We start from the raw sequence: 72,089 nt of genomic DNA on the forward strand, positions 1-72,089 counted from the left end.
GCTACAGTGAGCGCTGTGAATTGTGTAAAACTGTTGAATCACAGATCTGTACTTCTGAAACAAATAACGCAACATATTTTAAGAAAAAAGAAAAAGAAGAAGATAGCAGGAGAGGAAGAATGAAGGGGAGCAAGTCAGAGGGGGAGACGAACCAGGAGAGATGATGGACTCTGAAAAACAAACTGAGGTTTCTAGAGGGGAGGAGGGTAGGGGGATGGGTTAGCCTGGTGATGGGTATTAAAGAGGGCACATTCTGCATGGAGCACTGGGTGTTATAAACAAACAATGAATCATGGAACATTACACCAAAACAAATGATGTAATATATGGTGATTAACATAACAATAAAAAATTTAAAAAAAGATAAAAAGCTTTTGCACAGCAAAAGAAACAGTCCACAAAACCAAAAGACAACTGATAGAATGGGAGAAGATATTTGCAAATGACATATCAGGTAAAGGGCTAGTATCCAAAATCTATAAAGAACATATTAAACTCAACACCCAAAGAACAAATGATCCAATCAAGAAATGGGCAGAAGACATGAACAGACATTTCTGCAAAGAAGACATCCAAATGGCCAACAGACACAGGAAAAAGTGTTCAACATCACTCGGCATCAGGGAAATCCAAATCAAAACCTCAATGAGATACCACCTCACACCCGTCAGAATGGCTAGAATTAACAAGTCAGGAAACGACAGATGTTGGCAGGCATGCGGAGAAAGGGGAATCCTCCTATATTGTTGGTGGGAATGCAAGCTGGTGCAGCCACTCTGGAAAACAGTATGGAGAGGTTCCTCAAAAAGTTGAAAATAGAGCTATCTAAGACCCAGCAATTGCATTACTGGGTATTTACCCCAAAGATACAAATGTAGGAATCCGAAGGGGTACGTGCACCCCGATGTTTATAGCAGCAGTATCCACAATAGCCAAACTGTAGAAAGAGCCAAGATGTCCATCGACAGATGAATGGATAAAGAAGATGTGGTATATATATATACAATAGAATATTATGCAGCCATCAAAAGGAATGAGATCTTGCCATTTGCAACGACGTGGATGGAACTGGAGGGTATTATGCTGAGCGAAATAAGTCAATCAGAGAAAGACATGTATCATATGACCTCACTGATATGAGGAATTCTTAATCTCAGGAAACAAACTGAGCGTTGTTAGAGTGGTGGGGGGTGGGAGGGATGGGGTGGCTGGGTGATAGACATTGGGGAGGTTATGTGCCATGGTGAATGCTGTGAATTGTGTAAGACTGATGAATCACAGACCTGTACCTCTGAAACAAATAATACATTATACATTTAAAAAAAAAAAGAAGATAGCAGGAAGGGAAAAATGAAGGAGGGGAAATCGGAGAGGGAGATGAACCATGAGAGACTATGGACTCTGAGAAACAAACTGAAGGTTCTAGAGGGGAGAGGGGTGGGGGAATGGGTTAGCCTGGTGATGGGTATCAAAGAGGGCATGTACTGAATGGAGCACTGGGTGTTATACACAAACAATGAATCATGGAACACTACATCAAAAACTAATGATGTAATGTATGGTGATTAACATAACATAATAAAAAAATAAAGCTACTAAAAAAGAAATACATGATATGAAAAATAAAAATGAAAACGTATTTTCTCACGGACCTTTGCTTTTTGAATATTTTTTTCAACATTTTATGCAATCTGCTGGCTTTATATAAATTTCACACTAGGGAGGTGTAGGTGGCTCAGTTGGTTAAGCGTCTGCCTTCAGCTCAGGTCATGATCCCAGAGTCCTGGGATCTAATCCTAGTCCCACATCTGGCTTCTGCTTAGCGGGGAACCTGCTTCTCCCTCTGCCTGCTCTCTCTGAGGCTCCCCCTGCTTGTGCTCTCTGTCTCTCTGACAAATAAAATCTTAAAAAAATATATATTTCACACTAATTTAGTTAGATCTTGCTGTCATTCTGCTTTGTTCTGTTTATGTATGTGATCATGAACATCTCTCTCTGTCCCTCTTATTTTATTTACAATTTTTTCATTTTGTGGTTAGATCTTGGTTTCTCCATATTATCATTCTTTTTGCTCAATGTCCTTATAGTTTTTACTTTTCTCTGACACAGGCTAGCTTTGGTGAATGTAAAAATAGTGAACATGAGTGATATTTTAGTGAAATCTTACAGATAAATAAAAGTTGAAGTGGAGAAGAGGTATAGGAAACATTTTAAGAAGCACTAAAAATACATTGACATTGGTTACCAAAGTGTGTGGGTGTTTTAAGGACAGAAAGAACTTTGGGGATAATGTCTTTATAATGGACTGATTAATAATAGCCTCATTCTTCAAAATAGTTAGAAAAGTAAAAGTAAACCTTAAAAAGTAATCATACACCCATACTCTTAACAATAGTACTTTATAATTTTACTTCCTGTAAATACTACTGATAAAATATTTAAAGCTATATAGTTTGATAGGTTTTAGAATTTATTATATCTCTATTAGTTATAAAAACTTGGCATCTTATTAAAAAGCCCTAACAACTAAAATTGCTAATAAGTGCTTTTCATTGGTGGTTTGTCCCAAATTTTTAAGGATATATATATGTATCAGTTGATTTGTTAATATTAACCAATGATAAACATAATCAATTCTACTTTCAAAAAGATTAGAGGCAATGCAGTCCTGTGAATGCATGTAAACTTTTAGAGTCAATTTTCCACTTGGTTCTCAACATATAGAAATGTTATTGAATATCAACTAAGTGGTGACTCATTTGGATGGAAAGTATTCTGGATGCTGCTGAAGGGGATGGGACTGCCAAAGTCAGTCACTTCACTCAGCGGCTGCTTCAGAAGCAGACAAATATAAACTACAGTCAGGTCTTAATGCCTCACACCCCAGAAGATAGCACTGCATTGAGAGTTTAGAAGTCATACTATTCACCCTCTAAAACACACATTTATAGTCAGTTTGCTGGTTTACTCATCCTTTACCAGTGAGGTATATAGTATTTAGTAGCAAAAAAAGAGTTATCAAATATATTTCTGTTAAGTGATGTATTTTGGTATTGGGGAATTTGACATAAGGCTTAGACAGAGATGTGAAACTGCTATGCAGAGTAATTACACTCAGGACCTGGAAGATCTTAGTTCCTAGGCATGCCTGAAGACCATGTTTGCCTTTCAGAGAAAGTCCTGTTGCATGGAGAATTTGCAGAATGCTTTCTCTCTTTATGTCAGAAACCTACTTCTTGAAAACATTTAGCTAGGTCTTAGCAAAGAAACAGCTCAAACCCAAGGAAAATGCACCCCCTCCTTTTTTTTTTTTTTTTTGGCAAAGTGCTTTCAAAGACCTCACCTGGTATAGCTGGCATAGAGTGGATCTCAGTTGTTATTACTACACATTTCTAAGGAGAATTTCAAAGCATCAGAGCATAGGATCCCTTGAGGTGCAGAAATCAATGTGGTTGATATGAAAAAACAAAAAATTTCTTTTGTTCTTGCCTAACACTGACTTCTGCGGTTAATTAGGGCATAAAGTTGCTCACTGAATTAAACAAATAATGTCTTTTAAAAAATGCTTTGTTTTTGCTACAACTATTGGGACAGATGACTTTGATGCTTTAGAAGGACTACCCACAAATCTATTCAATATTTTAAACATGTCTCTATGTTTGTGTCTTAATTTTTATTATTTGAAGAGTTAGTTTCTTCAGGCAATTTAAAGAGATCACAGGAAATAAGTAGAAATGTGATATTCTTCAAATCATTCATGTCTCAGTTTTTATTTATTTAGATTTACTGCAATATATGAAGCAATCTGCCCATCCTTAGGCTGTTTGCTAAAAATAATATCTAAAATTTGAACATTTTGACATTCTCTACTTTTACTATATATATATATATATATATATTATATATATATAACAATTGGGAACTTACTTTCATTCCATAAAAAGAAAATGTATGAATCTTGTCAGGTAGAATATGGATATTTTCCTTTTTATTTTCATAATTTTTAAATTTTATCGTTAAGTATTTCCTAACCTCATGAGATTTTTAAAGGCCATTTTTTTTTCAATCTTCATGGTACCTGCTAAATCCCAAGTTTAAATTGATCCAGAAAATGTGTTTAAGATTTAGCATTTGAGTTTTCTATGACTCTTGTCAGACACAGAGTAGAGTGCAGGAGTTAATGAGATACTGACACCAGTGGAAACTGTAGGGGGGGGGTATCTAATGTCACATGATCATTGGCATTCTTTCTTCTGACAGGGTCTCTCTGAGAGTCAGTGAAACATATCAGTAAGTGCCTACTAGAGTCAAAGCAGAGGTGAAAGGCCCGCAGAGCCAGGACATCACAGCTGTGTTCCTGACCACTCTATTTCTCCAGCTGGTGAGATCCCAAGGCACAGATGTAAGTACTGCAGCCTGCGAGCTTGTGTGACCTATGTTTGTGCTGTCCCATTGTGGAACAAAGTGGAATAAAGTAGAATTTGCTACAGGAAAGCTATGTAGGAAGTGGGAGAGTTTTGGAATGTTGCAGAAAATAATTGACTTTGGGATCTGCGTTAATTCATATCTAATGTTAACTTTATTCTACAAGTGAAGATAGGAATGGATCAGAATGAGAATGGGTCAAAATATTTCTTATGTAGAATGTGATTTTTTTAATCCTTAGATATTTTAAGGACTATTTAATTCTTTTTAGACAATATAAAACGTGGTCCTCCCCCTCTTATCTCTACATGTATTACCTAACTGGTTAGCAATGAATTATCCAAAGGTTAAATTTCCTCATCTTTCAGTTAAGTGTAATAAAGAAAAAGCTTATTGCTTTGAGAATATGATTATTTTTCTATCAAAATAAATCCAGGTTTATATTTGCAGATTTATTTTCTTGTTTTACTTTGTTATACAGATTTTCAATTAAAATACAACTAAACAAAATCCAGTTAGAGAGGAAAAGGACCTTAAGACAAAATTTACCTTATAAATTGGCACTTTGGTAGAAAGAGTATTTATTGAAAATCAAATGTCACTATGTTTATACAGTTTATCATTATTTGCTAATGGTTCAAATCACATTTCCTGACATTCTAATGTAACTGAATGGTGAAATATTAAGATATTTAAAAACCCAAGTTTCAAATCTATTTAGGAGGAACAGTTATCTGTTCTCTCTACACTTACCAAAAATATTCTTTTGGGAAAAATGTTTTCTCCTCTTTAATCACTATGTATTTTTTTAATTTCTAGGGGAGAGAGTTTATTAGGTATTCTTTGAAAGATATTGTTCATATGAGTTAAGTGGAGGTGAAGGATAATATATTTGGATAAATATAAATAAGCTATATATAATATTATACTTGAACTAAATATATATTTACATAAATTACATGTTTAAGTATAATATATAATATTTTAATATACATATATATTTATTTGAGCTAGATTACATTTAATATATTTTATACTTGTTTATTCACACATTTATAAGATTCATATTTATTTTAATTAAAGGCTATCATTTATTTGCTCTCTGACCTTGGGAATGCCGTTTATGCTCTTGGAGCTTCAGTTTACCTCATCTACAAATAGAAAGGACCACTGTGCAGCATTGTTGTTAGAATTACAAGTTATATCCCCCTCATTTAATGTTACTCCCAAAACTCCCTTTCTTTGGATCCTGTGATTTCTGCATTTTCCTCACACTCTAAAAACAAGGTCATGACCCACTGACTTTAAAGTTCAAGGGATAATGTAGATGAATGAGTGGGGTCTGACAAAGGCTTGTGGCAGATGTGGAGTTTGTCAAATTGGAACGTGTGTGTCCTTACTAAAGAGGAAGTTACTGTATTTGGTGTCAATAAAGTTGCCACTGGGCATAAAACAGGCATTAAAAGTGATCAGACATAATTTTTCAAAAGCTAATATAAATCTATTTTTTAGATGGGTATGGAATATATACATTTTTAAATTTGGCAATGAATGCAATTAAAAAAGTGAAACATAACTCTCCCATAAATGGTAGTGGACCATTATTTAATTGTGTAGGATCTCTGTTTAAGTCATTACAAAGAGAAATGTAAAAAAAATTTTCCTAATAGTTCCAGATAAATATTTACTTTAACTTGCTTATTTCAGATGATCATTTGTTTAGCTGTCGCTGTTACTTCATGATAAATATAATGTTATTTTCATGTCTCGTGAAACATTGAATAGGATTTGAGCTGTGTTCTTTGCTGCAGCCCTCAAAAATGAGCGAGGAGAGAGTGACATACATGAACCTGAAATTACCCTATTCGAGGAAACAGAAGGGTGAAAGATGTCCAATGAATAGAAGGAGAGGTAAAGGGTTTTGTTTGTTTTTTTGTTTCTGAAAACATTATGATGTCAAGTAAGAAAAAGTAAAATCATGATAATTGTGTCTATACATTTTGATATTATATATCTGTTCTTTACATATGAAGAGGTATATTTAAATGTAATATTTAATGAGACTTGTGACCAGAGTAAATAGTGATATTCATTTTAGTTCCAGAATGAATTTCCATTTTGTTCTAAATTTTAGGGCCTTTCTAGGCTCAATGCTTACTGTACATTTTGCTTTCTGATTTTGTATAGAATTTCCATGGCATATTGTTGCATTATCCCTGGGAGTTATATGTGTTATCTTCCTGCTGACAATCACAGGCTTAATAAATATGCGTGAGTATCAGGTACACAGTTCTTATGAGAACAATGAGCCAGAGTGGAAAATGAGATGCTGTAATCACTGAACTTCTGCTGAACTTTGTAAATCATAAAATCATGGAACATTACATCAAAAACTAATGATGTATTGTATGGTGACTAACATAACATAATAAAATTAAATTAAATTAAAAAAAGTAATAGAAGATTTGCAGAATCCTAATTAATCTTATAAGGATCCATTGTAAGACACTGTAAAAAAATCATAAAGTCCTATAGAAATGTTAGTAATTATGATGGTGTTGATGATAATATTGAGGATGATGATTTTATTATTTTGCTATCACTTAGGTTTTATACCACACAAAATAGTGTAAGCAATAGCAGTAATGGCAGAAAATTTGGCTGAAATGTACAGTGAGTCTTACATATATATTCATTCTTATATTTTGTGTGGAAGGAGGTTTTCCATATTATCAGAGAATTGGAAAAATCTTTATTTGAATTTTACATTCTTTATCATATTGCAATACTGCTTAAATCACAAGGGGAATATAAAGTTGATCTATTTTCTATATCACTTTTTATAGATTTCATATCAATTTTTTAAACAATGTGTATAGAATACTTGTTTTTAATATCCTTTTCCTGATGTTTATTACTCTTTGTTTCATTCATTCAACAACAATTTTGAGTATCTTTGCTGGGTCAGGAACTATGGATGGCACTGAAGAAATAAATTTTAGAAAGTGAGCTCTCAATGAGCTCCGTTTTAAGGGGAAGATTTTTTTTTAAATGAAGCTGTTTTTAAAATAAATATTATTAGTGCTGCAATAATGGCATGAAGATATCAGATGGGTGGGCTATTCCATGCTGAGGTCAAGAAACTTTCCTCTAGGAGATAGTAATTGACATGATATAAAATATAGGTAGGGTGTAATCAGGAAATTCATGGTAGAGAAGACTCTTCCAGGCAGAACAGCATGAACAGAAGAACATATTGATGTGTTAGGAGAATTTCAGTTTTGGGTAAATAAAAGAAGTATGTAGAAATGGGTTTCATTAGATATGCAATTTATGGTAATTTTAATATCATGTTAGGAAATTTTAGATCTGTCCTAAAAACAAAAAAGAAACTATTGGAAGATTTATCTGAGGGCAAAACAGGACTCATGTCCCATGAACAGATAGGGATTTTGGAAAGGTCAATCTGTATAGACTGGAAAGTGAGGGAAGGGACAAGATAGGAGGATGTTTCAGGAATCAGGGTTAGTTAGAATGACTAAATTAGGGGCGCCTGGGTGGCTCAGTCATTAAGCATCTGCCTTCGGCTCAGGTCATGATCCCAGGGTCCTGAGATCGAGCCCTGCATTGGGCTCCCTGCTCAGCCGGAAGCCTGCTTCTCCCTCTCCCACTCCCCCTGCTTGTGTCCCCTCTCTTGCTCTCTCTCTCTCTGTCAAATAAATAAATAAAATATTTAAAAAAAAGAATGACTAAATTAGTGTCATGAAAGAAGTAATGAAGGGTAGGGACCACATATGGGAAATATTTAATGTGTAGCATTGTTAAGATTATGCCTTTTATTGATTGTGTGAGGGAAACAAGTGAATCAGTGTTACCATTTGACATCGGGCTCTACACCTTGGTAAATATATTCCACTAAATGTTTTAGAAGACACAAGAGGGACATTACGGTATGATTTAGGGTGTGTGTGTGTGTGTGTGTGTGTGCGTGTGTGCTAATAATGGTGAAGAGTGAGGTGCTGGTGGCATATCATTGGAGGTTACCAAAAAGAATTAGATTAGTCTGAGTCTTCCAAAGTGAGTTTTTGCAGTAGACACAGAGTATCTGCACATATAGGATAGAATCAGAAGTCTGAAGATCAAGAGATATGCCTAGATTAGAGATATGAATTGTTTATTCAACAACTAAAGGAACAAGTATTCAAAAACATAGTAGAGGAAAGAAGCTAGACCATGTGTCACCTTGTAAAACCAGGGAGACTAGATTATGCTAGAACAAGGGTGAGAAGGATGATTCTTAGGATAAATCAACATTTAGAAGTAAGTGTGAGAGGAGCAAATAGTGAAAAACAGTGATGGTTTGGTTAAACAAGGAAGGGATCCAAAACATTATGGCATCATATGGAGAGGAGGTTAAAGATAGTTATGGGTTTCAAGTAGTACAGAAAGACAAAGTATTATGATAGTGAAAGGTATGCTTATTATATTTGTCAAACAGAGAGGCCACTAATGACATTTTCTAGAGTAGATTCAGCAAAATGGTAGGTTGGGTCAAAGCTTCATTACAGTGACTGAAACTTATTCAAACATTAGGAAGTTGAGAAAATGAGTAGAGAAAACTATTTTTTGAATTATGGCTAAGCAAAAAATTTCCCATGTGTTGAAAATATGTGGATATATATGATCTCATACATTGTAGAGGGACTATAAACTGACACAAGTACTTTGTCAGTTTGGTATTATCTCCTAAACCTGAACATGAGTCAGTCATTTGCAGCCTAAGTATATGTCCAACAGATACACTTGCACATGCACAGATATGCACTTCTACGGACTGTTTATAGCAGTGCTGTTTACTATCAAACACCTCAGAAATACATAAATGACCACTAATGGGAGAGTAAATGAAACCTCAGTAATTTATTTCCCAATGCAGTTTATGTAGCAGTTAAAATAAACTACAGTGATATACAACGATGTGGATGAAATTTATGAAGATAATATGAAATGAAAAAAGAGCAAGAGCACACAAGTTCTTGTATATCATACTTTCTTACAAACTTAAATAGTTAAAAACAAATAAATAGTAATATTTCAGGAAATACATAAGGAGACAATAAAAGTATATGTAAAATTTATCAAGGGGTGATTGTAATGGGCTTTAGTAACACTGAGAGAGGTAGGAAGAAGGGATGAAATAAAGTATAAAGGTAGGTAAATGTAATAGTTAAGGAGCTAGCTACAGTATTTGGTGGTTAACATATTGGCTAAATAAATAAGAAAAATAAAGGTTCTGAGAGCAAATTTGAGAGTGTTTCATGAATAAAGTATTATGAACAACCTTATGCAATCCCCAATCTAAGAGTTAAAAAAACAATTCTCTTACAAAAAATATGAAGAATAAAGGATAGGAAATTTTGTGGGAGAGGTGACTTGAGATGAGCATAATGCAAGAGAAGGGAACCATGAGAAGGAAAATGTTGAGGGTCCAAGAGAGAAATATAATAGTAGGAGATCACAGTCACTAAAGATTCAATAGGGGATGAAATCAAGACCAGGGGTTGAAGTTTCAGACTTACTCAGTGAAAAGCAATATTTTTTTCCGAGATAGAATGAGGGATACCTGTGTATTTATAGGAGGTGAGGCAGGATTTTGAGAGGAATGTACACTTGCTGGTGACTGTTTCCATGTGAAATAACACATGAGGCCATCTTCTGAGGGGGAGCATCAAGGAGGTGCACTAGATAACTTAGGAAAAGTATAAATACTTGAAATAGCTGTTGATGAGAAAAGAGTGTGAGTCAATAACTATACTGTGTAATGTTGAGGTGAAATATTGATGAGAAGCATAAGTGTTGGTCAGCATTAAACCATATGGGTACAGTTTTGTGATTTTTGGTCATCTGACTTTTAGAAGCCTTGTAGAGATGAGATGGTGAATGCCAAGAGTATCCAAGGTTGGTTTATTTTGTATGTTTTTTATTTTATTTTTTATTTTTTAAGTAGCCTCACACCCAACATGGGGCTTTAACCTAAGACCCTGAGATAAAGAGTCACATGCTCTACCCACTGAGCCAGCCATGTATCCCAATGAATTTGGTTATTTTTAGATGTTCATAAAGACTATGTTGTAAGTTTCTTGGAGGTCCCGCCAAAATTAATTTTGTACCATGTGTCCTTGGATAGTCAGTAAGGAAAGGACAAGGGAATTAATTAGTCACAAGATCTTGTAGTATTTAGGTGTCAGAGGTCTTTTTTTTTTTTAAGATTTTATTTATTTATTTGAAAGAGAGAAAGATAGAGATAGCAACAGAGCACAAATGGGGAGGTGAGGGAGAAGCAGGCTCCCCATTGAGCAGGGAGCCTGTCATGCCACTCCAACCCAGGACCCTGGGATCATGACCTGAACTGAAGGCAGATGCTTAACCGACGGAGCCACCCAGGCATCCTTAGGTATCAGAGGTCTTAACATGTCTTGTTTATTTTTAAATTTATTTACTTATTTTAGCGACTGAGAGATCTTGTGCAGGGGGAGGGACAGAAGGAGAACTAGCAAGCAGACTCCATGTTGTGCATGGTGCTGGTGGTGGGGCTCAAACCCAGGACCCTGAGATCATGATCTGAGTTGAAACCAAGAGTTGGAGGCTTAACTGACTGAGCCACTCAGGTGCTCCTTAATGTGTCTTTTTAATTCAAAACCAGTATATGAACATTGGAATGGATGGCTCAGTTAAAGCAATAGTTATATTTATTGCAACTGACTATATTAAGAGACTGTGCAATTTATGTTGTTGGATATTTACAAGTAGCCAAGAATTTGACTGAATAATGATGGGTCATAGCAGATTTGAAAATGAACGTTCTCAGTTATGTAACAAATCTTTAAAGGATTTTTCTTCTAATGTTCACACACTGAAAGAGCCATATACTTCATGTTTTTACATTTTTATTTGTGAGTTTGGGAAAATATTGCTATTTCTCTCAGAGATTTTTAACTTTCCTTTTGCATATTAGAAGGAGCCATCTGAGCCCATACTCCATGCACATTCAATGAATCAATTATAAGTTTATTCTAGAGAAGAGCCAAATCCCTGTATTTAGCTTTATATGCAAAAACTAAATACAAAATAATATACTGAATACTCAATTTCACCAACTTTGAAATCTTTATTTCAAGTGTAGATGACATAGAAACTAGTAATGTATTTGATTTCCTGTTTTTATTTTCTGTTTTATAAAAGTTGATTACTATTTTACATACTTAACAAGTAATAGATAGCAAATAAAGTTGTATAATAAAAATCTGTTTTATGTTCTGACACTTCATAGTATTTTATCCTCACATTTCCTCTGATGGTACATTCATTTAGTCAACAGCATTCACCACATAATTTAAATGAGAGTAAGTGATTATAATAAAGTGGCCTATTAAAGGCATTCATGACCTTAACTTTCTAATATGGGTTAAAGTTTTTCAGAGGTGTTCTGGAAACACAATGCAAGATATGAAAGACATAAAAGACAAAAATGCTTCCTTTGCAGAATTTGAAGGTCACTTAATTTTACCATCTATTACAGGTATGTACTGAATACTTATGCTGTTAGTTACAGATTTTTTTAAATATATAATTTTAAATTTTTAAATATTTTTTAAAAATATATAATTTTAAAACTTTACATTGTATTTTGTCAGGGCCTTTAATTTTGCTCACCTTTTAAAATCAAATCATTTTCTTTACTATAGGTAATTGAACTCAACTTTCACAAAGTCATGTTGATGTGATTATTTGAGTAATTTATCCTCATGAATGAATTTTCCCCAATATATATCCTTTGGAATTAATACCATCCCTGTACATTCCACTGGTGGATTTCTCCCAGAAGGGAGAACTGCTCCATGTTGCTGCCATGCATTTGGCCTTTGGAAGTCAAGATTTCTCAGTGCAATCCTAACAATGGCCTGAAGTCTGTCAGAGACAGTCCCTGGCTCCACAATTTGGCCAAAGAGCTATTGCCAGCATTAGATTTCTGGGAGTCAGAAATACCACCTATTTTTTTTTTTTTTTTTTGGTTATTCAGTCTGAACTAAGCAATGAGATATATAGAAGGTGCAGGTCTCTAAGTGTTCTTGTGGTTGAAGATCATGGTGGATTTTGTTTTTAAGATAAAGACTATATCAGTCTTGAAGAAAAAATGTCCTGCTGTGGAAGAAGCTGTTACTATTTTTCAAAGGAAGAGAAGACTTGGGAGAGGAGTAAGGAGTCATGCCAAGACATGCGTTCTAGTCTCATAGGGATTGATAATAAAGAGGAGCAGGTATGTCTACTTTATAAAACTTGAGTAAATGTTTTATGAGAAGTTCCTGTATCTTGAGTTAGGATAATTACTTAGACTTTCCTCCAGTACTATTTGGCCACTTTGTGTTGAAGCACTTGCTAACTGGTGGAGATTGCTTTGCAGAGGAGACACAGGTGCAACAGAGACCTAGAAGAACCATTGTTTTATTTTTTATTTTATTTTATTTTTTTTAATTTTTTTAATGTTATGTTAATCATCATATATTACATCATTAGTTTTTGGTGCAGTGTTCCATGATTCATTGTTTGTTCATAACACCCAGTGCTCCATGCAGAACGTGCCCTCCTCAATACCCATCACCAGGCTAACCCATCCCCCTACCCTCCGCCCCTCTAGAAACCTCAGTTTGTTTTTCAGAGTCCATCATCTCTCATGGTTCGTCTCCCCCTCTGACATACTCCCCTTTTCTTCCTCTCCTGTTATCTTCTTCTTTTTCTTTTTTCTTAAAATATGTTGCGTTATTTGTTTCAGAAGTACAGATCTGTGATTCAACAGTCTTGCACAATTCACAGCGCTCACCGTAGCACATACCCTCCCCAATGTCTATCACCCAGCCACCCCATCCCTCCCACCCCCAACCACTCCAGTAACACTCAGTTTGTTTCCTGAGATTAAGAATTCCTCATATCAGTGAGGTCATGTGATACATGTCTTTCTCTGATTGACTTATTTCACTAAGCATAACACCCTCCAGTTCCATCCACGTCGTTGCAAATGGCAAGACCTCATTCCTTTTGATGGCTGCATAATATTCCATTGTGTATATATACCACCTCTTCTTTATCCATTCATCTGTCGATGGACATCTTGGCTCTTTCTACAGTTTGGCTATTGTGGACATTGCTGCTATAAACATTGGGGTGCACGTACCCCTTCGGATCCCTACATTTGTATCTTTGGGGTAAATACCGAGTAGTGCAATTGCTAGATTGTATGGTAGCTCTATTTTCAACTGTTTGAGGAACCTCCACACTGTTTTCCAGAGTGGCTGCATCAGCTTGCATTCCCACCAACAGTGTAGGAGGGTTCCCCTTTCTCCACATCCCCGCCAACATCTGTCGTTCCCTGACTTGTTAATTTTAGCCATTCTGACTGGTGTGAGGTGGTATCTCATTGAGGTTTTGATTTGGATTTCCCTGATGCCGAGCGATGTGCAGCACTTTTTCATGTGTCTGTTGGCCATTTGGATGTCTTCTTTGAAAAAACGTCTGTTCATATCTTCTGCCCATTTCTTTATTGGATTCTTTGTTCTTTGGGTGTTGAGTTTGATAAGTTCTTTATAGATTTTGGATACTAGCCCTTTACCTGATATGTCATTTGCAAATATCTTCTCCCATTCTGTCGGTTGTCTTTTGGTTTTGTGGACAGTTTCTTTTGCTGTGCAAAAGCTTTTTATCTTGATGAAGTCCCAAGAATTCATTTTTGCCCTTGCTTCCCTTGCCTTTGGCAATGTTTCTAAGAAGAAGTTGTTGTGGATGAGGTCGAAGAGGTTGCTGCCTGTGTTTTCCTTTAGGATTTTGATGGACTCCTGTCTCACACTGAGGGCTTTCAACCATTTCCAGTCTATTTTTGAGTGTGGTGTAAGGAAATGGTCCACTTTCATTCTTCTGCATGTGGCTGTCTAATTTTCCCAACACCATTTGTTGAAGAGATTGTCTTTTTTCCATAGGACATTCTTTCTGGCTTTGCCAAAGATGAGTTGACCATAGAGTTGAGGGTCCATTTCTGGGCGCTCTATTCTGTTCCATTGATCTATGTGTCTGTTTTTGTGCCAATAGTATATTGTCTTGATGATGACAGCTTTGTAATAGAGCTTGAAGTCCGGAATTGTGATGCCGCCAGCTTTGCATTTTCTTTTTCAACATTCCCCTGGCTATTCAGGGTCTTTTCTGATTCCACACAAATTGTACGATTATTTGTTCCATTTCTTTGAAAAAAATGGTTGGTATTTTGATAGGGATTGCATTGAATGTGTAGATTGCTCTAGGTAGCATCGACATCTTCACAATATTTGTTCTTCCAATCCCTGAGCATGGAATGTTTTTCCATTTCTTTGTGTCTTCCTCAATTTCTTTCATGAGTATTTTATAGTTTTCTGAGTACAGATCCTTTGCCTCTTTGGTTAGATTTATTCCTAGGTATCTTATGGTTTTGGGTGCAATTGTAAATGGGATAGACTCCTTAATTTCTCTTTCCTCTGTCTTGTTGTTGGTGTATAGGAATGCCACTGATTTCTGTGCATTGATTTTATATCCTACCACTTTACTGAATTCCTGTATGAGTTCTAGCAGTTTTGGGGTGGAGTCTTTTGGATTTTCCACATAAAATGTCATATCATCTGCAAAGAGTGAGAGTTTGATTTCTTCTTTGCTGATTAGGATGCCTTTTATTTCTTTTTGTTGTCTGATTGCCGTGGCTAGGACTTCTAATACTATGTTGAATAGCAGTGGTGATCGTGGACATTCCTGCCATTTTCCTGACCTTATGGGGAAAGCTCTCAGTTTTTTCCCATTGAGAATGATATTCGCTGTGTGTTTTTCATAGATGGCTTTTATGATACTGAGGTATGTACCCTCTATCCCTATACTCCGAAGAGTTTTGATCAAGAAAGGATGCTGTACTTTGTCAAATGCTTTTTCTGCATCTATTGAGAGGATCATATGATTCTTGTTCTTTCTTTCATTAATGTGTTTTATCACATTGATTGATTTGTGGATGTTGAACCAACCTTGCAGCCCAGGGATAAATCCCACTTGGTCGTGGTGAATAATCCTTTTAATGTACCATTGGATCCTATTGGCTAGTATTTTGGTGAGAATTTTTGCATACATGTTCATCAGGGATATTGGTCTGTAATTCTCCTTTTTGATGGGGTCTTTGTCTGGTTTTGTGATCAAGGTAATGGTGGCCTCATAAAACGAGTTTGGAAGTTTTCCAACCATTTCTACTTTTTGGAAGAGTTTCAGAAGAATAGGTATTAATTCTTCTTTAAATGTTTGGTAGAATTTCCCTGGGAAGACATCTGGCCCTGGGCTCTTGGGAGATTTTTGATGACTGCTTCAATTTCCTTAGTGGTTATAGGTCTGTTCAGGTTTTCTATTTCTTCCTGGTTCAGTTTTTATAGTTGATACATCTCTAGGAATGCATCCATTTCTCCCAGATTTTCTAATTTGCTGCATATAGTTGCTCATAATATGTTTTTATAATTGTTTGTGTTTCTTTGGTGTTGGTTTTGATCGCTCCTCTTTCATTCATGATTTTGTTGATTTCGGTCATTTCTCTTTTCTTTTTGATAACTCTGGCCACGGGTTTATCAATCTGGTTAATTCTTTCAAAGAACCAGTTCCTAGTTTAGCTGATCTGTTTTACTGTTCTTTTCATCTCTCTTTCATTGATTTCTGCTCTGATCTTTATTATTTCTCTTCTTCTGCTGGGTTTAGGCTTTATTTGCTGTTTTTTCTCTAGCTCCTTTAGGTGTAGGGTGAGGTTGTGTATGTGAGACCTTTCTTGTTTCTTGAGAAAGGCTTGTATTGCTATATACTCTCCTCTTAGGACTGCCTTTGCTGCATCCCAAAGATTTTTGAACAGTTGTGTTTTCATTTTCATTGGTTTCCATGAATTTTTAAAATTCTTCTTTAATTTCCTGGTTGACCCATTCATTCTTTAGTAGGATGCTTTTTAGCCTCCATGTAGTTGAATTCTTTCCAACTTTTCTCTTGTGATTGAGTTCTCGTTTAAATGCACTGTGGTCTGAAAATATGCAGGGAATGATCCCAATCTTTTGGTACCGGTTGGGACCTGATTTGTGACCTAGGATATGATCTATTCTGGAGAATGTTCCATGGGCACTAGAGAAGACTGTGTATTCTGTTGCTTTGGGGTGGAATGTTCTGAATATATCTGTGAAGTCCATTTGGTCCAGTGTATCATTTAAAGTCTTTATTTCCTTGTTGATCTTTTCTTAGATGATCTACCCATTTCAGTGAGGGGGGGTGTTAAAGTCCCCTGCTATTATTGTATTGTTGTCAATGTGTTTCTTTGCTTTTGTTATTAATTGGGTTATATAATTGGCTGCTCCCATGTTAGGGGCATAGATATTTACAATTGTTAGATCTTCTTGTTGGATAGACCCTTTAAGTAGGATATAGTGTCCTTCCTCATCTCTTATTACAGTCTTTGGTTTAAAATCTAATTTGTCTGATATAAGGATTGCCACCCCAGCTTTCTTTTGGTGTCCATTAGCATGGTCAATGGTTTTCCACCCCCTCACCTTCAATCTGGAGGTTTTTTTGGGTCTAAAATGAGTCTCTTGCAGACAGCATACTGATGGGTCTTGTTTTTTTTTAATCCAATCTGATAGCCTGTGTCTTTTGATTGGGGCATTTAGCCCATTACATTCGGGGTAACTATTGAAGATTGAATTTAGTGCCATTGTATTGTCTGTAAGGTGACTGTTACTGTATATTGTCTGTGTTTTTCTGGTCTATGTTGCCTTTAGGCTCTCTGTTTGCTTAGAGGACCCCTTTCAATATTTCTTGTAGGGCTGGTTTTGTGTTTTCAAGTTTCTTTAGTTTTTGTTTGTCCTGGAAGCTTTTTATCTCTCCTTCTATTTTCAATGACAGCCTAGATGGATATAGTGTTCTTGGCTGCATATTTTTCTCATTTAGTGCTCTGAAGGTATCATGCCAGTCCTTTCTGGCCTGCCAGGTCTCTGTGGATAGGTCTGTTGTCAATCTAATGTTTCTACCGTTGTAGTTTACAGATCTCTTGTCCCAAGCTGCTTTTCAGGATTTTCTCTTTGTCTCTGAGACTCATAAGTTTTACTATCATTTATGATAGCCTTGCTGTCAGGATCTAAACTGGAATACTGATGCATATACAAACCCTGCAACAGACTTTGCTGTACAACAGCATTACTCTTACCCTAATGGTTTAGAATTTTAGTCTTTTTCTGCTTTACCACACCCAAGATTGTGATGAAAGCAGTGCCTTAAATCCATTGGTACTGAAAACTGAGATTGGCTTTTATACATTTATGTATACCCCTAAATCTAACAAAAGTATGTGAGTGAAAGTATCAATGAACATTTAATTTTAGTGTTTCTTCAGTGACCTAGAAAGGATAATGCATAGTTTTGTGATGCTTATATAATACCCCCCATTTTACCTACTCTAAAAGATGCAGTCTTAAGATTTTTTTCTTATACAATTTAATTACAGTGAAAAAATTTTGGAGTGTGTGTGTGTGTGTATGTGTATGTGTGTGTGTGTAGAGAAAGTGAGAGTGTGAGAGAGGGGGATTAGATTACATTGCTTTTAGGAAAGAACATTAATTTGTTGCTTCACATTTGCATCCATAAGAGACATTTGAAATGAATAAAATATGTCAATTGGAATAATGATTACAAAGAATTTACAGGTTTTTATGTTAAAGATATTTTCGACACTGTATGCATTATTCAGTGCACAAAAATCTTCAAAGCAAACAGTATGGTTCCCTCTGTATAGCAACGAAAATGCTCAAAGTAGTTTTATTTTCTTCAGTGTACGTAGCAAATAAATGGCATAAGCTATTTTAATGCCTGTAGGTATAGTTTCTTATATTCCACAGCTTGGGTATGCCTCATCCATTCTCTAGAGGATGGGAATTTGCATTGTTTCCAGCTTTTGCTGTTATGAATAGTCCTTTGTTAAACACTCTTAGACATGGCTCTGTGCAAAATTGTTCCACATGTCCTCTCTTCTCCATCATAAATCTTCCTATGAATGGTTTATTGGGCAATAGAATTTGTACAAGTTAAATTTTATATGAGAATTCCAAATTATTTTTCAATATGATTTTAGGAACTATTTTAAAGATATTTTTGATCTCTACCATCCCACAAACTTGGTGGTGTTATTTTTACTTTCTGCTAATTGAACAGTTGTAAGATATATCCTTGTGACTTTTATTTGCATTTTCCTGCTCTCTAGTTAGCTTAGCTCTTTCCATATTTATTGGCTACATGCTTTACTTATTTGAAATATGTTCTTATGTTTTGTCCATTTTTTCTTATTGGATCACTTTGTTTTCTTATTGATTTATAGAAATATGTATTTGTTCTTTAAATTATTGCAGATGTCTCAGGATTTGAAGCTTGTCTTTCCACATTCTTTAAGATGTCTTATGATGAAGAGAAATTCTAGGTTTAGTGCAGTCATATTTACCCATCCACTTTATTATATGTGGAGATTTTTAAAAAATCCATCGTGTCCTTTGTTGATATCTTTCAACCAGTCACAAAGACTTGAGTGATTTGTTCATTGAAAACTTTTCATTTCAACTTCTTCTCCACACCGTGGAGAAATTAACTTGCTTCCTCCATTTATCAGAATGGTATTTGAAGATAAAAGTGCCCAGTATTTTATAAGTCCTTTGTGGGTGAGTCGTTTGCATTGATGTTATGAGTAATACGAATAATTCTACTTTTCCACAGAACTTCATTCAATCAAAAATAAAATACAATTATTGGATTGGATTATATAAAGTAGGAGCTAAACATCCCTGGAAGTGGCTGGATGACACACTCTTATCTCAGATGGTGTAAGTTTTCATGTCACAGGAACTGACATGGTAGATTTCCTGCTCTGGAACTTTCCTGCTCAGGAACTGCCTGGTAGATTATAGGTCAAGAATAGGAAAGGATCCTTGGGGACCTAGGGAATATCTTGAATTCCATTTGATCGCGCTTCTCAGATAGGCAACCAAATGCAAATCTCAGGCTTCAGATAGTCCCAAAGAGCATTATTTATTCCCATGTTCTTTATTGGATGATCTTTCCAGACACAGTAACGTGACATTTTGCTTTTATACCTTTCTCTTGTATGTTCTGTGATACTAGCATGTTCAAGTAATGGCTGCAGGAAATGGTAAAACTATAATGAGTGAATAAAACTTGCATCTAAACCAAGCACTCTCTGTGCAACTTGTACCTGTTTGCTCGGTATTATTCAAGAACTAAAAAGAAAAGAGCTTTTTCCAATAAATCATTTAGTAATCTTGTATCTCTAGTGTGATCACTTAGTGTCTTTCGTGCTATTATTTTACACAAATCCACATAAATTCTGGTAGTCTTGTCTCATTGGTAAATCCCATAGATTTGCCGGTTTGTTGTCCAGGAAACTAGAAAATGAAGAAAAATGATTTGTCATAACTAATCTAAGTAACATAAGGGAGATTATGAGAGACATTGGGCTATTTAACATGCTGTTTACTGATTGCCTGTAATATGCCAGGCACTATTTTAGACATTGAAGCTACAGTGATGAATAAAACAGGCAACAGTATCCTCCCCTTATGGATATTACATTCTAATGCAGGCCTGATAGTGCTGGTGGGGATGAGTGAAGACAAAGCAAATATGCCAAGTAAAGAAGAAGATAAATGCTATGGATTGTTGTGACATTTCTTTTTTCTATATTATAATGTCTTTTGTGTATGAAGATAAGAGGAAGAGATTTTACTGTTTTAAATGGGGGTGCTCAGAGACAGTGTCCTTGAGAAATGATGTTTGTACAGTATCTTGAATGAGCAAGCCCTGTGGATTACCTAATGGGACAGCATCCTAGCAGTAGAAACAGCTAGTGTAAAGACTCTGAGGTAGGAGTGTGTTTAGCTTGCTTGAGGAAATAGGAAAAAGGCCTGCAATGCTAGAGCAAAGTGAAAAAGGGGGAGAGAAGTAGGTCAGAGAGGTAGTGAGGGTGAGAGCAGGAAGGACTTCAGAAGAGTGTAAGTAGTTGGATTTTTTCATGAGGGCAAAGAGTAGGTATTGGAGGGTTTTGAGCAGGGAAGTGACAAGGCAGGTTTCCTATTTCAGAGACTCCTTCTGGGCACTCTGTTCAGATTAGATGATGTGTGTTCCTTGGGGTGAGGAGTGGGAGTAAAAGCTGGGATGCAGGAGGCTAAGAATCTGTTGGATTCATCCAGGTGAGATGTAGTGCCTTGATGAAGATGGTAGGGTTTGTGCTGCTGTAAAGTGGCCAGATTCCACACTTCTTTCAAAGATGTGTGAGAAGAAAAAAATATGTGTGAGAGAGGTTGACAATTCAGGGATGTTTCCAAGGTTTTTGGCCCAGTAATTGTAAGAATGATGTAGCCATTAATGTTAATAAGGCATATTTGGAATTCAGTTGTAGATACAAGTTTAATAAATCTATTAACCAGTTAGCTAAGTACAAGGGTGGCACTTGGGAATTGTGATACATGATTAAGAAGTTCAAGTGAGAGGTCTGTGCTAGGGATGCAGATGTTGCATGTCCATTGAAAGAACTGCACATATGTTTTAAATTCGTCATAAATATTACCTAAGAAATGACTTTCTAAAATAAATATATTCTCTGCTGCAGGCATCTCCAACAGAATTTACCAGATATAAAATGTGGATTCCTCAACTCATCAAATATTTTTAGTGCTGATTGTAGTAAACGCTTTCGTTACATTTGTGAAAAGGAGTTCACTGGCCATGATAATTAAAAGAATTATTGTCAAAAAAAATAAAAGAATTATTGTCATCAAAGTTTTAATATTTTCATTCTTTAATAGGTATTAGGAAAAAGCTCAGGATATTGAGTCAAATTAGTCAACTATGCTTGATTTACAAAGGATTATGATCTTTCAAACATCCTTCAGCAATCATAAAAAATAAATTTTATGAATAGTAAATTATACATCCAAAAAATGAACATATTGTTTTGGAAGTTCAAGAACCAATCCATCAAAGAATGTGAAAACAAATTCGTTTTTATTGAGTATAAAATTTTATATTTTAAAATATAATTAATGACCTTGATATATTAGGTAATTAATACATTCACATTGTTCAAAATATGAGATATGAAATAATGAACAATTTCTCTTTACCTATCTTATCCCCTATTCACCTAGTTCTCTTTTCATGGGCAAACATGTAATAGTTTAGATACTATTCAGACATATTCTAGGAAAGTGCAACAATGTACTGTACATGCTATCTTCTAAACAAAATACTACACAACTACAAATAATCGTATTGCTTCTTTAGGTTTTTGTTTAAAAATAAATCATGCAGTTTGTTCCATAGCAGTATCTAAGGAGCTGCATCATCAGTGTTTGTAAGCAGCTGCAAATACTACATTAAATGGATGTACCAAAAAGTTATTTACCAGTTTTATCTCCAATGAATATTTAGGTTTGCCCAGAATTTTATAATTGTTGAAAAATGCTGGAATGATTAACACTCAATACAGTATAATTGGCCATAGAGCATATATCTATATATATCTATATATAGATATATATATATAGTAAATCTCTAGCAGTGAAATTTCTGTGTCAAAGGTGTATATATTACATTTAAATAGACATGTATATATTTCAGTAGAGGTTGTACACCTATCATCTCCACACAGCAACATTCAAGAATTCTGGTTCCTCACTTCTTTACCATCACAGTGTGTTATTGATCTGTTTGATTTTGCCAATAAAACCTTCACCAATAAAAGGGTTTTCTTGTGTTATTTAAATGTACATTTGTCTATTACTTGTGTGAAGGAACATCCCTTTATGGTATTTCTTTTTATTGAAACTATTTGTCCAGGGTCGCCTGGATGGCTCAGTTGGTTAAGCGTCTGACTCTTTATTTCAGCCCAGGTCATGATCTCAGGGTGGTGAGATTGAGCTCTGTGTTGGGCTCCACAGTGAGCTTGGAGCTTGCTTGAGTTTTTTTCTTTCTTTCCCTCTGCCCTCCTCCCCTGACCCCACCTCACTCACTGGAGCTCTCTCTCTCTCCAAACAACAGCAACAACAACAGAAAACTATTTCAGGGCACCTGGGTGGCTCAGTCGGTTAAGCATCTGCCTTTGACTGGGGTCATGATCCCTGGGTCCTGGAATCCAGCCCCATGCCCATCTCAGTGGGGAGCCTGCTTCTCCCTCTCCCTCTGCTGCTCTCTCTCTTTGTCAGATAAATACATAAAATCTTAAAACAAACAAAAAAACCAAAAAAATTATCTGTCCATGTCTTTGTGGATTAACATGACAAACCTAATTTTGAGCAAAAGAAACCAGACACAAAAGAGCTCATCCTATAAAATTCCATTTATTTCTAGGTTTCAACACCAGATAAATCTAAATTCGGCTCTTAGAAACTAGGATAAATGTTCCTACCATGTGGATTTATTCCTAAAAGGAACAATATGGGTTATGAATAGTATTTACCATGGTGCAGAGTTAGTCTTAGAAAATAGCAATGTCCAAGGGGCATTTTTCAGGGGCTGATAAAATTGGGTGTAGTAATCTGGGTTCTGGTTACATGGGTGGTATATTTTTTCCTTCAGCTGCCATAAGTACACAACTGGGGTGTCTTTGAACCACATCTATTTGTCTTTTCATAGTTCTGGCGGTTAGCAGTTTAAAATGAAGTTGGCAGGGCCAAGTTCTCTTTGAGACTCTTTACTCTGAGTAAATCCTTCCTTGCCTCTTCCCAGCTTCAGGTGGTTGTGGACAACCCTTGGTGTTTCTTGGCTTGTCTGTATCACTCTTATCTTTGCTTCTGTCATCACATGGCATTCTTTCTCCATGTCACTCTTCAAATATCCCTCTCTTTATAGGGAGACTCATTTGATTAAGCCCTTCCCAATTGACCTCATTTTAACTTAATTATATCTTTAAAGACCCTATTGCAAAATAAGGTCATATTCACAGGTCATGGGAATTAGAATTTCAACATATTTATTTTTACCTTTGTTTCTTGTGATTTTGGTGTCATATCTAAAAAATATTGTTGCGGCACCTGAGTGGCTCAGTCGTTAAGCATCTGCCTTTGGCTCGGGTCGTGATCCCAGGGTGCTGGGATCGAGCCCCGCACTGGGCTCCCTGCTCCACGGGAAGCCTGCTTCTCCCTCTCCCACTCCCCCTGCTTGTGTTCCCTCTCTCTGTGTGTCTCTCTCTGTCAAATAAATAAATAAAATCTTTAAAAAAAATAAAAATAAAAAATATTGTTACCAAAACCAATGTCAGGAGGTTTTACTCTCTGGAATTTCATGGTTTCAAGTTGTATGTTTATGTCTTTAATTCATTTTGAGTTAATTTTTGTGAATAGTAGGATGAGGGTCCAATTTCACTATTGTGGACATGGTTATCTAGTTTTCTTAACACCTATAATTGAAGAGACCATCCTTTATCCATTGAATTTTCTTGGCTTACTTGTCAAATGTCAGTTGGCCATATATGCATGGGTTTATTTCTGGGATCTCGATTCTGTTCCATTAGTCTGTCTCTTTTTATGCCAGTACTATCCTGTTTTGATTATTATAGCCTTTAGTATAGTTTAAAATCAGGAATTGGGATGTCTCTAGTTTTGCTGTTCATTCTTAGGGTTGCTTTGGCTATTCAAGGTCTTTTGTGGTTTCACACAAGTTTTAGGATTATCTTCTCAGTGAATAATGCCATAGGTATTTTGATAAAGATTGCATTGCATCTGTACATGGTTTCTTGCTGTTGTTGTATGTTTTCATTGTAACCTGGGTGGTGCCTGTCTGGGTGGTGCAGTCTGTTAGGCATCTGACTCTTGATTTCAGCTTGGATCATGATCTTGGGGTCGTGAGATCAAGCCCCAAGTCAGACTCTGTGCTCAGCAGGGAGTCTACTTTGGAGTCTCTCTTGCTTTCTCTCTGCCACTCCTCCCCGTGTCTCCCTCTCTCTCTCTGTCTAAAATCAATCAATCGATCAATCAATCTTAAAAACAAAACAAACAAACAAACAAGAAAACAAAGGATCTCCTATTTGCCTATTGGTGTATTTTTCAGCAAAAACTTTTCGGGCCAGAAAAGAAGGGGAGAATATTCAAATAGATAACAGAAAAAATTGTCAAAGAAGAGTAATCTATCCAACAAAGTTATCCTTTGGAAATGAGAGAGGGATAGACATTCCCCCATACAAACAATAGCTAAAGGAGTTCATCACCACAGACCTGACTTGCAGAGAAATCAGACAGAATCGCAGTAAAGAAAAAGACGTCTTGAACAATACTCTAGACCAATTACACATAACAGACATTTAGAGAATACTCTGGCCACAAAGAATACATATTTTTCTCAATTAGGAACATAGAATATTCTCCAAGATGACACATAGAATCTCAAAGGATGATTCGTAGTTGAAATAATCCTGAAAAAGAAGAACATGGTTGAAGACCTTACACTTCCGCATTTGAAAACTTCTTACAAAGTTACAGTTATCAAAATACAGACCTTCCTGAACTTATGATAATAATGTCCCAATAAGTTGATTATACGTTGAAAATATTGTAAGTTATGTATTTAATACACCTAACCTACTGAAAACAAAGCTTAGACTAGCCCAACTTAAACATGCTTAGAACACTTATGTTAGCCTACAGTTAGGCAAAATCATCTAATACAAAGTCTCTATTATAATAAAGTATTGAATATCTCATGTAATTTATTAAATACTTTCTTGAAAGTGAAAAGTAAAAATAGAGTTGTTTTATGGGTACTGAATAGTTGTAAGCGCATGGGTTGTTAACCTTTGTGATCACATGGCTTTCTGGGAGGTGTGCCTCCCTGCCACTGTCCAGCATTATGTGAGTACAGTACCATATATTGTTAGCCTGGGAAAAGGTCAAAATTCAAATTCAAAGTGTGGTTTCTACTGAATGTGTATCACTTTTTCACCATCATAAATTCAAAAATCGTAAGTTGACCCATCACTGGTGGACCCATTGTAAGTTCAGTTCTGTCTATAGGATGGTACTGCTATAAAGACAGACACACATGTCAGTGTAATAGAATAGAAAGCCCAGGAATAAACCTTTGCATATATGGTCAAATGATTTTTTGGGGGCGGGGAGGGAGACAGGGAGAGAGAAAGCATACGCCCCTGCGGGGGAGGGGCAATGAGAGAGTAAGAGAGTGAATCGAGAATCTGATGCCCAACCAACTGAGCTCCTCAGGTGCCCCTGGTCAAATGATTTTTAACAAGAGTGCCAAGACCATTTAATGGAGGAAAGAAAGTCTCTTCAACTGGTAGTGCTGGAAAAACTGGATATTCACAAGCAAAAAATGAAATTTGACTTTACCTTTTACCATATACAAAACAAACTCAAAATGGATCAGAGCACTAAAGGTAAGACATGCCATTATAAAAATCATAGGAGAAAATAGAGGAGAAAATCTCCATGGCATCGGATTTGGCAATGATTTCTTATATATGACACCAAAGCATAGAAAACAAGAATTAAAACAGATTAGTTGGACTACAACAAAACTGAAAAATTCTCTGCATCAAAAGATACCACCAACAGAATGGAAAGGCAACTTACAGTATGGAGAGAGTGGCAAGTTGTATATCTGATATATCTAGAATGTATGGAGCATTCCTACAACTTAACAAGAACAATGGAAATAAAGAATCTGAATAAAAAATGGGCAGAGAAATTGAATAGGGACTTCTTGAGGGAATATATACAAATGCCCAGAGGTGCCTGGGTTGTTCAGTGAGTTAAGTGTCTACCTATGCTCAGGTCATGATCTCTGGGTTCTGGAATTGAGCCCTGTGTTCTGCTCCCTGCTCATAGGGAGTGCGCCAATTCCTCTCCCTCTCCCTCTGCCCCTCTCCATCACTCCTGCTCTCTCTCTCTCTCTCAAATAAATGAAAAAAAATCTTAAAAAAAAATAAACCAAGAAAACCCAAAAAACAAATGCCCAACAGGGATATGAAAATATGCTTAACATTATTAATCATTGAGAAAATGAAACTCAAAACTACAGTTAAGATATCACCTCCCACTCATTAGAATGATGTCAATGAAACAAAGAAAAACCAAAAAACCCGAAAATACCAGAGGATAAAGTGGAGGGAGGAGGAAATTGCAGGAAAGTGGTCAAAAGGTACAAACTTCCATTTATAAGGCAAATAAATATTAGGAATGTAATGTACAAGATAATGACTATAGTTAACACTACTGTATATTATAATTGAAAGTTGTTAAGACAGTAAGTCCAAATAATTCTCATCATATTGAAAAAAACATAGGTTTAATTTTTCTTTTATTTTTTTATTATCTGTATGAGATGATGGATGTTCGCTAAGCTTATTGGGGTAATCACTTCACAATATATGTAAATGAAATCATTATTCTCTATACCTTAATCTTATACAATTAAACTCAATGATATGTCAATAAAACTGGAAAATCAGATAAACAAACAAAATGGTGAATCTGAATAAGTTCTGTTGCTAGTATCAATGTCATTTTCCAGATTTTATATTGTATATATTTTTATGTAAGCTGTTATGCAAATATGCAAAATGTTACATAAGATGCTACATTTGTTTAAAGTTGGTATAGGATACCTGAGATCTCTGTAGTATTGTTTCAAATTCCTGTGTGTCTATAATTATTTCAAAAAAGGGAAAAAATAATTGAAAAATACATTTGTAGTGTATATAACAAAAAAGGCAATAAAAAGATGGCATTAAGATTTTATAAAACTTGTTTGAAAAAGAAACTTTTTTTTAAACATTTATTTATTTATTTATTTTGTCCGAGAGAGAGAGAGAGAGAGAGAGAGAGAGAGAGAACACAAGCAGGGGGAGTGGCAGGCAGAGGGAGAAGCAGGCTCCCCACTAAGCAGGGAGCTCGATGTAGGACTCAGTCCCAGGACTCTGGGATCATGACCTGAGCCAAAGGCAGACGCTTAACCAACTGAGCCACCCAGGAGTCCCAAAAAAGAAACTTGTTTGATAAGAAATGTAACCTAATGTCCAGAAAGGCTGATTGTATGAATAGGCCATTTCACTTACTGACATGGTGATGCTCACTGCAGCATTATTGAGAGAAAAATGAGAACTACATGAGATGTCTGAGAATAAAGAAACAGATGAATGAGGTGTAATATATTTCATACAGTGCAATTCTGGATTGCATTTAGAGTGAAGTTCCAGATCCAATTGTATCGATATTAGGAAAAGGTGGAAGATATAGTGCCGAATAAAATCGCATTGTAGATCATGCACTGCAATAGCTCCATTTAGGTATATTTCCATTCTGTATATTGCTCATTCATGATTATGTCATATATATAAATCAATATATAGTAGCATATATGTAGTCATATAAAAGTTGTCAATATATAGTCAAATACAAAATCATGGACAAAAATACAAATAAACTTCCAAGATAGGGTTGTCCCTATAGAAGGAGTAAAATGGGCTTGGGAAGGAGTACAAAGTCTTTCCGTTAGATCTGGATCTAAAGCACATAGAAAAATACCAGTATTTATCACAACTTTAAAGTTGGTACTCATGTTTTTCATATTGCTCTTTATGCGTTCTTTGTGTTAGAAATATTTCTAAGAAACAAAATATAACTGTGATAGAACTAAAAGGAAAAATAGAGAAATCCACAATTATACCTGGGAACTTAAACACTCCTTTCTTAATAACCAATAGATACAGTCATACAATCAGTAAGGATATTGATGACCTGGATAATACTTTCTACCAAACTCATCTACATGATATTTATGGAATTCCCCAGTCAACTGTAGCAGAGTGCATATTCTGTCAAAAGCATATGGAACATTAAAATATTTTAACCATATTTAGTCCATAAAGGTAATCTCAACAAAGTTTAAAAAATTGAAATCACACAGATTTGGCCTCAGTGGATTTAATCTACAAACCAAGAACAGAAAAAATATTTTTTAAATCTCCAAATATTTGAGAACTAAATAATATCCTTTGAAATAATAAACAGATCTGATAAAACCATGAACACAATTTAAAAATACCTTTGCTGTTGTTTGTTTTAAAAGAAAAAAATTGAATATTTTGAATTCAATGAGAGCAAATCAATAAGATCAAAATGTGTGGAATGCAGTTAAATCAGTATTTATAGGGAAATGTATAACATTTGAAGAAATTTTCTCACCAATCATCTCAATTTCCCTTGAAAAAGTAGAATAAGAAAAGGAAATAAAACCCAAATCAAGTAAAAGAAGACAATCATAAAATGAAGAGCAGAAATCAGTGAAATTGTAAATAAAGGAAATAATAAAACAAATGTAACAGGAAGTTTTGAAGAGATCAACAGCATTGGTAAACCTCTAGCCAGACTGATCAAGAAAAATAAGTCATAAATTACCAATATGAGGAGTGAAAGAACATTATTACAGACACGAAAGGATTTACTGACAATTATAAGGGAATATTATGAAGAATTGTTCGCCAATAAATTCTAAGATGTAGAAGACATTATTCAAAAAAAGTGATCTTTCAAACACACCCAAGAAGAATTTGATAACATGAACAGTGATTTATCTAAAATAAGATATTCAATTTGTAGTTAAACAATTCCGGAGGCAACCCCAGATGGCTTCACTGCTGAAGTCAACTAACTATTTAGGGAATAAAGAATATATATGGGTGACAAAAAAACACATGAAAATATGGTTTGAATTATTTATTCATTAGGCTAATACTAATTAAAACCACATTTAATTACACAACACCCTAATGAAAATGACAGTATTATATATGGTAAGGATGCAAACAATTGGAACTTTCCTGCTGATGGGAATGCAAAATGATACAACCACCTTGCAAAAGCAGCTGGTAGTTCACCCACCGATAAGGAAATTAAGATCCAGGAGTTTGACCTTGCCAGAGAGCACATAGCTAACTCAAACTCAGATCTGATTCAAGATACTAATTGCTTTCCAGTATACCACACTGTAAAAAGTAAGGTATCAAGAAGAAATGCATACACAATTCAGAGAGAAGAGTAATTTTACTTACTGGTGACATTAGTTTCCAGACAAAATGTGCAAGTGAGTGATTGAAGTTTGCAGGGTTACTTCCTTATGCTGTGTGAGTTGCAGAAACAGAATATAGAGAGGTTTGCTTCTTAATCTTCATTAGAAGAACTGATATTCTATTACTCCACCAAACTGTGCTTATAACGTGGCTGACTCCATGTGAAAGTCAGTGTTGGAGGGTCCAATGTACCTCATTCTGGTACACCCAATATTTCAGCCTTATTGCAGTCAGAAGCTGGAATAGAGAGATGGCCCATAAATGGGCAAAAGTATTCTGAAATGAGAGAGGAATACTCTAGGTCTTTCAGGGGCCTGGGTCTTTATAAGAAAAAAATATTGTCTTTGTCATCTGTTGTTTTTCCTATTATGCGGTGGTCACTGAAGCAATTTTCTTCTCACAAAATGAGTGCATGGATTTGGAACAGTCAGAAGCAGCCATCTACCTTCTGTTATGCTTGCACAGTATCTATATTTTCCATTTTCCAACATTTGACATGAAATAGGAGCATATAAATGATGTAAAGTATACATTTACGAATGCAGATATAGTAGAAAACTTTGGTCCACAGTTAGAGTGGTATGTCTTTTCTTTCCTTCTAGAAACTATCCCTTTGTGCCCTAGGCTATCCCAGAGAGTAACTTATAAAGAAGACAGGCATGACCTTGGAAAGTCTCTCTCTCTTCACAGACTCATTTTCTGAGTTTATGTCCTTTGGAGGTATGTGTGTTGTCTATATGTGTGTGGACACATACATGTATATATGTACATGTGCATGTTTTTCCTCTATACTTTCAGGAGTACAAATCCCTATCTGTGATTATATAACTTACTAGTATCTATTCTAGAGTCTTACACTTTGAGGAAGGGTGGTGTGTTATTTTCCCATGTCCAGGAATTCCTGGTTCCTTTATGGGACAGTCCAATCGAGTGTAATAGAATTCCTGACTTTGAATGAAGTTCTGTATAAAAGGAACATACTCTATGAGTAAAAATCTTTTTATGTTTCTGAATTAAATAACAATCTTGTTAATATTATTTTATTTTGTGAATAACAAAAAGTATAAATTTAACTTCATCTAACTGATCCTAGCTAACTGAACATAATAATTAAAAAATTGTAAAATAATGGAATCTCAGTTACCGATATTTTATTAAACACAGATGCATGAATGAAACATAAACTAAGAGTCTCCTAGGTTAACTATGTTTATTTCTTAATTTCTTTGAGGATTATTCCTGTAGCTCAAAGATAAGTTCTGAGCAAAGTCTGATTTGTACCTTGGGTGCAGGTGTGATATCTATGATATTATTACCAATGTTGTTTTATATGTTTGTTCCACAAGCACTGTGTTTATTTCTTGCAAAATGGGCATCTTGAGGAAGGAGTCCTCCCCCCATCAATTGAGGTGTTTATGCAGTGGCTGAACTTAGTCAGTATAAAATGTTTGATATTCATCTTGGACTTTAGTTTCTACAAAACGTCTGCACATCTATTATCTTTCTTTATCTTTCTAAATATGTTGGAAAGAAAACACAGTCAGTTTTTTTGGGAGGGGAATTTATGAGAGTCCATTTATTTGTTTATTTGAATATAGGTGACACACAATTATTAATTTCAGGTGTATGGTAAGTATAGTGGTTCAACCCTTCTATACTTTGTGTTCTGCTCAGCTCAAGTGTAGCTACCATGGCAGCCAGTTTTATTACCTACTCTCTGCCTTTTCCAAGTGGGGAGACTGATGCTGTCGTTGATTTAGTCACACGAAATAACATGTGAAAGGGAGTTAAATTCATGGTTTCTGACTGTACTTTCTGTTTTTCTCTATTCTGATTTAAATTTCACCCTTAGTTTTTATTTCCTTAGTTTCCTACCCTTCTGAGAATGTGAGGAAAGCTTAATCACCTTACCCAGAGATGTGAGCACCTAAACATAAGCTGTGGCACTCACTTCAGGGTTTCCCCAAATGGCCTTATTTGTCAGAAGATAACCTGAAGGAAGGACTAGGACTTCTAGACCCTGAAACTCATACTTGGACCTTCTGTATATCCGTGGAACCCAAATTAAGATTTCTTACGTCAGAAGATGCATCACCTGTGAGTAAACCAATAGAGGATAACTGAATACACCTTTTACAATGTTCTTCTGAAATTTTTGTAAGTCTATAGAAAGGCTGAGAGTGAACAAACACAGTTAAGGTAGAGACACTCAGAGGAAGCTTTGCCCAGTGGCAGTATCGTAGCCAATGTGGTTTATCCAAGGCGCGATTACTGCTTTGAGACACTAACAGGGAGAGCCAAAGTTCCGCAGGCTAAGCCTTCTCAGCTCTTTTCCTGTGCTTCTATAATAGTTCTGGGCGGTATTTCTGAAAATGTGGTCACTAGCTATGTATATTCTACAGTTCTCTTCTAAGAAGATTGTAAGGTATTTTCTCCCCTAAATGTGATTGTTAATTTGTGCTGAACAGACATTTCACGTTCACTCCATCACCTGGCTACTTTTTAATATATATATGTATGTGTGTGTGTGTGTGTGTGTGTATAGATATCTATATCTATATATACATGCATATATTATATATATATATATTTTTTTTTTAAGAGAGAGAGAGCATGTGGATGAGTGGGCACGGGGGAAAGAGCAGAGGGGGAGAGAGAGAGAGGATCTTAAGCAGCCTCAATGCCCAGTGTGGATCCCTAGATGAGGATTGATCTCAGGACCCTGATCACGACCTGAGCCAAAATCAAGAGTCCAGCGCTTATCAGGCTGAGCATCCCCGGAACCCCAATATATTAATTTTTATATAAATCCTTTACTTTGTGTGTAAACAAATTAGGATTTAGAAATTAATCCTATAAACAAAAAATTCAATTTTCTTTTTTAAATCTAAAATATAAAGGAAACATAAGATTATATTAGTTTCACATGTACCACATAAGGATTCACTTTGTATGTATTGAGAAATGATCGCAATTAGTCTGGTTAACATCCTTACCATACATGCAATTTTTTATTGGAGTGAAACGGAGGTTAATTCAGATTGTACAGATTTCTTCTTTCTGGATTCGAGGTTTGCTTTGTCTCATTGATGATTTTCAACTTCATATTTTTATAGCTATTTCAGAGTTGTTGAAAGCCAATATATGGATAATGCACTTGTACAGAAAACTGAGTTATGCTTAATGTTTATCAATCAGTCTTTGAGAGGATATTAAAAGATTACCCTTAAAGTAGAATGTTAACATATGTAAACTTTTTTTGTAGAAATAATGGTATATATTCTTATATTCATTACAAGACATAATGATAAGGATTATGAAACATTTCATTCAGTTCTTTGTTTACTTTTTTAAAGATTTTATTTATTTATTTTGACAGAGAAAGAGAGAGACAGAAAGAGAGGGAACACAAGCAGGGAGAGTGGGAGAGGGAGAAGCAGGCCTCCCGCTGAGCAGGGAGCCAGACGTGGTGCTCAATCCCAGGACCCTGGGATCATGACCCGAGCTGAAGGCAGACGCTTAACGACTGAACCACCCAGGTGCCCCTCATTCAGTTCTGTGGAAGCTAGTATGAGTTAAAATGTAATATAAGTTGGAATTAACTGAGCTTCGATTTAGTTCATATAGAGTTTTTCTTTTACATCAACCTCAGGGATGATGCTGTATTTTGATTTTGTTAGCGGTATAATGATTTTTCTCAAAGAGACTGAAACTAAATTTCTATGAAATCATCTATATGAGACATATACTTATCTGTGATAAAGTTATATATTTTAAAGATAAGTATTTTCTAATTGCTTCATATTTGACTTTATATTGGCTGAACTGTGGAAATTCTAATTGTGGATGAATAACATGAGTTAAATGAAATTCTAACCTCATTTCAATTGGTGTGTCTGACTTTAACATGACGACCACTACAGGGATCTGACTCAGCTTACAATGTATACTATCCAAAGCACTCAAATATTCTTGAGCATTAAGATTTGGCCAACAACTACTGGCTAGACAAATACTGTGTGAGGTAGAACACAGAAAATATACATCACTAGTTCTTTTTCATCTTCCATCTTAACAAGCTTGGAGCCCCTTGTCCTGCACAGTTTCCTACTGTCTTCAAAGTTCTTCAGTTCACTTGAAAAATGATAGCATTTATCTTTACAACATGACTCTTGAGTTTTATATATTTTGTTATTGTTTTCTTGAAAACAAAAGATATGCCCCAGAGACCACTCAGTGTTGTCCCTGAGAGGCGCCTCAGGGCTGAGAGATTGAGTTCTAGTCATTCTAAGAACCTTTATTTTATGAGACAGATGGGCTTCATATCTGCTCTCTGAAAAGAGCCATGGCCTGGGAAGAGGGTCACATTACTTATATACATCCAAAAATCTCTAGGAAAAACTTCTAACAAGATTGGTATTTTCTCTCACCACCCCTACTGAGAAGGACTTACAGTGAAAAGTGACTTCTCTGTTTTCTCCAGATGAGAAAAATATGTAGGTTCAGAGCTCTCTTAAGGTAGTACTTGACTATGTTCCAATATTAAAGGGCATAATAATGATTAGAGAATATGATAAAGGCCATCTCTGGTGTTTTTTGTAGAAAAATATTATTTTGAGAGATAGTGTTATAAACTAATACCATTCTTCCAGAGCAATCTAAGCTGTGGGTAAGTTGATTTTTTTTTTTGATTAAATAAGAATAAAAATGGGACTCTCCTGTTAGATTAGTCTATAAGAAAATTTAAATTAGGCAGGATAACAGGAGATTGAAGGAAATGGAAGAAACCTGTTGGTCTCAGTCTTCAATTCATAGCTGCATACTTGTGTTAGGTGGAAGCTCTTTGAAAGTCATGTTTTTCAATGTGGACTTGTCTCTTTGTGTTATGTTGTCTAGGAAAGATTCTGTGCTTGGATTGTTTTATGCTCCTGAAAAACTCTGCTCTGCATCATTAGCTTGGGGGAAACAACATGGGACAGAAAAAAGGCACAATTTTAATTTTAATATGTTAGTTAATGTTCAGGAGTAAGGACTGTTTTCGTTCCTGTGCTTTTTAGGGAACTCTTCTCTGCATATGGTTTACATACTTACACCTCATTTGTGGAAATACATTAATTTATGACAAGACATCTTACTAGCCTTTGATAACACAACAGCAAGGAATGCAAAGCTTTGTCTTCAAAGAACTCAGTGTAATGGGGAGAACATGAAATTAGAGGCTATATTGTGGGTGATAAGGCAAAGATAATGGAGAGCTTTTCTAAGGACTGAGAAGAGGGTTGACTAAATGCAGGTTCTAGAATAGTGTGACAGGTCAGGAAGACTTCATTTATTAGTGTTGATCTTAAAATTGCTTTTTGCCTATCGGAGGAAAGTGAAGAGAATATGTAATAAAATTCTAGTTTGCTCCCATCAGTTTTCCAAAGTATTCCTTTGTTTTTTATTTGGATTCAGTTAACCAACATATAATACATGATTGGTTTTTGATGTAGTGTTCATTGATTCATTAGTTACATATAACACCTGCTGCTCATCACATCACGTTCCCTCCTTAAAGACCATCACCCAGTTACCCCATCCCCAGTCCCATCTCCCTTTCCACAGCCCTCAGTTTGTTTCCTAGAGTCAAGAGTCTCATGGTTTTCTAATGGCCCTAATCATCATAAAGACTGCTTCACTATCCCATTCATTGAGACTCATTAATATGGAATTTGTTTCGCTTTTGAAAGCTACTTAACTGTAAAGCCAAATGATCAGATTTTAAAACATCACTGGATTGCTAAGCAAAGGATGAATACAAGTGCAGAGATTCAGGGATCATGAAGCGTAATTCAGGGGCACAATTTCTTTTCTGAATCTTTTCTATGTTGCAGTCCTAAATTTTAACATTAACAGCTCTATAGCTGGCTGTTAGCAGTCACTTCAAACTCCAAAGGTCTTATAGGGCTCAATGTCTTTTGCAAAACAGTATAATTACCCACTGAACTTTTCTATTGCTTTTCATGGAAGTCCACATAATAGGACCGCAGAAATTGGATTTAAAATGTCATTTATTTTGCTCCTTTATATCCCATAACTAATCAGACATAAAATGTAGTCTGAATAGTTATTCTTCCATAAATATCTGTGTTTCTTCCCATTTATTCATTTATAATTCTTTCTTAGGTAAATCAGAGTCTTACTCTTTGCATGAGAAGCATTTTTGAACAGTTTATTTTTTAATCTAACTGAAGAATATCCTTACTATCCTCTGTGGGAAGTCTGTGATGAAACTTCCCTAAATAGATGGTTTAATTCTTATTGGTATTGTGTTTTGACTATGAAGTGATAAAATGATAAAAGCAGTATTTCAGTTTTTACTATGTGATACAAATCCTTTTTCATACTTTAATGTATGAATTCTTTAATATTTGTGACAACATAGAATGCTGCTCATGGATACACGATAAAGTCTCAATTAATTAATTTTGTTCTAGAATAGTTTTTCTTGTGTTTAGTACTACATCTCCTTCTTTCTGCTGTATAAAAAGGTAAGTACCTTTTGCCTTCTACTGGAAGCTTTCAAATTATTGATGATGAATGCTTATGTCTTTATTTTTTTAACTTTTAATTTTTTTACTGAAATACAGCCGACACACTATTTCCCATTACTCTCAGGTGAACAACGTAGTGATTTGACAACTCTATGATCATGCTACACTCGCCACAAGTATAGCCGCCATCTGTCGCCATATAAGGCTATTAATATACCACTGACCCTATTTCCTGTCCTGTGTCTTTCATCCCTTATTCTTTCCATAACTGGAAGCCAGTTCTTCCCACTCCCCTTCACCCATTTCGCCCCTCCCCTTCGCTCCTTCCCCTCTGGCAGATATCTGTGTGTTCCCTGAATTTATGGGTGTGTTCAGTTTTTGTTTGTTTGTAGTTTTTAAAAATAATTCTCATACAAGGAATTCATTTCATATTTGTCTTTCTCTGTCTGACTTATTCTACTTAGCATAACATCCTCTATGTATATTGTCACAAAAGGCAAGATCTCATTCTTTTTTTATGGATGAACAATATTCAAGGGAATACTTGTGCACTGTTGGTAGGAATGTGAATTGGTGCAACCAGTGTGAAAACAGTTCCAAGATTTCTCGTAAAATTAAAAAAATATATATATATCATATAATCCAGTATCCAATACTGGATATTTACCCAAGGAAAATGAAACGGTAATTCAAAAAAGACACATGGACTCCTATGATTTCTGCAGCATTATTTACAATAGCTAAGAAGTAGAAGCAACCTAAGTGCCCATTAATAAATGAATGGTATAATGCAATCCTTATCAGATACCAACAGCATTTTTTAGAGCTAGAAAAAACAATCCTAAAATTTGTATGGGACCACAAAAGACCCCAAATAGCTGAAGGATCCCTGAAAAAGAAAAGGAAAAGCTGGAGGCATCACAAGTCTGGACTTCAACTTATATGACAAAGCTGTAGTCATCAAAACAGTATGGTACTGGCACCAAACTAGACACGGAGATCAATGGAAAAGAATAGAAAACTCAGAAATTAACTGACAACTAAATGGTCAATTAATCCTTGACAAATAGACAGAATATCCACTGGTAAAAAGAACGTGTCTTCAACAAATGTGTTGGGAAAACTGGACAGCAACATGTAAAAGAATGAGAGTGAATCACTTTCTTACATGATACACAAAAATAAATTTAAAATGGATTAAAGATCTAAATGTGAGACAGGAAATCATCAAAATCCTAGAAGAGAACACAGTAATTTCTTTCACATTGGCTGCAGAAACTTTTTTCTAGATATGTCTCTCAATGTCAGGGAAACAAAAGCAAAAATAAACTATTGGGACTTCAAGATCCAAAGCTTTTGCACAGTGAAGGAAATAATCATCAAAACTAAAAGCAACCTTCTGAACAGGAGCAGATATTTGCAAGTAACATATTGGATAAGAGTTAGTATCAAAAATATTTAAAGAACTTATAAAACTGAATACCCAAAAAATGAATAACCAATTAAAAAGTGGGCAGAAGCCATGAATAGACATATTCCCAAAGAAGACATATAGATGGCCAACAGACACATGAAAAGATGCTCAACATTCCCGTCATCAGAGAAGTACAAATCAAAACTACAGTGAAATATCATCTCAAGCTTGTCAGAATAGCTAAAATCAACACAAGAAATAAGAAGTGTTGGAGAGAGGGTAGGGACAAAGGGGAACACTCTTGCACTCTTGATGGAAATGCAAACTGTTTCAGCCACTGTGAAAAACAGTATGGAGGTTCCTAAAAACAGTTGAAAATAGAACTACCTGTGATCCAAATTTGCACTGCTAGGTATTTACCCAAAGAATATAAAAATACTGATTCAAGGGATACATAAACCTCGATGTTTATGGCTGTGTGATCATCAACAATAGCCCAGTTATAGAGTCCATATGTCCAACAACTGATGAATGGATAAGTGGTATACTTATCCAACTGAATTAGTAGTATACATATCAATGAAATATTACACAACCATAAAAAGGAATGAACCTTGACATTTGCAATGATGTGAATGGAGCTAGAGTATTATGCTAAGTGAAATAGAGAAAGAAAAGTACCACATGATTGCCCTCGTATGTGGAATTTAAGATACAAAACACATGAACATAGAGCAAAAAAAAAAAAAGCAAATCAGGAAACAGACTCTTAACGATATAGAACAAACTGAGGGTTACCAGAGGGGAGGTGGGCATGGGGATGGGTTAAATAGGTGATGGGGATTATGGAGGGCACTTGTGATGAGTTCTAAGTACTGTATGTAAGTGATAAATCACTAAATGCTACACCAGAAACTAATATTATATTGTATATTAACAAACTAGAATTTAAATAAAAATCTGAAAGGAAAAACAATAACCACAAAATAAATAAATAAATTGCTTTGGTAAATAAGCATTAAATAAAACAAATCTTGACATGAAACTCATCTCTCAGGGTCTGATGAGAGTAAAATGATAGAATAATATCACCTGGAAATTATCCTAGGTGTTCATTAATTAATAGGGAATAAAAAACTGAATTATGGATTTGTGAGGTACTCTGATTATATAACTTGAATCATCCTAAGGTTGTTCCTCACCTTCCTCTCTGTGAGTTAAGATCAAAATGGACATCACATAAATACAGCAGAATTGTTTGTCTGATGTTGCTATAATTTGTTAGATGCAAGATTGATATGTAAACTATATTTCCACCCATAAGGTACTATATAAGCATCCATTATATGTTAAGATGTCAGGAAAATTGTGGCTATGGAATATAAATGTTTTCACTTCTCTTTTTTTTAAAGATTTTATTTATTTATCTGAGAGATAGAGAATGAGAGAGAGAGCGCACATGAGAGGGGAGAGGGTCAGAGGGAGAAGCAGACTCCCTGCTCAGCAGGGAGCCCGATGAGGGACTCGATCCCGGGACTCCAGGATCATGACCTGAGCCGAAGGCAGTCGCTTAACCAACTGAGCCAGCCAGGCGCCCTAAATGTTTTCACTTCTAAAGAGGACATTAAAATACACATAGAGGACTCTTCCTCCCAGAATAGTAGCATGATAATCTCTGTAGAATTGCTCCTCAGTCAAACAAACATAACTAATAAAAACAACCATTAGAAAAATATCAATCATTTAAATCTTTGGAACTTGTCTAGGGTGTATATTAAATTAATAAACATTTATTTAAGAAAATGTACTAAATCTTAATAAGAACAGTGAGAGTCTGTAGCCCTTGAGCCATGACTTGTGAGCTTAAAATTATCTGGATGAAATAAGATTATGATTCATGAAAAGAAATATAGGAAGGGGAACTTCAACATAATGCAGGAAAGAATGGAAACCATTAATGTTTTCTTGGCATTTGGTGACATGATCAGAGATATATTTGTAGAAGTTTATTTGGCAATTTCAATAGGAGTTTCAAAGTCTGTTGACCCCAGGGTTAATTCGGAGTGATTGGAATAGTACGGCAGAAAAGTATTGATGATTGCATTATATGTTTATGAGAATAAATAGTTTAAAAAGTAAATTCAAGCTGCAGAATGGAGACATGGAACCAAGAGGACCAGACAATTTATTAAAAGGTGTCAGGGAGGAGAGAGAAATTTACTCTGCACCCAGTCTGACTGACCATCAACAATACCTTAAATGCAAGCTTTTCTGAAAATATCCTGAATATGATCCAGGCATCAGAGGCTTCTGAGCAATATTGTAAGTGGCCAAGTAATGACATTAGTGGTGAAGGTGGAAGGGCTTCCTGGGTAGAACTAGGGATCGTAGCTATGGAACTAGCAGGAGAGGAAGACCACTAAAAATAGTCATTCCTGAAGCAGGAGATATTTGGTGCTAGGCACAGATTCTTGAATTCCAAGGCTCCAGCTGCTAAAAGGAGAAAGAAACAGCAGATTCCAAAGATCACTACAGTGAGACACCAGGCAAATGGCACTGAAGACCCTGCCCAGGGAAAAAATGAGACACGGGGGAGGTCAGAAAAGAAAAGACTGAATTAAAGAGCAGGGATTTGAGGGAGACTTTCCCATGGCTTCAAGACCCTAACTCTCAAATGTCATCAAACCGGGAATGATAAATTGAAAAGGACATTGATCAGTTGGAAACAGTGGTGAACTGAGAGTTACATGCCTACTCTGGTACCATGTATCTCTTAGGGAACTCACTGATTCTAACTTTACAAAAAAATGTCCCATGAGCAGGCACCTGGGTGGCTCAGTCATTTAGCATCTGCCTTCGGCTCAGGTCATGATCCCAGTGTCCTGGGATCGAGCCCCGCATGGGGCTCCCTGCTCAGCAGGGAAGTCTGCTTCTCCCTCTCTCACTCCCCCTGCTTGTGTTCCCTCTCTCACTGTCTCTCTGTCAAAAAATAAATAAAAATCTTAAAAAAAAATCCCATGATTCATTTCAATAATTTAGGAATTCAAAGAGGAATATTAGGTATATGGACTGGGTTTTAAAAATGTAAACACACTTCTAAAGTGTATGTATCCAAATGATTTTTATTGATTCACAATCAGATGATATTTATTAGTTTGTAACATCATATGTGTGCACATCCACAATTTCCTCCCTAGAGCTTCACTGAAGTTCTCAACATTAGGAATAAGCACAGATATTGCACAGAAGGAAATATAATCACAAACATGTATTAAAGAATGTTAATCAAGGTTTATTTCTTAAAAGATCCTAGAATGAGTCAGTAATGATATTAGGAGATTCATAATTGTTTCCAAACAAGTAGAAAAGAAATAAATTCCATACTTGACCCAGTTATGAATGTATGACTACAGCACTCAAACTACTTTAATTTTCTGGAATATGTAACCAAGGATATTTGCTTTTCATAACTGCTTTATTGTTTAGATGATAAGATATAGAATAAGCAGTGTGCCTGAGTGGCTCAGTCAGTTAAGTGTCTGCCTTAGGCTCAGGTCATGGTCCCAAGGTCCTGGGATGGGCTCCCTCCTAGGGAGAGAGTCTACTTCTCCCTGTGCCTCTCCTCCTGCTCCTACTTGCTGGATATCTCTCTGTCAAATAAATAAATAAATAAATAAATAAATAAATAAATAAATAAAATCTTAAAACAAAAAAGATACAGAATAAGCAACCTCATGAAACTGGGCAAACTGACTCTTATTTGGAACAGTGGCTTCTGTTTTAAGTTACTTGAATCACTGAATACACTCAGGTTAATCAATTTGAGGACAGGTAAGCTAGGTCCTGTACATGAACTTTATCTTTTTCTTTGGATGATTCAGTTTTTGTTATCTTTGTCTGATTGAAGTTTGAAGTATGTGTTTTCACTTCTGAATAATATGGCTGCTCTTTTATCTCTAAAGATTAAAACAGAGATGTGCTTACTCCTTCATTTCATATTCTTTCTGAGAAAGCATGTAAATTATTCATATGGGTAAAGTCCATCAGGTAAATCTTTTAAATGACAGAATCCTGAAAATAATTAGACATAATGTGTCTTATGCTAAACTATAATGAAATTCTTTAGAAAAATTATTTAACTGGGCGCCTGGGTGGCTCAGTTGTTGGGCGTCTGCCTTCGGCTCGGGTCATGATCCCAGGGTCCTGGGATCGAGCCCCCGCGTCGGGCTCCCTGCTCCGTGGGAGGTCTGCTTCTCCCTCTCCCGCTCCCTCTGCTTGTGTTCCCTCTTTCACTGTTTCTCTCTGTCAAATAAATAAATAAAATCTTTAAAAAAAAAGAAAAATTATTTAACAAGGAACAGAAAATAACATAAGGACTCATTGAAGATTGGGGAAAAGTACTCACTTTCCTTTTGCCTATCCTTGGAGGGAGGATGTTTGATCTCTGTATGTGTTCTATGTTTACATTCATCCTGGAGAAATTTTGAGATAGGATTCTAAAAGTCAGAGAAATTGACAGTTTTTATTTTTAAAACTACGTTTTGAGGTTCTACGCTTTCTGGGTTTTCTGTATACCACCGAAATTAGTATTTCATGCCATTTAACTACCAATGTATGATTTTACCTTTGCAATTTACTTCCAAGAAAGATTTTTTCCTCAGATTATTTTCTTTTATCAGTGATCTGCATGTCTCTTTACACGCTTAGGTACTGTCATTCACTTACCACCTGGAGTTTTCCAGATGTGGTCTTAAATTAATTTTAGAAGAGCAGCGATCTTATGATCTGTGAAATATTTAGACTACACTTAAAAATTGTCCCTACACTTAAAAATTATCCCTATCCAAAACATTTGTATGAGTCATTTGTATTATAAAGATAAGTATGTTACCTAACAGCTTATTCTAAAATTTTCCTCTCATATCCTGCCCTGATTGGTTGTTTTCCATTTATCTTCACTGTTTCTTTTTCATGACTCAATGACAATTTGCTTCCCATAATCTCCTAAAGGATCATCGTCACCTCTTCCAACATGATGTTAAAAATGAATGCCCTACAATTAGGACCAATTTGGTTTAGCTGTGCTTCTGTGGGGTGTGTGTGGTATTTCCATAATATTTGAAGGCATAGGGTAAAAGTAAGCAATTGTCCTTGCAAATTGTTGATTGTTGAGGAGTTAATTTCTTTCAAGTATTTTAAATATTATTTTAAAATCAAACAAAGGAATTTATGTGAAATAGAATTCTGATTCCACAAAAAATTTGAAAATTCTTAGGTTCACTTTTTTACGAGTACCATTAAATTTTATTAAATGTTAAATATTTTATTAATTATTAAATATCAATATTTAATATTTTCAGATAATTAATATTTTACTAAATATTAAATATTAAATATTTTAATATTTCCAGAGAATTACACTGGTTTGTTGCCTTTTATAAAATTATTAGAAATATATAAACCTCTTTGTTCATTATATTTACCTATGATATTTAGTAATTTCCCACAAAATAGTTTCTCCTAAGAAAACATGATTGTACAGAAAAATATTTATAATGCCTTTAAAAGTTGTTTGCCGGGTCTGCAACATATCACAATGTGGAAGCTATATCACATAAATAAGCAAAGTCTCGATGTGGATGTGAAATAGAGAAACACATTATTATATAGACAAGAAAAATTCATCATTGATTAAATAATTAATTACTCATATCCTACTGTCATTGATGTGACTATTTGCTCTCCTAACTCACGTAGTTAATCCAAGTGATCTAAGAAATATTTGCTAATAAAACTCTCAGCTCTATTCAATGGTAAACCATGAAAATTACAGGAAGGAATTCACCTTGAAAAGTAATTTTTAAATCAGAATTGATTAGCTTGTCTGCCTGCAAGGCAAAATTGACCGGACTGCATTTTAAAATCTCTATTCATTGTATTCTGTATGCACAGTCAAGGGGCACCAGTACCAGTGAGATGCGCCGAGAGCAAGAGATGCAGATAGAGTTGCTGATACCTGTGTCCGTGAGGCGCAGCTTCCGCTGGCACTGGAGTCTGGTCCAAACAGAAGAGGGGAGCCCCAGTAGGCGGATGGAAGAGAAGTGGGAGCCGGGACGCAAGGAGATTCTTCTGGGCTCCAGATGCCCTCTGCTCTTATTCCCAAGGGGTCAGTATTTATCAGTTACATGTGAAAGTGTGAGAAAGCAGTTCATATTTGAATTTCTGGCTTCTCATCTGTATCTTTTATCAGAAATAGGCAAGTTTGTTTTTTCTTTTCTCTTCTTTTTTTAACAGAGAAGATGAAAGGGCAAAATAATTTAAAGGGCATGTCTATTTTTCACAGAATCCAAACATATAACAGTAAAAAAAGAAAAGAAAAGAACTAAAAACCTCTCAAGACCACTAGGACTGTCCCCATCAAATACTAAGATTCTAAATATGGACATTAAGCTTCGGGGTTCTTAATAGAAACTGTTCTTAATGAGATATTTAAATCCATCCTCTAGGGCACCTGGGTGGCTCAGATGGTTAAGCGTCTGCCTTCGGCTCAGGTCAGGATCCCAGGTCCTGGGATTGAGCCCCACATTGGGCTCCTGGCTCAGCGGGAGCCTGCTTCTCCCTCTCCCTCTGTCTCGCTCCCTGCTCATGCTCTCTCTCTCTCTCTCTCTCTCTCTCTCTCTCTGTATCTCTGTGTCTCAAATTAATAAATAAAGTCTTTAAAAAAAATCCATCCTCTAAACTACTACAGTATCAGTTAAGTGAAAATCCATGAATACTAATAATCTATCATTCCCTACATATATCTGAAAGAGATGTTGGATAATAAATTCTCAAATCTTACAGTTTATTAGACTGAGAGCCATTCAATCCCTGGTTTCTTTAAAATACATCTAAATTCAGTTGCTTTTTCTTTTGCAACAGTTTTCGCCATAACATGATCTCTTTCCAGTTTGCTTTTCAGTTCACTCTAGCATAAACATAGAGTATACTGAAACTACATTTCAAGTCTTGATGATTTTTGGTGCCCTTCCCCTGCAGTCTGTAATTATTAAGAACAGAAACATGTTGGCTTCCTCTCTTGTAGTCTGAGGAAGCTTTGCCTATGGTATTATAAGAAAACGGTGACAAATCAGGTGAAAAATAGGGATTCCAGCCTACTAGAAGAAGATTGAAATAGGTTTATCTGTTTTCACATTCATTTATCATAGAATAACACAGTAAAGGGATACATTTCAAACGGTAAATGGGAAATCTGTTTTGATATTAAAAACGAGGGTTTACAGAAATGTTCAAACAGAATGAGTACAATCGAAGGATAACCATAGGCAGCCTTTGAAACAGTAATCCTCTTTCTGCTCTGGCTGTATGTTCCTTTGGGTTTTCTAAAGCCAGTTCTCATTTGTGTCCTGCTCTCTCCAACTGCTAAAGACTTCACCACAACAGCCCTCTGGCAAGCTCAGCACTCAACACCATCGTGATGGGAATATCATACCCTGAATTTATTTGCTTAGGCCTTAGCTTCCCACATTTGCAAGTCCATCAAATGTTCCCATTCTTCTTAGTTACACTTTCGTACACTTAATCAAAAAGTCAATTCTCTGTCCCACCTCTTCATCATTTCCTTTTCATTCTTACACCTTTTTATAGCACTTTATCTTTTTTAAGGAATGATAGACTGTAATAGTTATTTTCACCATACAACACATGTGCCCATTATTTCCAAAAATTTCACGAATTTTTTCTTTCTTTCTTTTTAAAGATTTTATTTATTTATTTGACAGAGAGAGAGACAGGAGAGAGGGAACACAAGTAGGGGAGAGGGAGAAGCAGGCTTCCCCCTGAGCATGGAGCCCGATGTGGGGCTCGATGTGGGGCTTGATCCCAGGACCATAGGATCATGACCTGAGCTGAAGGCAGCCGCTTAACTGACTGAGCCACCCAGGCACCCCTTCATGAATTTTTTAATCTTTCCTATTCCACTTGGTTCTCTCAGTCTTCATTCTGATTATGTTTCATCTTACAATGTCCTTTGCAAATTTTTAGATATTAATTCCTCCAGATTACTGAACACTTTACAACAAGTCAGTGCTCTGTTAAGCATTTTGCAGGTGTTATTTTCTTAAACATGTAATAATTTCAAACTCTATGGTCAACTTATCTTCGACAAAGAAGGAAAGAATGTCCAATGGCAAAAAAACAGTCTCTTCAACAATTGGTGTTGGGAAAATTGGACAGCCACATGCAGAAGAATGAAAGTGGACCATTTCCTTACACCACACACAAAAATAGACTCCAAATGGTTGAAAGACCTAAACGTGAGACAGGAGTCCATCCAAATCCTACAGGAGAACACAGGTATCAACCTCTTTGACCTCAGCCGCAGCAATTTCTTCCTAGAAACATCGCCAAAGGCAAGGGAAGCCAGGGCAAAAATGAACTATTGGGATTTCATCAAGATAAAAAGCTTTTGCACAGCAAAAGAAACAGTCCACAAAACCAAAAGACAACCGACAGAATGGGAGAAAATATTTGCAAATGACATATCAGATAAAGGGCTAGTATGCAAAATCTATAAAGAACTTATCAAACTCAACACCCAAAGAACAAATAATCCAATCAAGAAATGGGTGGAAGACGTGAACAGACATTTTTGCAAAGAAGACATCCAAATGGCCAACAGACACATGAAAAAGTGCTCAACATCGCTCGGCATCAGGGAAATCCAAATCAAAACCTCAATGAGATACCACTTCACACCCATCAGAATGGCTAAAATTAACAAGTCAGGAAATGACAGACGTTGGTGGGGATGTGGAGAAAGGGGAACCCTCCTACACTGTTGGTGGGAATGCAAGCTGGTGCAACCCCTCTGGAAAACAGTATGGAGATTCCTCAAACAGTTGAAAATAGAGCTACCATACGATCTAGCAATTGCACTCCTGGGTATTTACCACAAAGATACAAATGTAGGGATCCGAAGGGGTACGTGCACCCCAACATCTATAGCAGCAACGTCCACAATAGCCAAACTATGGAAAGAGCCAAGATGTCCATCGACAGATGAATGGATAAAGAAGATGTGGGATATATATACAATGGAATATTATGCAGCCATCAAAAGGAATGAGATCTTGCCATTTGCAACGACGTGGCTGGAACTGGAGGGTGTTATGCTGAGTGAAATACGTCAATCAGAGAAAGACGTGTATCATATGACCTCACTGATATGAGGAATTCTTAATCTCAGGAAACAAACTGAGTGTTGCTGGAGTGGTGGGGTGTGGGAGGGATGGGGTGGCTGGGTGATAGACATTGGGGAGGGTATGTGCTATGGTGAGCGCTGTGAATTGTGCAAGACTGTTGAATCACAGATCTGTACTTCTGAAACAAATAATGCAACATATATTAAGAAAAAAGAAAAAGAAGAAGATAGCAGGAAGGGAAGAATGAAGGGGAGTTAGTTGGAGGGGGAGACGAACCATGAGAGACGATGGACTCTGAAAAACAAACTGAGGGTTCTAGAGGGGAGGAGGGTGGGGGGATGGGTTAGCCTGGTGATGGGTATTAAAGAGGGCACATTCTGCGTGGAGCACTGGGTGTTATGCACAAACAATGAATCATGGAACACTACATCCAAAACTAATGATGTAATATATGGTGATTAACATAACAATAAAAATTAATAAATAAAAAATAAATATCACCTTTTTTATTAGTAGGTCATAATACAACCTATTAGGCATTGTTAATGTTTTGTTGGTTCCTTTCTGTCTTCATTTCAAGAATGAGCACATGTAGATAAATACAAACCCATCCCAAACTCAGTCCACTCAAGAAGTTGTTATGTCATGTAAGCCTCAGGTAGCCATTGAATAGCATCAAGATCCCAAATAACAGGTTTAAAAAACTCAACTTTTGAAACGTGGTGAACAGGAGAATGTAAGAAAATGTTAGCTTGGGAACACAGTATTTGTCATCTATGAAGTATATTTACTCAGTTGGTGGTATTACATTTTACAAACTGTTCTTTGTGATTTATTTCTCTGATTATAAAAATTAAGAATCAGTTTTGTGTTACTGACTTCCTTTATATACTAAATACAGTGCAAGTTTACTTTACTTTCTATCCCATGTAGCATTTGAATAATGTCAGCTAATTGGTAGCCATTAGCAGTAATTATTTTGCTTTTTGGGAGAAAGAAATATTTTTAGTACGTAAATAGAGTTAAAAAATTTTAATAAACAATAGGCATTCAGTAAAACATTTAAATATTGGCAACAGAGAGATCTTTGCTATGATTTTTTGCAAAATTATTGACATATTTTATATCTTCTATTTTCTTCCAGTCACTAATATGGCTAAATGTTACACGTTGTATGGGAGAATTTTTTTTTTAAATGTAATCTTAAAGAATTAATTAAGTTATTTATTTTGGAATAAGTTTAAATTTATAGAAAAGTGGCAGACATAGTACAGAGTGCACTTATAGTGCTTACCTCATTTCCTTTAATGTAATCCTTTTTTAATTTAGTGTTTACCAGGTGTGCCCATGTAAAGTTACCATTTTCTGTTTTCAATTCTTTTTTTTAAATTTTTTATTGTTGTGTTAATCACCATACATTACATCATTAGTTTTTGATGTAGTGTTCCATGATTCATTGTTTGTGCATAACACCCAGTGCTCCATGCAGAACATGCCCTCTTTAATACTCTGCCTTCCATTCTGTGTTCTTTGCAAAATGTCACCAGATCCGGCCCACTCTAGGTGGCATCTAACCTCCTGGAAAGGGAGTAGTTGAAATTTTTCGGTAAAGATTTGTCTTTCCCTTTCCCATTTATTTCCTTCTAATTATTAAATCATTTATAATAGCATGGGCTTCATGGATATTAATTTTATACTTTAGTTATGATCAAATGCTACTTTACTTATTTTGCTGTAAATTGTTCTGGTTTTGGTCATTGGGAGGTTTTTCAGGTTAGCTTCTGGGTGACTTTGACATGCCCCAATCTTTATATTTTTTGAGCACTTTCTTCCTTTCTGGCCTTATAAGATGGTCTGAGCTTACTCTGTATTTTCTTTGCCCCGTTCTTAGAATCAGTCATTTCTCCAAGAAGCTCTAGTTCCTTTTACTGGTGAATAGTATTTAGGAACCAGTATCTGGTGCTGGTTCTGCGCCTTGCTTTTGGGTTTCATTGCTTCTAGGCTCTTTAAGAAGACAGAGCTCCATATATACTAACTCATGTATACACACATACATATATTTGTTTATGTATCAGGTTGCTTGTATATATACTAACCGAAACATGAGTACATACTGATGTCTCTGATTCTGACCTAGTGGCAGCATTCACTTTCACCTTCCTTTGTTGCTTATCTGTAACTTGCCTCTGACAGTGTGGAACTTGTCTTCTAACAGCTAGCATTTATGTATTTGTGGTTTTTCTCATACTTGTGTGGGTCAACATTTTGTTTGTTTGTATGTTTATTTATTTATTATTCCAACTTTTAATCTAAATTCCAGTTAGTCAACATATAGTGTAATATTAGTTTCAGGAGTACAATTTAGTGTTTCATGACTTACATATAACAACCAGTGCTCAATACAAATGCCCTCCTTAATCCCCATCACCTATCTAACCCATCCCCCGACAACCTCCCCCTTGGTAACCATCAATTTTTTCTCTATCATTAAGAGTCTGTTTCTTGGTTTGCCTCTCTCTTTTTTTCCCCCTATGTTCATTTGTTTTGTTTCATAAATTCCATTCTGAGTGAAGACATATGGTATTTGACTATCTCTGACTGACTTAATAATCTCTAGCTCCAATCATGTCACTGCAAATGGCAAAATTTCATTTTTTCTTATGGCTGAGTGATATTCCATTGTGTGTGTGTGCGTCTATATTACATCTTTTTTATCCCTTCGTCAGTCAATGAGGTGGACATCTGGTTTCTTTCCATAATTCGATATTGTTGATACTGCTGCTATAAACATTGAGGTGCATGTATCCCTTCAAATTAATATTTTTATATCATTTGAGTAAATACTTAGTAGTGCAATTGCTGGATCATAAGGTAGTTCTATTTTTACCTTTTTGAGGATCCTCCATAATGTTTTCCACAGTGGCTGTACCAGTTTGCATTCCCACCAACACAGCAAGTGGGTTCCCATTTCTCTGCATTCTCCCCAACACCTGTTTCTTGTGTTGATGACTTTAGACATTCTGACTGGTAGGAGGTGATATCTAACTGTAGTTTTGGATTTGTGTTTTCCTGATGATTTTCATGTATGTTGGCCATCTTTATGTCTTCTGTGGAATAATGTCTTTTCATGTTTTCTTCTATTTTTTAACTGGATTACTGTTTTTTTGCGCGTTGAGTTTTAGAAGCTGTTTATATATTTTGGATACTAATCCTTTATTGAATATGCCATTTGCAAATATCTTCTCTCATGCTGTTGCCTTTTAGTTTTCTTGATTGTTTTCTATGCTGTGCAGAAGCTTTTTATTTTGATAAAATCCCAATAGTTTATTTTTGCTTTGGTTTCCATTGCCTCAGGAGACATACTTAATAAATATTTGCTATGGCTGATGTCAAGGAGGTTACTGCCTGTGTTCTCCTCTAGGATTTTTGTCACATTTAGATCTTTCATCCATTTTGGATATATTTTTGTGTATGGTGTAAGAAAGTGATCCAGTTTCATTTCTTTGCATGTTGCTGTTCAGTTTTCCCAACACCATTTGTTGAAGAGACTGTCTTTTTCCATTGGATATTCTTTCCTGCTTTGTTGGACATTAATTGACCATATGGTTGTGGGTTCATTTCCTGGCTTTCTATTTTGTCCATTGATCTATTTTTTTAAATTTTTTAAAAATTTTATTTTGTTGTGTTATATTAGTCACCATACAATACATCATTAGTTTTTGATGTAGTGATCCATGATTCATTGTTTTTGTATAACTCCCAGTGATCTATTAGTCTATTTTTTTGTGCCAGTACCATACTGTCTTAATCACTACAGCTTTGTAATATAACTTGAAGTACAGAATTGTGATTCCTCCAGCTACTAATTTTTTTCCCCAGGTTGCTTTGGCTATTTGAGATTTTTGTGGTTCCAAACAAATTTTAGGATTCTTTGTTCTAGCTCTGTGAAAAATGTTGTTGGCACTTTATAGGGATTGCATTAAATCTGTAGATTGCTTTGGGTAATGTAGATGTCTTAACAATATTTTTCTTCCAATCCATGGACATGAAATGTCTGTACATTTCTTTGGGTTGTCTTGAATTTCTCTTTTTTAAAGATTTTATTTATTTATTTATTTATTTATTTATTTATTTATTTATATTTTTATTTTTAGAGAGAGAGAGAGCTAGTGGGTGGAGGGACAAAGGGAGAGGGAGAGAGAATCTCAAATAGACTCTGTGCTGAGTGCAGAGTCTAACGCCCGGCTCAATCTCAAACACCCTAAGATCATGACCTAAGCTGAAACCAAGAGTCAGACCCTAAACTTACTGAACCCCCCAGGTTCCCCTGTCTTGAATTTCTTTAATCAGTGTTTTATAGTTTTCAGGTTATAGATCTTCTACCTCTTTGGTTAGGTTTATTCCTAGGTATCTTATGGTTTTTGGTGCAATTGTAAATAGGATTGATTCTGTGATTGCTATTTCTGCCACTTCATTATTTTTGTACAGAAATGCAACCTATTTCTGTACAGTGGTTTTGTATCCTGTGACTTTACTAAATTCTTATATAAATTCTAACAATTTTTTGGTGGAGTCTTTCAGGTTTTCTATATATGGAGTATCATGTCATCCGTAAATAGTGACTTCTTCCTTGCTGATTTGAAGAGTTTTACTTCTTTTTGTTGTGGCTAGGACTTCCAGGACTATGTTAAATAACAGTTGTGAGAATGGACATTCCTGTCTTCTTCCTGACCATAGAAGAAAACCTTAACGTTTTTCCCCATTGAAGATGGTGTTTGCTGTGGGTTTTCATATATGGCCTTTATAATGTTGACATATGTTCCCTCTTACCCTACTTAGTTCAGAGTTTTTTTTTTTTTTTTTTTTTTGTGTGTGTGTGTGTGTATAAGTGTTGTACTTTGTCAAATGAATTTTATGCATATACTGAAAGGATGGTAATGTTCTTATCCTTTCTTTGATTAATGTGGTGTATCACATTGATTGATTTGCAAATATTGAACCACGCTTATAGCCCAGGAATAAATCCCACTTAATCTTGGTGAATGATTCCTTTAATGTACTGTTGGATTCAATTCACCCTGTATTTTATTGAGAATTTTGCATCCATGTTCATCAGGGATATGGACCTGTAGATCTCTTTTTTAGCCAAATCTTTGTCTGTTTTAGAATCAGGGTAATGCTGGCCTCATAGAATGGGTTTGGATGTTTTCCTTCCATTTATTTTATTTTATTTTATTTTATTTTTTTGGAATAGTTTGAGAAGACTAAGTATCAACTCTTTTTTAAATGTTTGATAGAATTTCCATGTGAGGCCATCTGCCCCTGAACTTTTGTTTGTTGGGAGATTTTAGATTACTGATGCAATTTCCTTGCTGGTTATCTGTCTGTTTAAGTCTTCTATTTCTTCCTGTTTCAGTTTTGGTAGTTTACATGTTTCTAGGAATTTATCCCTCTCTTCCAGGTTGTCCAGTTTGTTGGCATATAGTTTTTAATAATATTCTAGTTGTTTGTATTTCTGTGGTGTTGGTGTCAGTTCTCCTTTCTCATTTGCTGATTTTATTTTTCGGGCCTCTCTTTTTTGTTTTTGGTAAGTCTGGCTAGGAGTTTATCAATTGTATTAATTTTTTCAAAGAACCAGCTCCTGGTTTCATTGATCTCTTCTACATTTTCTTCCTCCTATGTCATTTATTTCTGCTCTAATTTTTATTATTTCCTTCCTTTTGCTTTGTTTTAGGCTTTGTTTGTTTTTTTTACTAGCTTCTTTAGGTATAAGATTAGGGTTTTTTTATTTGAGTTTTTTTTTTTTTTTTTTCTTCTTGATGAAGGCCTATATTACTATATACTTTCCTCTTAGGACTTCTTTTGTTGTAGGCCAAAGGTTTTGGACAGTTGTATTTTCATTTTCTTTTGTTTCCATGTGTTTTTTAAATTTCCTCTTTGATTTCCTGGTTGACCCATTTATTCTTCAGTAACATGCTGTTTAACCTTCATGTATTTGTGCTCTTTCCAAATTTTTCTTATGGTTGACTTCAAGTTTCATAGCATTATGGTCAGGAAATATGCATGTCATTTTCTCAATCTTTCTGTGCTTGTTGAGACCTGATTGTGACTTAGTGTGTGATCTATTCTGAAAAATGTCCTATGTGCACTTGAAAAGAATGTGCATTCTGCTGTTTTAGGACAGAAAATTCTGCATATGTTTGTTAAGTCTGTCTGGTCCCATGTGTCATTCAAAGCCATTATTTCCTTGTTCATTTTCTTCTGAGATGATCTTACCAATGATGTAAGTGGGGTATTAAAGTCCCCTACTATTATTGTATTATTTTTAGTAAGTTCCTTTATGTTTATTATTATTTGTTTTATATATTTGAGTGCTCCCTTGTTGGGGGCATAAATATTTACAATTGTTAGATTTTTTAGATAATATTTTATTTATTTATTTGAGAGAGAGAGAGCACAAGCAGAAGGAGGGGCAGAGGGAGAGGGACTAGCAGACTCCCCACTGAGTGGGAAGCCCATCGCAGGGCTCAATCCCAGGACCCCAAGATTATGAACTGAGCTGAAGTCAGTTGGTTAACTGACTGAGCCACCCATGCGACCCTAGATCTTTTTGATGGATAATCCCTTTTAGTATGATATAATGCCTTTCTTCATCTCTTGTTATAGTCTTTAGATTAAAATCTAGTTTGTCTGATGTAAGTATTGCTACCCTGACTTTATTTGGCCATCTATTTGCATGATAGATGTTTCTCCATCCCCTCACTTTCAATAGGCAGGTGTCCTTATATCTAAAATGAGTCTCTTGTATTTTGTCTTCTATACCACTTATTTATTCCTTGGCTTCTTCCATCCTTGTGTTCATTGGATCATATAAGTTTCAAATCTCAGTAATTGCATTTTTCATTTCTGACTGATCATTTTTTAACTGTTTTATCTCTTCAATAAGGATCTCCTTGAGGTCTTCCATTCTTTTTTCAAGTCCAGTGAGTATCTTTACGATTGTGGCTTTAAATTCTCTATCAGGCATATTACCTATATGTGTTTTGGTTACATCTCTGGCCATGACCTTTCCTTGTTTCCTTTGGGATGAATTCTTCCATCTTGGCATTTTCTCTAAGTCTCTGTTTTCTTCTTTGTGTTAGAAAAGCCTGTTATGATTTCTGCTCTTAAGAGTAACAGCTTTATGCAGAAGAGGCCACATAATGTCCAGGGTCTGGTGCTTCAGGAATTGTCTTTGATATGTGCTGATGCACTTTCCTAGTGTGTTCTGGCTGCTCTATCCTCCAGGCCTGGCATCCACAGAGGCTCATCTTGCTGGCTCTGGGCAGTGTTTGGTCCTTGGACAGAGTAAGGTGAGTTTTAACTAGTCTGCTTGTTAAATGAGACCTGATGCTACTTTCACTAGAATTGAAGCTGTGCAGAATTCTTGTTGGGAGACATGGTATGGGCAGGGGTTTCTGCTGGTCTTCTAGGGAAGAGGTCCACTGCACTGGGACTGAGGCAAACATGGCTGAGAAGGCCAGTACTACCAGAGTTCAGGGGTGTGTGACTTGGTGTAAGGATTGGGCAGACAGTGCCAGTGCTCTGCTATTTATTGCAGGTGGTTCTGTGCCTATGCTGAGAAGGGGTAGGAAATGGCCACCAGCTCCTTTGTCCCCAGAGAAGGGTCTCCATGCTTGCTGCTCTCAGGGAGGTACTCTAAGCAAAAAAAATAATCTCCCCCTGTGCATCCCAGGCATTTTTCAGATTGAAGTTTTAATGTTGTCTACCTCCAGATTGTTTTCCTGTCCTCTCTGCAGGAGCAGTGAAGTGCCCTCTAGGCATTTTACCAGCTAAGACTGCTGACTTTTAAAACTTTAGGTTTTAGGTACCCAGTGTGGGTAGGGGCTTATGTTGGTCTTCTTGGGGAAAGTTTGAAAGTGCTGGGACTGAGGGAGGTTTGACTGAGATGGGCAGTTGCACCAGAGTGCAGCACAGTGGGACTTGGAGCAAGCTGGCTAGGCAGACAGTGTTTGGGTTTGCTGTCCTCCATAAATGACTCTGTGGCTATGGTGAGGGACAAGATAGGAAAATGGCGCCCTCAGCTCTTTTGTCCCAGGAGAGGTGACTCCTCTCAGATGTGCTCCAAGAAGAGTGAATAGTCTCTTCCTGTGCACCTTAGGAGATCCACAGATCAAGCCATCAGCCCCAGGGTTGCTTTCCTGCCTTCTTTCCAGGAATAGGGCCATGCCCTCAGTGCTCTATCCCAGATAAGCCACTGTCTGCTAAAACTCCAGTTTTCAGGTCCTGCTTTTTGCAAAAACTCATGAAAATCAGCCCCTCCCATTTTCCCTGTCAATGGCATTGGGGAAGTATTCTCATGCTTTGGGTAAGTGAACTTTCCCTTCTGAGCCTCTTCCTCTCACATTTCTCCATGACCGGGACTCTCCCCTCCATCGCTCCCATGATCCATTTCTTCCCCAAACCATGCTTCTGCTGTTCTTACCTTCCTCATTGTGGATTCTTCTCTTCCTCTAGTTGTAGAGTTTGTTTCATCAGTCAGGTCAATTTCTTGGGCATTCAGAATGATTTGATAATTATTTAGTTGTTTTTGAGGGATGAAATGAGCATAGGGTCTTCCTATTATGCCACCATCTTAACACCCCCCCAGCCATCTTACTTCTAATTAAAATCTCAAGTGATAATCAACTCAGCACTATTCACATTTTTAGATAACTCAAATTTTTAGAAAGATGTGTTTCGGATTGCTGCCTCTTCCAAAATGACATTAAAGATAGGTGACTAGAAAACAGGAGGGTCTACTTTGACATTTTATGTAAAAACATAACTGAGTATTATTCATAATTGTTCAAGATAGGATATATGATGGAGAAACACAAAAATCGAAAGTATGAGAGGAAACAAGCTTTTTATTTTATGATACTTCTGTTTCTGCTGACAGCTTTGCTGAACTAAAGATTCTTCTTGAAACTAAGGTAAAATGTCAATAGACACGGTGATTGGAGAAGGCAAATAAAGGCCTAAATCTCTAGCTACCAGCAAAAGTGTAACAGAAATGGTCCCAAATAATTTGAGATTTAATGTACCAATGTATGTTATTGATCAAAAATTACACATGGATATATTCTAAGGATCGAAAATAAAGCAAACTGTCTCCCTTCATTGTTTTCATCCCTGTTCATACAAGCTCTTGTTTTCAAAGTAAATCACTTGTCCCTCTTCCTTGCCTTAATGTAACCAAGAATTTTGGACTTATGATTTCTTCACACTCACTTAACTTTTATCAATTTTATTATAAAAACAAATAAGTGAAAATAATATATAAGAAAAACATAATATAAAAAAATTAAACCTTTGTTTTTGGAATATTCTTTCAATATTTTATGCACTTTAGCTGCTTTATTATAAATTTCACACTAATTAATTAGGTCCTGCTGTCATTCTGCTCTATTTACCTATGTTATCATGAACACCTCTGTCTCTCTCTCTCAGTTTATTTACTTATTATTTCATCTTCAGGTTAAATTGCAGTTTCTACTACCTTAATTCTTTTCACTTAATGCCATTATAGTTTTTACTTTTCTTTGACACAGGCTAGACTCGGTGAATGTCAAAATAGTAAATACGAGTGATATTTTAGTGAAATCTTACATGATAAATAAAAGTTGTAGTAGAAAAGAGGTATAAGAAACATTTTAAGAAGCACTAAAAATACATTGACATTGGTTGCAAAAGTGTGTGGGTGTTTTAAAGACAGAAAGATCTTTGTGTATGTCTTTATAATTAACTAATAGTGGTAGCCTAATTTCTCAAAATAGTTAGAAAATTAAAAGTCAATCCTAAAAAAAGTCATATGCCCATAGTCTGACAATAATACTTTATATTTTTATTTGCTATCAATACTGTTGATAAAATATTTAAAGACATATAGTTTGATAGGTTTTCTAGAACCTATTGTATCTATTTTCATTATGATAAACCTGGCATCTTATTTAAAGGCCTAACAACTAAAATTGCTCATAAGTGCTTTTCATTGGTGGTTTGCCCCAAGATTTTAGGGGTTGACCTGTTAATATTAAACAATGATAAGCATAATCTATACAACTCTTAAAAGGATCAGAGGCAATACATTCCTGTAAATGTATGCTAACTTTTAGAGTCAATTTTCCACTTGGCTCCTAACATATACAAATGTTATTCAATACCACCTAATAGTTTCTGATCCTAAGGCTCAATCTCCCAGCAGACTCATTTGCATGGAAGGTATTTTGGATATTGCTGAAGAAGATAAGATGGGACTTCCAAAGTCAGTCATTTCACTCAGGGGCTGCTTCAGAAGCAGACAAGTATTAACCACAGTCAGGTCTTAATGCCCCACACCCCAGAAGACAGCACTGCACTGAGAGTTTAGAAGTCATACTATTCACCCTCTAAAACACACATTCACAGTCAGTTTGCTGGCTTACATCTTTTACCAGTAAGGTATATAGCATTTAGTAGCAAAAAAAGAGTTATCAAATATATTTCTGTTAAGTGTATGTATTTTGGTATTGGGGAATTTGACATAAGGCTTAGATAGAAATGTGCAACTGCTATGCAGAGTAATTACACCCAGCACCTGGAAGATCTTAGTTCATAGACATGCCTGAAGACCATGTTTGCCTTTAAGAGAAAACCCTGTTGCATGGAGAATTTGCAGAATGCTTTCTCTCTTTATGTCAGAAACATACCTCCTGAAAAAACTCTGATTAGATCTTAGCAAAGAAACAGAGTGATCCAAAGGAAACTTACAAGAAAGAAAGCTAGATATTCTTACAGGTGCTACTACCATTACTTAGAAGAGGATAAGACATTTGTGTTTTGGGGGTGATGGAAAAGGAAGCCCAAACCACAGGAGAGTGTTTTGAAAAGACTTCACTTGGTGTAGCTGGCATAGAGGTGGATTTCAGTTGTTATTACTACATATTTCTAACAAGAATTTTAAAGCAGAAGAGCAATGGGGTCCTTGAAGGGCAGAGATTAATGTGATTGATATGAAAAAAACAAAACAAAACTGCTTTTGTTCGTGCCTAACACTGACTTCTAGGGTTACGTAGTGCTTAGAGCTGCTCACTGAATTAAACTCATAATATATTTTTAAACATGCTCTGATAGAACTAATAGAACAAATGAATTTGATGTTGATGCTTTAAAAGGGCTACTGTGAAACGTATTCAAAATTTTGTGTCTCTATATTTCTGTCTTAATTTTTGTTAAAGAGGTTTGTTTCTTCAGGCAGTTTGAAGAGAGCACCAGAGAGAATTAGAAATGTGATGTTCTTCAAATTGTTTATATCTCAATTTTTAGGTATTTAGATTTACTGTAATATATTAAGCAATCTGGCTATCCTTAGGATGTTTGTTAAAAATAAGGGCTAAAATGTGTGTACCTTTTGACATTCTTTAGTTTTACTATATGTATGTAACAATTGAGAACTTATTTTTACTCCATAAAAAGAAAACATATGAATCATGTCAGGTCGAATATGGATATTCCCTTTTTATTTTTATAATTTTTCAATTTTATTGTTAAGCATTTCCTAATCTCATGAGATTTGAGAAGGCTTTTTTTTTTTCCCCCAAGATTCAAGGTAATTGCTAAATCCCAGGTTTAAACTGATCCAGAATATGTGTCCAAGATTTCGCATTTGAGTTTTCTATGACTCCTGTTGGACACAGAGTAGAGTGCAGGAGTTAATGAGATATTGACACCAGTGGTTACTGTGTGGGGGATATCTAATGTCACATGATCATTGGCATTCTTTCTTCTGACAGGGTCTCTCTGAGAGTCAGTGAAGCATATCAGCAAGTACCTCCTGGAGTCAAAGCAGAGGTGAAAGGCCCGCAGAGCCAGGACATCATAGCTGTGTTCCGGACCACGCTATTTCTCCAGCTGGTGAGATCCCAAGGCACAGATGTAGGTACTGCAGCCTGCGAGCTTGTGTGACCCATGTTTGTGCTGTCCCATTGTGGAGCAAAGAGGGATAAAGTAGAATTTGCTACAGGAAAGCTATGTAGGAAGTTGGGGGGGGTTGGAATGTTGCAGAAAATAATTGACTTTGGGATCCGTGTTAAATTATATCTAATGTTAACTTTAGTCTACAAGTGAAGACAGGAATGGATTAGAATGAGAGTGGGTCAAAATATTTCCTATGCAGAATATGATTTTTTTAATCCTTAGATATTTTAATGGATATTTAATTCTTTTTTAGACAATATAAACCTGTATTTTTTTCCCTTTTATCTCTATGGATGTTACCTAACCAGTTAGCAATGCATTATCCAAAGCTTACATTCTCTCACCTTTCAGTTAAGTATAATAAAAAAAAAAGTTTTCGTTTTGAAAATATGGTTTTCTATCAAAACAGACCCAGTTTTATATTTGCAAATTTATTTTTTTCATTATTTTGTTATACAGATATTCAATTAAAATACCATTAAAGAGAAACCAGTTAGCTAGGAAAACATGACATTGAGACAAGATTTACTTTATGATTTGGCACTTGGGTAGAGAGAATATTTATTGAAAAACAAATGGCAATGTGTTTATACATTATATCATTATAGACGATTGTTCAAATAAGTTTCCCGATATTATAAAGTAATGAAATGGTAAAATATTAAGATATTTTGAAAACCCAAGAATCAAATCTATTTAGGAAGAACAGTTAACTGGTTCTTTCTACATTTACCAAAAATATTCTTTTGGGAAAATGTTTTCTCCTCTTTAATCACTATGTATTTATTTATATTTTAGGGGAGAGAGTGTATTAAGTATTTTTTGAAAGGTATTGTTTATACAAGTTAAGTGTAGGTGCAAGATCATTTATTTGGATAAATATACATAAGCTATATATATGATATACATACTTGAATTAAATAAATATTTATATATATATTACATGTCTTGGAGCCTCAGTGTTCTTCATTTACAAACAGAAATGAAATCGCCACTGTGCAGCATAGTTGTTCTAATGACAAGTTATTCCTCCCTCATTTAATATTACTTCCTAAACTCCCTTTCCTTGAATCCCATGATTTCCACGTTTTCCTCATTCTCTGAATGTGTATGTCCTTACTAAAGAGGGAGTTACTCTTTTTGGTGTTAAGATAGTGCCCATTGGGGCATAAAACAGGCACTAAGAGATCAAACATAATTTTTCAAAAGATGATATAAATCTAGATTTTTAGGGGAGTATGGAATATAATGTACATTTTTAAATTTTGGCAATGAATTAAGTTATTTTAAAAACAGTAAAGCTTAACATCACATGTCCATAAACACTAATGGACCTTTATTTAATTGCGTAGGATTGCTGTTATAAGGCATTACAAAAAGAAATTAAAAACAATTTTCTTTCTAATATTCCCAGATAAATATTTCCTTTACCTTGCTTATTTCAGATGATCATGCTTCTCATTCATTTAGTTGTCCCCGTTACTTCATGATAAATAATGTTATTTTCATGCCTCGTGAAACATGGCATAGGATTTGAGCTGTGTTCTTTGACAGCAGTCCTCAAAAATGAGCGAGGAGAGAGTGACATATGTGGAGCTAAAATTACCCCATTCAAGGGAACAGAAGGACAAAAGACGTCCAATGGATAAAAGAAGAGGTAAAGGTTTTTCGGTTTGTTTTCTTGTTTTCTGAAAACGTTATGATGTCAAATAAGAAAAAGTGAAATCATAATACTCATGCCTATACTTATTTGATATTTTATGTCTGGCTCTTTATATATCAATGGGTATATTTAAATGTAATATTCAGTGAGTTTTATTATCACAGTGAATACTGACATTCATTTTAATTCCAGAGGGAATTTCCATTTCGTTCTAATTCTGGGAGCTTTGCTATGCTCGGTGTTTACTATATATTTTGCTTTCTGATTTTGTACAGAATTTCCATGGTATACGGTTGCATTAACCCTAGGAGTTATATGTTTTCTCCTCCTGCTGACAATCACAGGCTTAGGATTTATGTGTGAGTATTGGACATACACAGTTCTTATGAGAGCAGTGAGCCAGAGTAATAAATGAAATGTTATAACTACTGAATTTCTGTGGAACCCTCGTAAATCATAAAGTCCTATAGAAATGTTAATAATCATGATGGCATTGATGATAATATTGATGATGATGATTTTATTATTTAGTTATCACTTAGTTTTTATGCTACACAAAATAGGGTACATAATAGTTGTAATAGCACAAAATTTGGCTGAAATGTACAGTGAGGCTTACACATTTATTCATCCTTATATTTTGTGTAAAAGGAGGTTTTCTGTATAATCAGAGAATTGGGAAAATCTTTACTTGAATATTACATTCCTTTTCATACTGCAAAACTGCTTAAATCACAGAGGAATATAAGGTTGATCTATTTTCTATATCACTTTATATTTAATATCAATTTCCTATTTTTTAAAGATTTTATATTTTTATTTGACAGAGAGAGAGTGCACAAGCAGGGGGGAGCAGCAGAGGGAGAGGGAGAAACAGGCTCCGCGCTGAGCAGGGAGCCCCGACATGGGGCTTGATCCCAGGACGCAGGGATCATGACCTGAGCTGAAAGCGGACGCTTAACCAACTGAGCCACCCAGGTGCCCCTTAATATGTCTTTTTAATTCAGATCCAGTATATGAACATTGGAATGGATGGCTGAATTGAAGCAGTATTTATATTTATTGCAATTGACTACATTAAGAGGCTGTGCAATTAATATTGTTGGAGTTTTACAAGTAGACATTGAATTTGGCTGAATGATGGTGGGTGGTAGCAGAATTGGAAATTAAGATTCTCAGTTGTGTAACAAAACCTTAAAGGATTTTTCTTTTAATATTCACACACTTACAGAGCAATATACTTTATGCTTTTATGTTTTTTATTTGTGAGCTTTGGGAAGATATTGCTATATTGCATATTAGAAGTAGCTATCTGAGCTATCTTGGTCCATGTAAATTCAATGAATCAACTATAAGTTTATCTTAGAAGAAAGTCAAATCACTGTATTTGGCTTTACATGCAAATACTCATTGCTAAATAAATACTAAATACAAAATCTCACCAACTTTGAAACCTTTATTTGAAAATTAGATGACATAGAAACTAGTTAATGTTTTATTTCAAGTTTATATTTTCTGATTTGTATGTTTATATGTTTTGTGTTAAGTTTATATACTTAAAAATAATGGATAGTAAGTTATATTTTCATTTAAAAATCTGTTTTATTTTCTGATACTTCAAACTATTTTAAACTACCATTTTTTCTGATTGTACTTTCATTTAGTCAACAACATTCTTTATGCCATTTAGAATTAGAGTAAACAAGTATAATAATGTGATCTATGAAAGGCATTCATGATCTTATTTTTATAATATGGATTGAAGTTTTTCAGAAGTGTTTTGCACACACAATGCAAGATATGAACAATACAAAAGAAAAAAGTGCTTCCTTAGGAGAGGCCGAAGATCACTCTATTTTATTGCCTATTACAGGTATGCGCTTGAATACTTACAGTGATAGTTTACAAGTGTTTTTTTTTTTCATGGAATTATCCCCTCTGTCCCGTTTCAATATATAATTAAAAATTCTATGTTGTGCTTTGTCAGGTCCTTTAATTTTGCTCACCTTTTTAATTTTTTTAAATCAAATCCATTTTCTTCATAATAGCTAATCTAAATCTTGACTTTCACAAAGTCATGTTGATTTGATTATTTGAGTAATTGATGATCATGGATGAATTTTTCCCAATATAGATCCCTTGGAATTAACACCATCTCTGTATATTCACTTTGTGGATTTCTTCCTGCAAGGATAGCTGCTCCACATGGCTGCAGTTTATTTGTCCTTGAGAAGTCAAAATTTCTTAGTGCAATCCTAACAATGGTCTGAGGTCTGTCAGAGACAGTCCCTGGCTCCACAATTTGGCCAAAGAGCTATTCCCAGCATTAGACTTTTGGGAAATGGGAAAACCATCTATTTTTGGTCATTCAGTCTGAAGTAAGCAAGAAATATGTGGGAAGTGCAGGTCTCTAAGTGGTCTTGTGGTTGAGAATCATGGTAGCTTTTCTTTTCAAGATAAAGACTATGACTCATTTCAAGGAAGTTGGTACTGCTGTGGAAAAAGCTGTTACTATTTTTCAAAAGAAGAGGAAACTTGGGAGAGGAGTAAGAAGTCATGCGAAGACCTGCGTTCTAGTCTCATTAAGATTGATAATAAAGAGGAGCAGGTATGTCTAGTTTATTGAACCTGATTAAATGCTTTATGAGAAGTCCTATGTCTTGAATTAGGATAGTTATTTCAACTTTCCTCCAATATTATTTGGCCACTTTGTTTTGAAGCACTTGTTAATCAGTGTTGATTTCTCTGGAGAAGAGACAAAGGTGTAACAGAGACCCAGAAGAACCATTGTTTTTATTTATTTATTTTTTAAGTAGGCTTCAGTCCAACCTGGTGCCCATATGGGGCTTGAAATCATGACCCTGAGATCAAGACCTGAGCTGAGCTTGAGTCAGGTGCTTAACCAACCAAGCCACGTAAGCACCCCAAGATCCATTGTTTTAAACAATGAACAAGAGAAATGGCTCTGCTGTCCCATTTCATTTTTAGTCTTTTTATTGCATGTGTTGCATCTTCACATTTTAATGTTTATCACATGGTTCAGTATTTAGCTTCTCAGGGCTAATACAGGGCAAAAGAAAAACTGCCTTCAATGGTGTGAGCAACCTAAAGAGATAATTCTTGTTGTACTGAGTTCTGTTGTTCCTTCTCTCAATATTTGGAAGGAATCACACTTGTAAGAGAAGATGAGTCTCTCACTTTCATGCATGGCCATGGGAAAAATGATAAAAAATAAAGATTGAATTTACTGGAGTGATTCTTTAAAGATGAACTTTTATTTTACATATAATCCAGAATGGCAGAGGAAGCATCTCTTTTCTAGAAGAGATAATCTAGATCAAATTTGCCATTCCTTATAAAGTTTAGGACTATAAAGTCAATTGAATGGACTCTGTAGATTTCCTTCTAATGATTCCATTTAGGCACCAAATTCCAGTTACACTGTTTAGTCCTAGCAATGTTACTCCTAGTAGTATCTTGTGGAGGTTAAGTTAAAAGCCCTATATTCAAAAAACAACAAGAACACCACCACTCAGGGGTGCCTGGTTGGCTCAGTCAGTGGAGCATGTGACTCTTGATCTCAAAAGTTGTGAGTTCAAGCCCCATGTTGGGTGTAGAGTTTACTTAAAAAAAGTAAATAATAAGTAAATAAAACAAACAAAAATGCTTCTGCTTTCTTGTGTATAAAATTCTTATTAAAATAACAATATGAATGAATCACTTTTACCTATATGAAACAGATGAACTAAGTAATTGCATAAGGTGTCAAATTTTAAAAATCCAGGTACATCTTATTAATACCTTGATTAATTTAAACCTTAATTGTTATCAGTCAGTTCCTAAAAGATTTGAGTTTTCTTCTCTCAGAAATTAACTTTATTTGTAATCTGTACTTTCCCTGTAATTTCCAATTCACGGTTCTTCAGTTTTAGTCCTGCCATTGAAGTTTCTATGCTTCAGAGTTTGAATGAAACTTCTTATGCTTGTTATGTCTGTATTTCCATGAACTAATCTAGAGCCTTTGAAATTCCTTGAGACTTTTGCCACTAGTTAGAACAAAAGCTGAGTTTCATGATCTATTTAATCTGATAGCCTTGCTGTCAGGATCTAAACTGGAATACTGATGCACTATACAAGCCCTGTAACAGACTTTGCTGTAGAACAGCATTACTCTTACACTAATGGTTTAGGATTTTCAGTCTTTTGCTGTTTTACAAAGCCTAGAAGTGTAATGAAATCAGTGTCTTAAATCCACTGATACAGAAAACTGAGATTGGCTTTTATGCATTTATGTATACCCCTAAATCTAACAAAAATATGTGAGTGAAAGAATCAATGAACATTTAACTTTAGTATTTCTTCAGAGACCTAGAAATGATAAAGTATATTTTTGTGACACTTATATAATACCCATCCATTTTCCCTACTCTAAAAGATACACTATTGAGTTTTTTTTCTTATACAATTTAATTATAGTGAAAAAAATATTGGCGTGTGTATGTATGTGTGTCTGTTTGAGAGGAGAGAGAAAGAGTGGGAGAGAGACAGAAAGGGAGAGGATTTGAGAGAGAGGGAGAGAAAGAGAGACAGAAAGAGGTAATAAATACATTGCTTTTAGGAAAGAACATTAGCTTGTTGCTTCACATTTGCATCCATAAGGGAACATTTAAATGAATAAAATATGCCAGTTGGAATAATGATTACAAATAATTTACAGTTTTTTATGTTAAAGATATTTCTTACCCTGAATTCATTATTCAGTGCACAAAATTTTCAAAACTGAGAGTATGATTCCCACTTTATAGTTATATATAGTTACAGAATATACTCCATATAGTTATGGAAAATACTCAAGAAAGTTTTTTTTTTGTTTTTTTGCTTTACTGTACATAGCAAATAAACGACATAAGCTCTTTTAACACTTCTAGGTATAGTTTCTTCATTTTCACTGCTGTGTAAGATTCCACAGTGTGATATGCTTCATCCATTTTCTAGATGATGGGAATTTCAGTTGTTTCCAACTCTTGTTGCAATGAATAGTCCTTCATTAAGCATTCTTAGACATATCTCTGTGCAACATTGTTCCATGTGTCTTCTCTTCTTTTTATGACAAATCATCCTAGGAGTGGAATCATTGGTCAATAGTGTTTGTACAAGTTCAATTTTATATGAGAATTCCACATTATTTTCCAATATGATTTTAGCAATAGTTTTAAAGATATCTTTGATCTCTACTATCCCACAAAGTTGGTGTTGTTATTTTTATTCTGCAAATTGAATAGTTGTAAAATATATCCTTGTGACTTTGATTTGCATTTTCCCGATCTCTAGTGAGCTTGGCTCTTTCTATAGTTATTGGCTATATGCTTTATTTATTTGAAATGTGTTCTTATGTTTTGTCCATTTTTTTCTTATTGGATAATTTTATTTTGATATTGTTTTATAGCAATATCTATTTGTTCTTTAAATTATTGCAGATGTCTCCAGATTTGAAGCTTGTCTTTTCACATTCTTTAAGGTAGAGAAAAGTTCTAGGTTTAGTGCAATCCTATTTACTTTTCTACTTTATTATATGTGAAGTTTTTAAGTCCATCATGTCCCTTTCTGGATAGCTTTCATTCAATCACTAAGAATTGAGTGATTCGTTCATTAAATTCTTTCCATATCCATTTCTTCTCTGCACCATGGTCATTCGTTGAATCCTTTCCATATCCAATTCTTCTCTGCACCATGGAGAAAGTAGCTTGCCTCCTCCGTTTAGCATAGTGGCATTTGAAGATAAAGGTGCCCAGTATTTTGTGAGTCCTCTGTGGGTGAAGTGTTTTCATTGATATTATGAATAATACCAATAATTCTAATTTTCCCGCAGAACATCATTCAATCAAAAATAAAATACAACTATTGGATTGGATTACATAAAACAGGAGCTAAGACTTCCTGGAAGTGGCTGGATGGCACTCTCTTATCTCAGATGGTGTAAGTTTTCATGTCACAGTTTTCCCATTCCCTTTCCTGCTCAGGAACTGCCTGGTAGATTATAGGTCAAGAAGAGGGAAGGTTCCTTGGGGACTTCAGGAATATCTTGAATCCCATTTGATCTTGCTTCTCAGATAGGCAACCAAATGCAAATATCAGGCTTCAAATAGACCAAAGAGCATTATTTATTCCCATGTTCTTTAATGGAGGGTCCTTCTAAACACAGTAATGTGACATTTTGCTTTTGTATCTTTCTCTTGTATGTTCTGTGATACTGGCATGTTCACTGCTATGGTTGCAGGAAATGGTAAAAATATAATGAGGAAAGAAAAGTTGCATCTAAACCCAGTTCTCTCTGTCATTGCAACTTGTACCTGTTTACTTTGTATCATTCAAGAACTAATAAGAAAAAAGCTTTTTCCAAATAAATCCTTTAGTAATCTTGTATCTCTAATGTGGTGACTTACTGTCTTTCATGCTATTATTTCACACAAGTCCACATAATTTCTGGTAGTCATGTCTCATTAGTAAATCCCATACATTTGTTGGTTGATGTCCAGGAAACTAGTTTAGAAAATGAAGCAAACAATCTAACTAAATCTAAGTAACATGGGGGACAGTATGAGAGACATAGGATATTTAACATGCTGTTTATTGATGGCCTGTAACACATCAGGCACTATTGTAGTCATTGAAGTTACAGTGATGAATAAAATATGCAACAGTATCCTCCTTTAATGGATAATACATTCTAATGCAGGCCTGATAGTGCTGGTAGGATGAGTGAGGACAAACCAAATATGCCAAGTAAATTATATGGTACATTAGAAGAAGATAAATGCTATGGAGTATTGTGAAGTCTCTTATTTTTTTTTTCTATATCATAGTGTCTTTTGTGTATGAAGGTAAGAGAAAGAGATTTCACTGTTTTAAATGAGATGGTCAGAGACAGCCTCCTTGAGAAATGATATTTGTACAGTATCTTGAATGAGCCAGGTCTGTGGATTACCTGATGGGACAGCATCTTAGCAGTAGAAACAACGGGTGCAAAGACTCTGAAGTAGGAGTGTATTTGGCATGCTTGAGGAATTAGCAAGAGGGCCTGTGATGCTGGAGTAAAGTGAACAAGGGGAAGAGATGTAGGTCAGAGAGTTAATGATGGAGAGTGTGTAGGACATCAGAAAAGAGTAAAAACTTGGATTTTTTTCAAGAGGGCAATGAGAAGCTATTAGAGCATTTTGAGCAGAAGAGTGACAAAAGCAGGCTTCCTGTTTTAGAGACTCCCTCTGGACACTCTGTTGAGATTACTTGGTGTGTGTTCTTTTGGGGAGGGTGCAGGGATTATAAATTAGGAGGCAGGAACCTACTTAACAGTCTGTTGGAATCATCCAGATGAAAACTGGTGACTTGATGATGATTAGTAGGGTTGGTGCTGGTGTAAAGTGGCCAGATTTCACATTTCTTTCAAAGATGTGTGAGAGACAGACAAATCAGGGATGCCTCCAAGGGTTTTGGTCCAGAAGTTGTAAGATTGATGTTGCCATTAATGTTAATATGGCATAATTGGAATTCAGTTTTAGATACAATTTTAAATAATCTATTAAACATTTAGCTATGTATGGGGGTATCACATGGGGCATTGTGATACATGATTATGAGGTTCACGTGAGAGGTCTGTGCTGGGGATGCAGATGTACACAGCTGTGCGCAGACAATGTGATAAATAAGAGGGTGGAAGTTATTCTCAGGAAATCTAAAGCCTGAGCCCTTGGACACCCAAATGTTTAAGACAATGATAAGATAGCCGGGAGATGAAGATAGCCAGAAAATATCATTGAGAAAAGTGCTTCAGAGACAGGAGTAAAACCAAGAAGGAGCAGGTAGGGTAATGGAATCCCTATAAAATAAGTACTACTGAAACAACAGCAGAATTTAAAAGGTTGGTGAGTTCTCACTGACAATTTTACTACTTGAAATTGTTACTTCCTATCAGATATATTCATGAACATTTGGAGGAAAATTAAAACTAAGTAAATTTTTTTTTTCTGTATACTGTAGCCTAGGGCCCCCCCCCCCAGATACCTGATTCTCATTGCCCAAATTTGCAAATTTTAATGCTTTGTTTGGTGTGGAAAACATTAGGCTGAGTGGGGAAAAGTGCACTCTGTCTTAAACGCATATGAGCACCTTCTGTGATTAAAACGAGGTTAGCACTGGAAAAGCATACTCTGTGCATACTAATCTGAATCATAGGAAACTGGAAATATTTTATATGTAGTTACAGTATGTCACATAATGAATTTATTATATTTGGTCCCTTCCTAGAAGTTTCAGGAGTCTTAGAATTTTTCAAGTGTACATGTCTAACCCATGTATACATCCCAGTCTATACTAGTCTTTCTACTTCTTCCCTATCTCCAAATGTCCACTGGCAACATTTCCATTAATTTTAGATACAACTACACTTTATAATCTTACAGCTGTATGTTTGTCACATGATTTATATGTCCATTGAAATAATTGCACATATGTTTTAAATTCATGGTAAATTTTGCCCGAGAAATAACTTTCTAAAATAAATATATTCTCTGATGCAGGAATTTCCAGCAAAGTTTAATGGATGTAAAATGTGGACACCTCAAGTCATCGAAAATTTTTACTGCTGATTGTAGTAAACCCTTTCGTTACATTTGTGAAAAAAGAGTTCACTGGCCCTGATTATTAAAAGAATTACTGTCATCAAAGTTTTAATGTTTTCTTTCTTTAACAGCTGTTAGGGAAACAATTTAGGATATTAACTCAAATTAGCCCAATATGCATGATTTATTAAGGGTTATGATCATTCAAATATTCCTCAACAAGGTTAAAACTCTAAGGTTTATAAATAGGAATATTATATATTCAAAAAATAAGTTTATTGTTTAGAAATTTCAAGAACCAATCCACCAAAGAATGTGAAACAAATTCATTTTCACTGAGTATAAGATTTTACATTTACAAACAATTAAATGATTCTGATATAAATAGGTTATTAATACATTCATGATGAACAAGTTCTCTTTATCCATCTTGTTCCCAAGTCACCTAGTTCCCTTCTCATAGGCAAACTTGTAATAGTTAGATAGTATTCCAAAGATATTCTAGGAAAGTACAGCCATATGCATGCTATCTGCTAAACAAAATGTTACATAACTACAAACAATAGTATTGCTTCTTTACATTTTTGTTTAAAAATATATCATGCAGTTTGTTCCATATCAGTACATAGGAGCTGCATCACTGTAAGCAGTTGCAAATGTTACACTAAACGGATGTACCAAAAATTTATCTAACAGTTTTATTTCCAATCGGTATTTCAGTTTGTCCCAGAATTTTACAATTGTAGAAAAATGCTGGAATGAATAGCACTTAATACAGTATTTTTTGCCTATGTATGTATATATATATATATATATATATATTTATATATATGATAAATCTCTAGCAGTGAAATCTCTGTAGCAAAAGATGTGTACATTAAATTTTAATAGACCTGTAATATTTCAGTAGAGGTTGTCCACCTATCATCTCCACACAGCAACATTCAAGAATTCCTGCTTCCTCATTTCTTTACCACCACGTGTTATCGATCTGTTTGATTTTGTCAATAAAATTTTCACCAATATAAAAGGGGTTATATTGTGTTGTTTAAATGTATAATTTCCTATTATTTGTGAAACCAGCGTCTCTTTCTGGTATTTCTTTTATTTAAACTATCTGGCCATGTCTTTGTGGATTGATATCCCAAACCTAATTTTGAGCAAAGAAACCAGACACAAAATAATCCATCCTTAAAATTCCCCTATTTATAAGGTTCAACACCAGGTAAATTTAATCTCTGCTATTAGAAATTAGGACAAAAGTTCCTGCTATGTGGATTTATTCCTAAAAGGAACAATAATGGAGAATGAATACCATTTACATTGGTGCAGAGTTATTCTTGGAAAGAAACTATGTCCAAGGGGCATTTCTCAGGTGCTGATAATAATCGGTGTAATAATCTGGGGTGCTGGTTACATGGGTGGTATATTTATTCCTTCTGCTGCCATGACAAGTACCATAACCTGGGCGTCTTTGAACAATATACATATATTTTCTTCATAGTTGTGGAGGCTAGAAGTTTGAAATGAAGGTGTCAGGACCAAGTTCCATTTGAAACTCTTTACTTTACTTGTTTGAGCAAATCCTTCCTTGCTTCTTCCCAGTTTCTGTCGGTTGTGAGCAATCCTTTTGTTTCTTGGTTTGTCATTGTATCACTCCGATCTTTGTTTCTGTCATCACATGGCATTCTTCCTTTGCGTCACTGTTAAAATATCCATCTCTCATAAAGAGACTCTTAGGCCCCTTCCTGTAAAAAATAGAAGTCTTAAACAACACTTTAGACCAATTATACCTGACAGTTATATAGAGAACACTCTAGCCACTAGAGAATACACATTTTTCTCATTTACACATAGAACCTTCTCCAAGATAACAAATAGAATCTCAAAGGACTATCTGTAGTCAAAACTATCTTGAAAAAGAAGAACACAGTTGAAGGCCTTACACTTCCTCATTTGAAAACCTCTAACAAGGGCGACTGGGTGGCTCAGTCGTTAAGCGTCTGCCTTCGGCTCAGGTCATGATCCCAGGGTTCTGGGATTGGGTCCCACATCGGGCTCCCTCCTTGGTGGGAAGCCTGCTTCTCCCTCTCCCACTCCCGCTGCTTGTGTTCCTGCTGTCTCTGTCAAATAAATAAATAAAATCTTAAAAAAAAAAGAAAAAAAAGAAAACCTCTAACAAAATTACAATTATCAAAATACAGTCCTTCCTGAACTTAATGATGGTTATGTCCCAATAAACTCATTGTAAGTTGAAAATATTCTAAGTTGAAAATGTATTTAGTACACCTAAACTACTGAAATCAAAGTTTAGACTAGCCTACCTTAAACATACTTAGAACACTTATATCAGCCTACAGTTAGGCAAAATCATCTACACAAAGCCTTTATTATAATAAAGTATTGACTATCTCAAGTAATTTATTAAATACTCTTGAAAGTGAAAAGTAAAAATAGAATGGTTGTATGGGTACTGAATAGTTGTAAGTGCATCAGTTGTTTACTTTTGTGATCACATGGCTTTCTGGGAGGTGTGCTCACTGCCACTGTCCAGCATTATGAGACTATGGTACCACATATTGTTAGCCAGAGAAAAGATCAAAATTCAAAACTCAGAGTATGGTTTCTACTGAATGCATATCACTTTTTCACCACCATAAAGTCAAAAATCATAAGTTGACCCATCATAGATCCATCTATTTTAAGTTTGGTTCTGTCTGTAAGATGGTACTGACATAAAGACAGACATACAGGCCAATGGAATAGAATAGAGTGCCCAGAAATAAATCTTTGCATATATGATCAAGTGATTTTTAACAAGAGTGCCAAGACCATTTGATGGAGGAAAGGACAGTTTCTTCACCAAGTAGTGCTATAAAAACTGGCTATTCACATGCAAATAAAAAAAGAAAGAAAGAAAAAAGAAATTTGACCCTTACCTTTGACCATATACAAAATGAACTTAAAATGGATCAGAGCACGAAATATAAGACACGTCATTATAAAAATCTCAGGAAAAAACATAG

General features: G+C 35.4%; 2 protein-coding genes across 7 annotated transcripts; both read left to right on the top strand.

Moving 5' to 3' along the window:
* The first annotated feature begins 4,263 nt into the window (after positions 1-4,263).
* On the top strand, positions 4,264-21,544 carry LOC112830042 (natural killer cells antigen CD94-like). 3 transcript variants are annotated; one of them, XM_025879682.2, is made up of 7 exons: positions 4,264-4,402; positions 6,237-6,336; positions 6,613-6,696; positions 11,897-12,004; positions 12,591-12,742; positions 19,261-19,367; positions 21,170-21,544. In XM_025879682.2, exons 2-7 carry the CDS (start codon positions 6,246-6,248, stop codon positions 21,294-21,296), a joined length of 669 nt encoding a protein of 222 aa, XP_025735467.1. In that variant the 5' UTR covers positions 4,264-4,402; positions 6,237-6,245; the 3' UTR covers positions 21,297-21,544. The 3 variants fall into 3 exon arrangements, with proteins under 3 accessions (XP_025735467.1, XP_073734132.1, XP_073734131.1); XM_073878030.1 differs by having other exon boundaries at positions 4,301-4,402; positions 6,211-6,336; XM_073878031.1 differs by lacking the exon at positions 6,613-6,696.
* Positions 21,545-48,337: 26,793 nt separating this feature from the next.
* Positions 48,338-70,046, top strand: LOC112830043 (killer cell lectin-like receptor 2). Of its 4 annotated transcripts, none has more exons than XM_073878035.1 (8): positions 48,338-48,394; positions 58,602-58,747; positions 60,340-60,442; positions 60,724-60,807; positions 62,214-62,321; positions 62,905-63,056; positions 66,318-66,424; positions 69,022-70,046. In XM_073878035.1, exons 3-8 carry the CDS (start codon positions 60,352-60,354, stop codon positions 69,140-69,142), a joined length of 663 nt encoding a protein of 220 aa, XP_073734136.1. In that variant the 5' UTR covers positions 48,338-48,394; positions 58,602-58,747; positions 60,340-60,351; the 3' UTR covers positions 69,143-70,046. The 4 variants fall into 4 exon arrangements, with proteins under 4 accessions (XP_073734136.1, XP_073734133.1, XP_073734134.1 ...); XM_073878032.1 differs by having other exon boundaries at positions 58,602-58,743; positions 60,231-60,442; XM_073878033.1 differs by having other exon boundaries at positions 58,602-58,743.
* The last annotated feature ends 2,043 nt before the right edge of the window (positions 70,047-72,089 follow it).

This window comes from Callorhinus ursinus, unplaced genomic scaffold, assembly GCF_003265705.2.
Source record: "Callorhinus ursinus isolate GAN/ISIS: 27379988/994484 unplaced genomic scaffold, GSC_fseal_2.0 scaffold27, whole genome shotgun sequence".
NCBI classification, from domain to species: domain Eukaryota; kingdom Metazoa; phylum Chordata; class Mammalia; order Carnivora; family Otariidae; genus Callorhinus; species Callorhinus ursinus.

Coding starts and splice junctions, on each gene's coding strand:
- LOC112830042 (XM_025879682.2), top strand. CDS start 6,246: ATGAGCGAGGAGAGAGTGACATACATGAACCTGAAATTACCCTATTCG. Junction 6,337..6,612: donor TCCAATGAATAGAAGGAGAG/GTAAAGGGTTTT, acceptor GATTTTGTATAG/AATTTCCATGGCATATTGTT. Junction 12,005..12,590: donor AATTTTACCATCTATTACAG/GTATGTACTGAA, acceptor TTTGTTTTTAAG/ATAAAGACTATATCAGTCTT.
- LOC112830043 (XM_073878035.1), top strand. CDS start 60,352: ATGAGCGAGGAGAGAGTGACATATGTGGAGCTAAAATTACCCCATTCA. Junction 63,057..66,317: donor TTGATAATAAAGAGGAGCAG/GTATGTCTAGTT, acceptor ATTTTCCCGCAG/AACATCATTCAATCAAAAAT. Junction 66,425..69,021: donor ACTCTCTTATCTCAGATGGT/GTAAGTTTTCAT, acceptor TCTCTGATGCAG/GAATTTCCAGCAAAGTTTAA.